The 71,676-nt window shown below is 33.3% G+C and overlaps 6 protein-coding genes across 8 annotated transcripts; 3 read left to right on the top strand and 3 right to left on the bottom strand.

The window, feature by feature from the left end:
- Positions 1-2,001: 2,001 nt before the first annotated feature.
- On the bottom strand, positions 2,002-9,740 carry LOC134276456 (28S rRNA (cytosine-C(5))-methyltransferase-like). The gene is made up of 10 exons (XM_062758708.1): positions 9,525-9,740; positions 7,225-7,410; positions 6,501-6,606; positions 5,953-6,053; positions 5,499-5,554; positions 5,210-5,300; positions 4,742-4,857; positions 4,257-4,435; positions 3,643-3,850; positions 2,002-2,760 (listed from the first exon to the last, which is right to left on the bottom strand). The coding sequence occupies exons 1-10, from the start codon at positions 9,672-9,674 to the stop codon at positions 2,106-2,108; spliced, it is 1,848 nt and encodes a 615-aa protein (XP_062614692.1). The 5' UTR covers positions 9,675-9,740; the 3' UTR covers positions 2,002-2,105.
- A 423-nt stretch (positions 9,741-10,163) lies between these two features.
- On the top strand, positions 10,164-18,086 carry LOC134276467 (uncharacterized). 2 transcript variants are annotated; one of them, XM_062758719.1, is made up of 10 exons: positions 10,164-10,279; positions 11,033-11,236; positions 11,471-11,613; positions 12,965-13,171; positions 13,514-13,657; positions 14,065-14,123; positions 14,353-14,466; positions 16,678-16,763; positions 17,290-17,398; positions 17,593-18,086. In XM_062758719.1, the coding sequence occupies exons 1-10, from the start codon at positions 10,206-10,208 to the stop codon at positions 18,001-18,003; spliced, it is 1,551 nt and encodes a 516-aa protein (XP_062614703.1). In that variant the 5' UTR covers positions 10,164-10,205; the 3' UTR covers positions 18,004-18,086. The 2 variants fall into 2 exon arrangements, with proteins under 2 accessions (XP_062614703.1, XP_062614704.1); XM_062758720.1 differs by having other exon boundaries at positions 10,213-10,279; positions 11,029-11,236; positions 17,593-18,083.
- On the bottom strand, positions 18,012-23,153 carry LOC134276468 (beta-1,3-galactosyl-O-glycosyl-glycoprotein beta-1,6-N-acetylglucosaminyltransferase-like). Its single transcript, XM_062758721.1, has 4 exons — positions 23,054-23,153; positions 19,576-20,423; positions 18,682-18,896; positions 18,012-18,403 (listed from the first exon to the last, which is right to left on the bottom strand). Exons 2-4 carry the CDS (start codon positions 20,421-20,423, stop codon positions 18,090-18,092), a joined length of 1,377 nt encoding a protein of 458 aa, XP_062614705.1. The 5' UTR covers positions 23,054-23,153; the 3' UTR covers positions 18,012-18,089.
- A 4,271-nt stretch (positions 23,154-27,424) lies between these two features.
- LOC134276458 (uncharacterized) lies at positions 27,425-29,336 on the top strand. The gene is made up of 4 exons (XM_062758709.1): positions 27,425-27,600; positions 27,706-27,780; positions 28,146-28,340; positions 28,713-29,336. Exons 2-4 carry the CDS (start codon positions 27,717-27,719, stop codon positions 29,135-29,137), a joined length of 684 nt encoding a protein of 227 aa, XP_062614693.1. The 5' UTR covers positions 27,425-27,600; positions 27,706-27,716; the 3' UTR covers positions 29,138-29,336.
- A 1,557-nt stretch (positions 29,337-30,893) lies between these two features.
- LOC134276465 (coiled-coil domain-containing protein 89-like) lies at positions 30,894-39,952 on the bottom strand. Of its 2 annotated transcripts, none has more exons than XM_062758717.1 (7): positions 39,758-39,952; positions 38,879-39,351; positions 35,821-35,951; positions 35,195-35,331; positions 33,745-33,827; positions 31,551-31,644; positions 30,894-31,291 (listed from the first exon to the last, which is right to left on the bottom strand). In XM_062758717.1, exons 1-7 carry the CDS (start codon positions 39,866-39,868, stop codon positions 31,205-31,207), a joined length of 1,116 nt encoding a protein of 371 aa, XP_062614701.1. In that variant the 5' UTR covers positions 39,869-39,952; the 3' UTR covers positions 30,894-31,204. The 2 variants fall into 2 exon arrangements, with proteins under 2 accessions (XP_062614701.1, XP_062614702.1); XM_062758718.1 differs by having other exon boundaries at positions 39,812-39,952.
- Positions 39,953-40,182: 230 nt separating this feature from the next.
- LOC134276464 (GATOR2 complex protein MIOS-like) lies at positions 40,183-71,351 on the top strand. The gene is given in 29 exon segments (XM_062758716.1): positions 40,183-40,288; positions 41,256-41,428; positions 41,744-41,820; positions 42,380-42,459; positions 42,832-42,875; positions 43,048-43,106; positions 43,633-43,786; positions 44,019-44,120; positions 44,721-44,815; positions 46,144-46,185; positions 46,421-46,476; positions 47,304-47,380; positions 48,984-49,031; positions 49,561-49,605; positions 49,608-49,678; positions 49,999-50,136; positions 54,107-54,182; positions 54,514-54,700; positions 56,006-56,080; positions 56,241-56,347; positions 57,008-57,177; positions 64,442-64,459; positions 65,871-65,939; positions 66,274-66,346; positions 67,859-67,997; positions 68,202-68,243; positions 68,419-68,590; positions 69,245-69,353; positions 70,836-71,351. Coding segments are annotated over 28 exon segments (2,625 nt in total). The 5' UTR covers positions 40,183-40,288; positions 41,256-41,310; the 3' UTR covers positions 71,018-71,351.
- The last annotated feature ends 325 nt before the right edge of the window (positions 71,352-71,676 follow it).

Raw genomic sequence — 71,676 nt, 5'->3', positions numbered from 1 at the left:
TGGCCCATATTCCAGAAAGTTAGCGCACACCTCACATATGGCCATAGCATTTATAGCTCTTTGAAGCTTTGGCTCAGAAGAGCTAAAAATGCGTATTTTTTCCTTCATTTAACAATTTTCCAAAGGTCATCATATTTCTTACAGCTACTGTAAAGATGAAACTTTTAAAATACAATATTTTTCTAATTTCTTCTTTAAGTACAATGCAATTTACATTTTCAAGTAAAGGTGCATTGACAAAACTTGAAGATTCTACCATGGGCTAACAGTCTTTTAGTTAAGTTCATATAGTTTTAGACGGGATTTTGATGGTCTATCATATTTAAATGTACGACACAATTTCTGTTCACGATGTATCCACTGAGAAAATTTGATACCGGGGTAATTCTATGCCTCATATTATTATGTAATATTTTAATAAGGAGCCTAGCTGACATGAAAAAGCTAACGGACAGATATATGGACAGAAATGAATCCAAACCATAATACATCTCATCTTCACACAGGTGTATCTATTAAAACAAATACAGGTTAAAAGTTACAGTAATAAAAATATAAATTAAAGTCCTAGGAAGACCATGATTCTATAATACATTGGCCAATATGTGTTCCTGTATTTTAGCATCAGGAGAAGAGAGCTTGACTAAATGGCAGTAAAGGAAGTCAATTTTATAGCACAAGCATAAAAACATATTAATATATAATATTATATTGATTTCATTTTTAATTGTATATCATCGTTTTACATTGGTGTATTAATCTGCCTTTTTACTATTCTAAACATAGGTAATCAAAGATTATGAAGCTCACCTAGATGAATGTTATCAGTTTAAGTAATGCAAATCTGACATCATATTTTCTTAAGACGGTATTTAGTATTCATCCCAACAACAATATTCTTGCAAGTTGTATTTAACCCCTTACATGGCATATACACATTTCTACGGGTTTTGCGTGAAAAACATGTATAATGTAAACAAATATTCATAACTTTGTTAATACTGCAGATATCAAAGACTTCAAGTTCATTCGGATTGATCTGTTCCCAAAACTTTAACCTGGTCTCTTGTATGGAAAATATAGGTCAGATCCAGAATCCAAAGCAAGCCTGATAGTGTCCATCCCTAGATGCATCATCCATGCAAGTTTGGTTCAGGTAGAACTTATAGTTACTTGGGAATGAAAATGTAGGTCAGATCCCCCATCTGAAGCAAGTCTGGTAGTGTCCATCCCTAGATACATCATCCATGCAAGTTTGGTTTAACTAGGGTTTTTTAGTTACTTGGGAATGAAAATGTAGGTCACATCCAGCATCCGAAACAAGTCTGGTAGTGTTCATCCCTAGATACATCATCCATGCAAGTTTGGTTTAGCTTGGGCTTATAGTTACTTGGGAATGAAAATGTAGGTCAGATCCAGCATCTGAAGCAAGTCTGGTAGTGTCCATCCCTAGATGCATCATCCATGCAAGTTTGGTCCAAATAGGGCTTATAGTTTCTGTGGAATGGACCTGCTCCAAAAACTTTAACCTGGTCACTCATCTGGAAAATATAGGTCAGATCCAGCATCCGAAGTAAGTTTTGTAGTGTCCATCCCTAGATGCATCATCCATGCAAGTTTGGTTCAGGTAGGGCTTATAATTCCTTGGGAATAGACCTGCTCCAAAAACTTTAACCTGGTCACTTATCTGGAAAATGAAGGTCAGATTCAGCATCCGAAGCAGGTCTGGTAGTGTACATCCCTAGATGCATCATCCATGCAAATTTGGTCCGGGTAGGGCTTATAGTTCCTTGAGAATGGACCTGCTCCAAAAACTTTAACCTGGTCATTCATCTAGAAAATTTAGGTCAGATCCAGCATCCGAAGCAAGTCAGGTAGTGTACATCCCTAGATGCATCATCCATGCAAGTTTGGTTCAGGTAGGGCTTATAGTTAATTGGGAATGGACTTGCTCCTAAAATTTTAACTTGGGACGCCGACGACAACGCCGGGGGTATAAAATAAGCTCATCTTGACTTCGTCAAGGTGATCTAAAAAGTGGTGTTTTACCTCTGATCTTTCATTCTATAAAGATTTAAGTTTCTATTTACAGACATATAGTTTTTTTATTTTTCACTTTTCTTCACTCTGTCATTTTCACAATCTTCTACTGTTATTTCATTATCTGCATTCTTTTTCTTCTTTTTACTTTTCTTTACTTTGTCACTTTCACAATCATCATCCATTAAGTCATCATTTGCCTGTCTTTTTTTCTTTTTTCTTTTCTTTTTAATGTCACTTTCTTCCATTACCTCTTCATCTTCCCTTTTCTCTATATAAATGTTCTTAACTTCATCTTTTTCAATATCGTTTTTGAGATCATCTTCCATTTTAATTTTCTTTTTCTTCCTTCTTCTCACTTTGACATCTTCTCCATCTTCCATCACCACTTCACAATCTTCCTGCTCCTTCTCTCTCTCACTCCTCTCTGCATCCAACACTTCCTCTTTTTCTTTCTTTCTTTTCTTCCTTTTCTCTCTATCCCTTACCAATCCATCATCATTCTCACTCCATTTTTCTTTATATCCCTCTTCCACATTTTCATTTTCCATTACAATGTCCTCACTTTTCTTCCCTTTTTCTTTCCTTCTTTTAAAACAGGCCACAAAGAACCCATTGGTCAGTGTTTTCTCTGGGCATGCCCGGAGATAATGGTCACTTTTCTGGTAGCCCTCTCTTCCTCTCTCCGGCCAATCCTTCATGACATTCTGTATTTTAAATCTGAAAATAGATATGCATTTTTGTAAATCAGATTTTTATTGAACCATAACAAAACAACTTTCTAGACATTTTATTTGTTTACATATGTACAATACAATGATAATATGTGATAAGGAAAAATTGATTAATTGTACCAGTAAATTAATACCAATTGGCATAGCAAGGTCTCAAGACAAACAATGTATCAATTTCAAGTGAAAGAACATGTAACTGAATAGTACATGTATTGGTCTAATGGATCAATACCAATACAGTACAAGTCTTCATGACAACTAATGGATATAATTATGTATGTACAAAGTAACTGCACAGGTAGTTAGGTGACAGAAAATGATATTTAGGCAGTCAATCGGTCAATGCCTCATCTGATATAGCTAAGAAGAGTATATCTGCCTGAAAGAATATTATAGGCTAGGTGGGCCAAATTGCTAAAAACCAGTGATTAGACAAGAGTGGTCCAAATAACTATTGGGTTAAAACCAGGTGAAGGGAAGGAAATTAAGATATCCAGCAGCTCAGTGCCCTCTCACAGGATAGGTACTCAGTGCAAATACTTCAACTTATTCCTGATTACTCCTTGGGGAGCAAATTAAAGAATCACAACCAAACTGAATCAGCTCAAATATCATTGTAAATACACATAATGTAGTATGTAAAATTTGGGTGCAACCCTTGGAAAAATATTGAAATGTGTAGCAACTCACAGGTTTATAACTGTCATAAATATACTGATAGGATATCATAAAAGGTGTAAATCTGTCAGATATTGGACAAATGTTTAGTTCAGTTTAAGAATTTCTGTTGTTCATCTCATAAATGCATTTAGGAAGATGAAACAACACAGAGCACGACAACTGAAAATCTACACACACTGTCAGTTACCTTTCCTTGAATATGTTATATATTTCCTCACAAACTTGTTCATTTTCCTCTTCATGAACAGAACACGTGGAATAAACAATCTTTTTCACGTTTGGGAATGAGAAGGCGTGCCGTAAAATCTGGGCCTGTAGTTTGTGGAGCTGATCCAGGCGGTGCTGGGTGGTAGAGGAGTCATCATTAGTCAGGTTATCTAGTCTATTTACAATGCCTGTATTGGGACAAAGGAACATCTCATTTTTTACATTTTTAACAAATTGTATTTTTCCAATTAAAAGAAATGATTTTATATCATTGGATACATCTTGTGTCATATGATATCAATTTTAATTCAATGGTTATTTTTAAATATTTGATTGATCTCAAAATCTTTTAAATTCAAACAAATGCATACATTTTGTGTGAATGAAAGCAGAATGATTCTCATTTACCAATTTATATCCATGATAAAAACAAAGATCTTTTTTGTTCAAAGATCTATATCCAAATACATGTACTGAATATTACTTCACATCTACCATGGCCACACAAGAAAACTGAAGACTTTTCTAGGAGAAAACCATTTTACAATTATATTTTCAGTCATGATCTTTGACCTATGACTTTTGACCTCTGACCTGATCCACTACAGGAAGGGTCCACCATAACATACTCTACATCCTTATAGGCCGGACTGTCTGTCTTTACTCTGAGAAAGTCCATGCACCGCGCCACTTTACATGTCACACCAGCTGCCTCCATACGTTCCTGAAATATGGCTATCCTCTCTGCCTTGTGCTCAAAGGCATAAATTGTTCTGGAAAAAGAAATTTCAAATAAGTCATCTTTGCCAGCAAGAGTCATGTTCCTTCTTTAATTAAAATTTATTATCTAGGGATGAAGGAATGTTTTCATCATAGGAAGAGGCTATTATATCTTCTACATCAATTCCAATACTTCACTTTCAAAATGGGTACAAGATATTCAATTGAACATTTTATCAATTGTTTGAATTTCTATTTACATTGCAGATGGGAGCGGAAGGAAAGAACAAAACTTCTTTCTGAAGTACATGTATCATATACAATGTATTTCTCCTTTCTTTTAAAATAATCAAACTCACCCATTATTTCCCATCAAACTGGCCAGGTGACTAGTTTTGTTGCCAGGGGCAGCACAGCTATCTACCACAACAGCTCCCTCTGGTGGTGACAGAATATGAGCAGGTAGGCAACTGGCCTAAAATTACAATACATTGGGCCTAAAATAAAATATTGTTTGTTTGGATAAATACATGTACTGTATACAGGGAAACTTTTTTTTAGCCATTTTATTATTATTTTTTTCACCAATTTTTCACAATATTAAAACTGTTTCATTTTCAATTTTTGTCTTTCAAAGAACACAGTATAAATTCTTAAAAGAACTTTACTTTATCTTATCTAAAATGGGGCAAATATGTTTTTTCAAAAAAAAAAAAATGTAAAAGGGTGAAAATAAAAGTTATAGGAGCAATAACCAAAGTATTTTTTACAGGCCTTGTAATTAAAGGAAATCTGGATTTCAAAAGAAAATTCAAATTAATTTATACCTTGTCTTGTAGAATGACCTTGCTCTCCTGTACTAAGTGGTGGTTGTGGAGGTCAGTATACGCAGGGAACACCAACAGATCAGGGAGATGGCACAAATATGTTTACAAGCAAGTGTAAAAGTACAAAAATAAAATAGCGCAATAACCCTGTATACAGGAGTCATTAAAGTAAATCTGGCTTTTAAATGAAAATTCAAATTAATTTGTACCTTGTCTTGTAAAATGACCTTGCTCTCCTGTATTAGATTTGTGGAGGACTCCATAAAACTGTAAATAAGCAGGGAGATGGAGGTCTCTTATAAACTCAGACTCGCCAAGATTTCTACAGGACTCTATAAAACTGTAATTAAACAGTAGAGTAGAGGTCATAAAATAGAAAGTGATTCATCAGAAAGATAGAGGTACTGTACTCATTTGTAAAAAGAAAGGTTAAAATTCCAAAGATGAAGTAAAAAGATTAAATACATCACATAATCTCCCAGGGACTTTAACCCTATACCCTTCCTTATGCAGTGTTTTCCCCAAGAACCGGCACCAACCAAATTGACTGTTTCAGTTGATAAAAACGCTGCTTAGAAATCAAAATTGTTGTAAGGTGGAAGCGATTCTGTTTGTAAACATCAACCTTTAGCTGTAAAAATCAATCTTTCAAGCTTTACTTTGAAATCTGCTTTGAAATTTTAGGGGAATACACTGCATTTTTAAATGAGTAGTTGTGAATATTGCATTTTGCTAAAAATTACGTCAGGTGTAGGTAACAATGTCCATCCGTCGTCCATGAACACCTTGATCACTTCCTCCATTGTTACTTTGATTTGGTTCACTCTAACATACCTCGGCAGGGCTAAGTGTAAAAAAAAATACTGTGAAATCACTAATTTTTGTGGGGGTTTAAATTTCGTGGATTTCAAGGAATGATGAGAATCACGAATCTATGTCCACCACAAAATGCAATTTTTCACATATAATACTACTGAACAATTCATTGACCACAAATTCAAATCCCCATGAACCAATGCATTTTCCTCAAACCACATAAATTTGATCCCTTCCTAATATGTGATTTTACAGTACAGAAACTTAAAAAAAAAACTTTAAATTAATTCCATTTTTGTGTCACCTGCTGAGCAGAGCAATACGTAAGGATTTTCCTAGCATATGTTTGTCTATGTTTAGAGTGTTGGAGGTGCACCTGGGAATTTGATATTTGCTTATAAGTATCGCTTGAAAAAATCATTATTTTATGCTGATATGCAACCTTTATTGATATATAAATGTACACAAAATGTACCTTCTGATGTCGAGCAGGGTAAATCTGCGTATCGCTGAACCCCATAAACTGTCAACAGTCTGTCAAACTCACTGGTTATACTGTCTCTATTCTTCATTACCACTACCTACAAAAAGAAGGAAAGAAACCAGTAAAAAATTCGGGTTCGATTCCTGGTCAAGTCATATATATTTTCTCCCTTCCTGTTACAGACTAAGTAGTGCTGTGCGATATTACCGGTTAACCGGTGTATCCCGATTTCGTTCTTCACAATACGTATCGCGGTATTTTTTTTGTGAATACCGGTTCGGGTTCGATATGCTATAAATTGTTACAAAAAGAGTTAATTGCCCTTTTCAAGGTAAAATATGGCGGCAAGCGACGTGAAGTGTGATCAGAAACAGAGACATGTCTCTTTCAAAAACGAAACAACGACAATTGTTATATGAAACCCCTTCATGTTAAAGCTGAATCTGAGTATTACAACTTAATTGAATTCAACAAGTTTTGCCACAAAAAACTTATCTTGCCGCTTGCGCCGACATAAAGCGATCAGGCAATTGGAATATCAACTCGAGAATACATGAAATTTGAGTTTGTGTTTTCATTTAACCTTGACGAAAAGCAAAAAATTATTAAATATTTATATCGTGATATATTGCAATACAAAATATAATATTGCAATATATTGCGATACTATTTTTTCATCGCGATACCCAGCACTAAGACTAAGTAACTAACATACCTTTAGTCTCCCTGGTCTATATAGGCCGGGCCCTATCATGAAGTCATATAATAAAACTCGGGCCAGCATCTCGTCGTTCCACAGTATCTTATTATTCTCCAGGAGCTTGGTGCGCTTGACGACCGTTTCCAGGATCTTAGCGTATCTAAGGGTCTGATTGACCAACGCTGACAACATCTGCTTGTCCTATCACAAGAATATAGCAATTCAAAAGGTGGATTTATTTTTTGAGAATTTATCTTGTTTATGAGGATAAAATATAGGATGTTTTTTAAAGCAAACTTTCAATGAAATCCCATGAATTTTCACTGAAAGGTCTTGTAAATTCATGTAACTAAAAAGACTATAATTTACCAGGACAAGCCCTCACCACAATCGGTCACAAAGACCCCTTCTATAGCAAATTTCATCACAGACATTTCAACTTTCTATCGGTTTTTACCAATAGGACTGATGGTTTTCAAAAACTCTGGCATTTGAAGTGTCAAATGAGTCCTTTTTGTTTACAATTAGGCCTAGAAAAAAAATATGTTTGTTTCCGCTTTCAGTCTGAAAAAAATACATGGTCGGTAGGTAGGCAAATTTTTTTTTTTTGGAAATATTTTTTTTTTGCTTCTTTAATCAGAAATCAAAAAATGTACAGAATTAACATTAATGACAAAAAATATGATGTTTTTAAGCATTTCTGTGACTTAAACTATAATAGAAAGGTGACTCAAAATTCTTTCAGTCTTGAAAAGCTTGCAAAGTTGGAGACTATAATTCCCTGGATGAAATCTTGCACATCATAAGACAAAAGGATTAAAAAAATATCTATTGTCTGCACTATAAATTAGGGTCGGTCGGGAAAGCGGAAACAAACATATTTTTTTTCTAGGCCTTAATATCTAACTGTTTTTGTAAGCTTTTTTGATTGGTGCTTCTCAATAAGAGAAGCAGGTCCTAAAATAACTAAGGCCTAGAAAAAAAATATGTTTGTTTCCGCTTTCCCGACCGACCCTAATTTATAGTGCCGACCCTAAATTTTTTTTAAATGCTTTTGTCCCATGAAGTGCAAGATTTCACCCAGGGAATTATATCTCCAACTTTGCAAGCTTTTCAAGACAGAAAGAAGCTTGAGTCTTCTTTCTATTATAAGTTTAAGTCACAGAAATGCTTGGAAACACCATTTCTTTTGTCATAATGATTAATGTTACTTCTATACACGTTTTGATTAAAGAAGTAAAAAAAAATTTTTCAAAAAAAAAAAAAATTGCCTACCTAACTTCCCTATATTTTTTCAGCCTGAAAGCGAAAACAAACATATTTTTTTTCTAGGCCTAATGAAATATGCCACGGGTTCAAGAGCAACATGTTGACTGAGGGACCCTGGCTTGTGAGGATGGGGACAAGTTTGGTCGAGTCACAGGACAGTGTTTCTGCTAACTTTTACAATCAAGGGTCATTATGACCCTCTGGAGTAAACTTTTGGGAGTCAAAATGATTTTTTGAGGGTCAAAATATATTACGGTTTTGCTTTTAGTTCTTATATCAGCTCTGCCTTCTAAAATCATATCTTTGATTTTTTAAAAAAATGAAAGTAAAATATACTTCTTTTATTTACCGGTTCACTGTCATAATTTACCGATCATGCCATCAGGGTTTCGTGAATACCTCAATCAAAAGATAACAATTGAAAGTGGTTTGAATGCTTTGCAGATCTGTTTATTAATGTTTTGAACTTTGCTCACCTTTTTATTACCATTATTAGCCTTTTTTACAAAGCCAAGCTGATATAAATATGCCGATGTTAGACTGAACATGCTGAAGCGCCATTTTTATCTGCACTTCCGGTTTTGTTAAGAATTAGACAGATCGTACAAAGGAATTTAATAGATTGTGACGTGAAAATGCCGATTTCAATGACTGCCACTTTGAAATTAAACTTAAAGCAATGATTTATTCCTAAAAAGTTGTCAACAATGTAAATTAAACCTGTAAAATATCTTCTTCTACGAAGTCATCAATATTGAACTGGATTTTTTATTATTTTTATAATTTTTTTTTTCTGCGTCATGATGACCCTCTAGGTGATGTTCTAGGGGGTGAAAAGTATTTTTATGCGTAAAATACGCAGAAATATGCGTTAACGGAAACACTGCAGGAGTCGGCAATTTTGTCAGTAAAAAAGAAAATAAGCAGACATAAATCCTGTTTATCATGCATTTAGTTTTACTGACAAAATAAGAAAATTGCCAACTCCTACAGCTGTTCTGTGGTCGAGTTGATTCAGTTCACTATTGACAGTCAATTATCCCTACCTGAAATGTAGATCCATATACACTGGTTTTTATTGATCCCTTTTTGTCGTAGATTTCATGAAGAACCTTTGCTGCCTCTATGTATAGATTGGAATTCTTTTTATTTTCTTCAACCATCGTTGCAAGCATGGACCAACTCAAATAGGACATAGGCAACGCACCATAAAAGACAAACTTGGTCTTGAATGGATTCACTTATTCCGGATTTCCGAGAAAAAAAAATCAAAGGTATCTTACTCAGATCCTCTGATCATTTAATTTTATTTTAAAACTTATTTGAATTTTAATTTAAAATCATAAAGGCGACTTAAATCAGATTGACTTTGTCATTATATCATAAATATAGGGGGGAAAAAAGGATGATACTGAAAGAAGTGTGATCCTCGCCCACGAAAATTCCCTTTTTTGGGTTTGATTTTTTTTCTCTTTCAATATCAACACACCTTTCAATTTGCTTCCGTCGTATTCCGTGAATTTTTATAAAGGGCTAGTTTTAGCTTAATGAGGGATTTGGTACAGGAATAAGTTATGCTATTAATTTGAGATTCTGATTGAAAAATTTATCTGATGTGACCGATCACCTTCTTCGATAAACTACGTACTCTTTTCGACCCCAATAATAGTGACGTAAAATATTTACAAAATGAAATGACGTCACAATAACGTTTCAACCGCCAAGTTATGCAAACTAACGTCAAAAATGAAAATCACCGGTTGTATCAGAAATATTTTTGGACGATATTTGTAATCAAAAGGTAAGTTATGCATTAAAAAAAAATCGCTGCTTAACAATATATCAATGATCTTTTTTTTTTTTCAAATTTGTAGGCCTATACAATGTTAAAAGATACAAAATCTCTCACTGCTGTTCTTTGAAATAATTAGCCTATGCATAATATGTTTAGACAAAAATATATAAATAAACAATTATAAAATTGGATGCAAATATATTTACATAACGCAGAAAGTCTTGTACTATAATATATATGCTATACTTTATGAGAGAGATCGAGAGAGAGCTGCAATGAAGCATCAAGAAGTTACCCATCTTTTATAATATTATACTTTCATGTAAATTACTTGAATCTGATTCGTCGAGAAACATTTGATAAAAAACACTTTTACCCGCTGAATAATGAAGCCACGCCCTCCTGCGTAGCAACAGTCAACATTGCTTGACGACGGGTGGTATTACAAAAAATAGCGACTGCGCGGAATTTATGCGCGCACGGTTCACTGTAATATGTATTTGTGTAAAACATTCAGTGTGGCATAATAAATATTGCATGTAAAGGCCCTGAGTGTAACATTGAAAATTTTCAGCCCTTCAAAACCATTGTTAACCTCTGCGCATATCGGTTGACAATGGTTTTCTTGGAGTGAAAATTTTCAATGTTACACTCAACTACATGCAATATTTATATATTATTTGATTCGTAGACTTGAAAATGAAATGTAATCACTTAATTAACTAAACATAAAAGTTTTTACTATATTCTTGAAGTTAGATATGACAGTGACACCAGTACCGTGATGGGGAGGAATACATACATATGGGCGCCTTTGTTGCTGATCTCCCTTCTGATCAGTGAGGGAAAAGGCTATTTGTCGAATCCCAAATGTCGGCCATTTTGTCGACTACCACAGGAAACAGATGAAAGTTGCAATGGCCTCAGATTTGTTTTCTCGTGCATCAGCAATGTCTGGTTGAGGTAATGAGGACTGTCAATTTCTATATTTTTAAAAGAAATTGATAAATAAATGATTTAAGAAACTGAGTCTGACAATATCTACATGTTTTAAAGAAATCGATAGTGTTTTAAATAAAGTAAAAAAAAAGAGAGAGAGAGAGAATTTTTTTCCCTGAGAATTCAAACATTGCATGATAAAGAGTGAATAATCAAGACTATTTCGAACACGCCTTTCCTTTCTCTTTTTTTTTCCAGATGTACTTATGCTGGAAAACTTCATTGTTCATGCGAATGGTGGGACGCACTAAATAATTTAGAGATGCCGGTGAAAGATGTAGAGACGGTGAAAAAGTCAACTGTCTTCGAGACTTGCCTCTCTAATTTAAAGAGTGACTGTGGTATTGAAAGTTTGTTTTATCAAAAGATATTCGAAACTTTCATGTTAGAAAAAAAAACTATTCTATGCAACCAATCAAAACTTTCATAAACTGAAATCCCATTAAACTCATTTTCATATATTAAAATGAATATTTCGTCGCAGTATATCTCGCGAAATAACGCAAAAATTTAGAGTTATAAAGCTAAAGCTTATATTTCTTATTGAAAAACTTAAAATTTTATAAATTAAGCTTTTGTAGATTAATGTACAATTATGGCTTCTTAATTCTTGGAATAGGGGGGGCACCGCAAAATTTTAATTAAAAATTATAAACTTTTTTTTACAAAATATGTATTTTATAAAATTCTGGAAATCTTATTCCTTTCAAAAATAACAAGGTTGACAGAAGTGATCACATCAAACATATAAAATTTGAACGTTCTAAGTTTCAAAATGGCTGAGCAATCAAAGTTAGAACATATTACCGGACGGAGCCAAAAAAAAATGGACGTCTCGGAGTAGGGTGGAGCACTGGGCAGTGAAAAATTTTGCGTAGACATCGAGTTAAACAACACAGGGATTATACATTCTGAATTTTTTATTTTGAAGATTTTTATATTTCAAGAAGTTTCATTTGTAATTTGAAATATAATATTTTTGGACATTTAACGTTTATAAAAAACATTTTATGTGATTATATTCTAAAGGTTTTTTTTTAAAAAATGAAATTTCATAACGTGACTTTGTTGTATTTCCGTACATAAAATCGTTTTACGCGGACGGATGTCGCCCTTTTGCATCATATGAGAGAAGGCATTTTAAGAAAATATTATTTTTATATGAAAATTTTAGAACATTTATTTCTAGATTTTTTATGACAGTTAAAGGCACACAAGAAATACTTGAGTTAAACGGTGACTTTGTTGAGAAAAGTTACATGACTTTTTTGTACCCAGTATTAAACTTTTCCACGTCGGGTAACGAAAGAACCAATATCAAACTACACAGTTATCGGATATACAATGTGTGTCTTTTTTGTATCCAAAAAGTGTAACTATTTGTGCTTTGTTTTTGCTAAAAAAGAACATTTTTTGAAACATGAATTTAATAAAAATGATAGTTTCATATATTTTAAATGCTTTAAATCATAATTTCTTTTTCATTAATACCATAATCTAATAAAAATTTGACTCTTTTCATATATTATATGAAAAATTTCGATGGTATACTATAGACGGAAATGGCACAAAAATTTACAGATATAACGCTAGAACGATATTTCTTATCCTACGAAAATGAGCTTATAAATTAAGCTTTCGTAGATAAGCATGTAAATCTACTTAATTCTCACTCTAAATTTTTTTTTACAGAAATATGGAAGGATAAATGGAATCATATTCCCTGTGCAAAAATAACAAGGGAAGAGGACCCGACAGACCCCAATAACCCACAACTTCAACTGAAGCTGTCAGAGATCCGTGCTGGCATCATGCGGATACCGGACGGAGCCAAGCGGAGACATCTCCTGATAAATCTACACGCACTGGTTCAAAGAAAAGCCTGGTCACAGAAATCGAGTTAATAGAAACAGGGATTATTTCCTGAATTTTTTTTAAAAGTTTTTTTATATTTCAGTTAAGTTTCATATTTTGGGGAATTTGAAATGAATATGTTTACATTTAACGTTTATAAAAAAAGTATTTTATGTGATTATATTCTAAAGTTTAAAAAAAAAAGCATTTTTGTGCGCTTTGGCACAAAATACACCGCGCCATGACAAATCTACCTTATAATAATGCCGCCCTTTTACCATCAAACGAGAGAAGCGCTCCGTAGATTGACACCGATTCAAGAAAATAAATTATTTTTACACGCATGAATTTTGGATGAATTTATTTCTAGAATATTTTTTATTACAGTAAATGGCACACATAACACTGTGGCCTCTACACCTGTACCTGAGAGAAGTACGTCGTCTAAAACCTTAGTAACCCAGAACAAAACAGTTCCACGAGCCAACACCCAAGAGAAGAAAGACCCAATATCAAACTACACAGTTATCGGTATACAAGATTTTTAAAAACCCATTCAAAATGTAAAAAATAATTACCTTGCATGTTAAAAAAAGAACACAGTTTTTTTAGTAAATAATGTTTTACTTTAAAAAAAAAATACGGGCAACCCATGAATATTGCATCGTAATTTCTTTTTTAAGGTTCAATGATACTCTGATAAGATAGATAACTCTTAATAACATAAATGTCTATTATTCCTAAGTTAAAGATTTATCAAGTTGAACTTCTTTTTTGTTTAATTTTTCCCCGCAAGCTATGGTAAAACTGTTTGTTTTTCACTTATAAAAACATTACTTTTGGAAAATCATAAAAGTCATTTAAAAAATAGTAAGTAGAGGATTTATGAAACTTAATACCATGATCTAAAATTTTATGACTTTTTTCTTTACATGCAGATTGGATGGATACTATAGACGGATGGCACAAAAAGATTATGTTTGAACACTGGGAAAGGGTATGTATATGTTAAATTTACAAAAATATAAAATATTTGGTTTGGGGTTCTTAAACCTTGACACTCGGAAAGCAAAATAAAAAAAAGAAAAAAAAAAGAAAAACGGTCTATATTTAAAAAAATTTTTTAAATGCAAAAAAATCATTTTACATGATCATGACCTTCATGTATTGATACTGAAATTTTGAACTGGAGAATTGATTTCTTTTTCTTACCTAATATCTCACAGGTATCAGAAGCGGACATAATGGAGACGCTCCGAAGAAGACGGATGTTCCTGTTGATCTTCGGAATCCTTCTGGGTTGTATCATCTTCGTTATTGTCATGCTGTTTACCATCAAGGTATACACTTAATCTTATTTTTGAATGACATTTTAACAAAACTACTTATTAAAATTCTATATTTATAACATATTTAAATTCAACCATGTAAATTTTTTAACATTCAATGAATCTTTCAAAAATTTACAAAGAAGCAAGATTAATGAGGGACTATTTCTTTTGGTGGAAGGAAGTTATCTGTAGCAGAAAATTCCCTCCCCCATCTGCACATTTATAAAATTTTATGTAATGGAAATTTAGCCTCACATACTTTTAGGGCAAAGTATTTATGTTTTAATATTGCTAAAAATATTTAAAATAGTGTTTTAATTTATATTTTTAGGTATCTATGTTTTACACCTTCCCTCAACAAACTTTTCCTGTGTTTTATAATTTTCCCTCCTCTAAGTGTAAGGTATTCGTGTTTTACTGTACTTTGGTCAAAGTATACACTATTTTTTACTGTACATTGCCCTCCTCAAAATTAACATCACTGTTTTACCCCACCTTTTCCTTTCATTATTTTTAACTACTCCCTATTTGTGGTATCTGTGTTTTACTGCACTCAAGTCGTAAAAACTTTGATATAAGAAAATTTTCTATTGCCTATTAAGTTATTTAATACCCCAAATATGTTATTTTTTAGTGCAAAAAGGTCACACAATAACTTACGCGCATTAATTTGCAAGATTTGTTTAAAGATAAATATTATTCAAACTATTTTACGTAAAATTAGATTAAATTTATTGCCATGCTTACATCTAATCAAATATAATAAGGGTTAAAGTAATTAACCAAAGAGATGAAATTCAAGTGCAAAAAGGTCAACTTAAATGTACCTTTGCCTAGATCAGTAGGATGCACACTGACCCCCTATTTTCTTTGCGATTTTGAGTTACACTTTATGGGTACTGTGTTTTAAATATACTTCTCAAAAAATCCTTGATATAACAAATTTCAGGAGTGACTTACCTTAAACAATATACAATCAATCAATCAATCTCCATGGGCAAGGTATCTTTGTTTTACTGTACTTTGTCTTACTCCAGTGACAAGTATCTATGTTTTACTCTACTTTGCCTTACTCAATTGGCAAGGTATCTATATTTTATTGTACTTTACCCTCCTCCAGGGGCAAGGTATCTATGTTTTACTGTACTTTACCCTCCTCCAGGGGTAAGGAATCTGTGTTTTAATATACTTGGCCTATTCGGGGCAAGGTATCTATGTTTTACAGTACTTTGTCCTACTCCAGGGGCAAGGTAAATGTGTCTTACTGTACTTTGCCCTCCTCCAGGGGTAAGGAATCTGTGTTTTACTGAAGGATCCTCCAGGATCAATGTTTCTATGTTTTACTGTATTTTGCCCTCCTCCAGGGGCAAAGTATAGATCTATGTTTTAATGTACTTTGCCCTCCTCCAGGGGCAAGGTATCTGTGTTTTATTGTACTTTGCCCTTCTCCAGGGGTAAGGTATCTATGTTTTACTGTACTTTGCCCTACTCCAGGGGCAAGGTAACTGTGTCTTACTGTACTTTGCCCTCCTCCAGGGGTAAGGAATTTGTCTTTTACTGAATGTAGCACTCCTCCAGGATCAATTTTTCTATGTTTAACTGTACTTTGCCCTACTCCAGGGGCAAGGTATCTGTGTTTTAATGTACTTTGCCCTCCTCCAGGGGCAAGGTATCTATGTTTTACTGTACTTTACCCTCCTCCAGGGGCAAGGTATCTATGATTTACTGTACTTTATTTTTTTCCAGGGGCAATGTATTTGTGTTTTACTGTACTTTGCCCTCCTCCAGGGGTAATGTATCTGGGTTTTTTTTTACTGTACTTTACCTTCCTCCAGCGGCAAGGTATCTATGTTTTACTGTACTTTACCCTCCTCTAGGGGTAAGGTATGTGTTTTACTGTACTTTGCCCTCCTCCAGGGGTATGGTGTCTGTTTTTTTAACTGTACTTTGCCCTACTCCGGGAGAAGGTATGTGCCCCCAGGGACAAGTTTTTTTTTGTATTTTACTATGCTTTGCCAATCTCAAGGGGTATGATATCTGTAATTTGCTGTAATCCCTCTTTTAGGAAGTAAGATATCTGTAAATTGTTGTACTCTGTGCCCTCTTTCAGGGCGCAAGATATCAATGTTTTGCTGTTCATGTAAACAAATATTAGTTTTATTATACTTAGAAATGCATCGCGCCATATCTTTATCAGGAAGTCTTCTATTTCCTTTTCAGTATCAATCAGACAAAAATGTTCGTAAGGATATCTGTTTTGATGGTGATTTGGATGCTATGGGAAGGAAACCAGAGGAATCATTAAGGTACACATTGAAGGAATTTGAAAAGTTTTCTTTGAATCCATTGCTAGTGAAGTTAGTAAATATGTTTGTTTTTTAATTTGAAACGTAGATATATTCACTCTTCAAACAATTCAAGCAAAACCAATTGTCTTCTTTTTAGCCAAATATATGGTGTAAGCTTTACTACAGTAGCTAAGCAATTGAGCAAATTATGTTGTTCTTTGATTTTATTGTATTTTGCCCACTACAATTAAAGTCATAAGAAACTTATTAGTACTTGTTTTGCGATATACAAGATATTTCAAGCTTGAAGATCGTCAGATGTTCTTAGACAAAAAAAAAACCAGCAAACATGTATATATATATTGCCAAAAACTTTGACCAGTTATACATTAACAAAGATTTAGGGCATTTTTGTTGCGAAGAATATTTATGAGCGAATTCAAGGTCATTGGCTGTGAAAACTTGGAGGTGGGGTTTTATAAAATTAGTATAACTTCCATAATATTTTTTATCTTTATTGCATTGTACTATTCTTATGTAACAGTTTCTTGGATAAAATTCGTAAGAATAGGAAGCAAAAAGAAAAGAATCAACAAAGATTTCATCAGACGAGTTCGTTAGTGTTGTACCCTGAAAAGTCATCAAAACAAAAGGTAACTATGTTAATTTAAAAAAATGTTAATGAAACTGGATTTTTACGTTTTTAATTTTCAAATGATGAAATTTCAGGTATAGGTAGCCCCGCCACTTTTAAATATTATGTATTAAGAATAATTTTATATTCTGAACACGCTCAACAACGCTTTTGCCTTTCAGACTCCCATGTAATTTTATCTTTGACTAATAGAAAGAATACGGAAGAAAGCCACACATTTCCAAAAGTTCCAGCAATTTACAAATAGACAGTAAAGACAATATTCACCAAGATTCCGTTGACCTCGTTACTCAGAGTCGTGACCCACTTACGGTGGACCTCAGACAGAGTACCTCGAGTTTGGACCTCGGGGATCGTTTGTTTCCTTCCGGCATGATGAGAAGTTTTGGTGCAGAAATTAACAGTCCACCACCACCTCAAAAATCAGCAAGCTTAGAGATACCAAAAAACACGACAGAACCTTCTACGTCAGCATTTGTGCGTGATACGTCACCAGCAGAAATTATTCCTGTGAACGAGGTCAAAACTATTAAAATTTCCACAAAATCTTTGACGTCATCCAGTGATTCGTACACATCATCAACGACATCTTCCAGCAGTTAATTCTAATTATAAGCAATTTCATTAAGATCAGTTATTGTTTCCTAAAATTTTATTTGTATAAAAAATAAAATAAATAAAATTGTTCATCATATTTGATGCAATACAATGTCCAAGTGTTTGTAAAAGGACAAATCATAATCTTTGGGGTACATAAATTGCTCTTTGGATCGCTGGTAGATCATCTGTTCTAAGCATTGTAACACGAGACGATCCGTATCCCACCGGAAACGGTAGGCAAATAACTCCTTCCGGTTCACGAGGTAAGGTAAATCTCCAACCCCAAACGTGCAGTAACCTTGATCAGACCTTGACCCGTGACACGCGTGACCGGAGGAATTCTTGGCATCCACAAACTTGGCAATATGCGCCTGGTTATTCAGATGTGGAAAATCGGTTGGACCTAGAATAACACAAAGAAATGCACTTTATACATATCACTTGGCATAACTATATATAAGCTATTTTAAAACTAAAGTTTATATATATAGTACGTGTACTTGTATATACTCTTTAATCTTTTTACACTTATTTTCTGTGTTAAAGTTTGGTGTCACATAATTTTTTTTAAAGTATGAAAAGAACATTTAGCCCTATTAGAAAGTTCCTTGCTTTACGATTATTTTTGACACAATTTCCTTGTTTATCTACAAGCGTACTGTATGTACATGTATAGTATACCTCTGTAAGATCCCTTTATTTTGTATTGTGGGTTGTAGTTCAATGTGGCGTAAAATGTGTGCTGGGGATATTTGGTTTTTCCCGCCCATGACAACAAGGATTGCGCAGACGGATGATTGACAGCAAACTGGGCGGTCTCTCTATTCATGACGACGTCACCCTCGCCTGTGAATGGTTTGATTCCTTTGGGTAACGTTCCTGCGCTCTTCTCAGTTCTTGATAAATATCAAAATAAGGAAAACCAATTCTTTTTTTAATTTGGTTAAATACATAAATTTCAAGATAAAAACACAAAAATTCAAAATCATTTGAAGTAGATGCATAACTGGATTCTATATACATATTTAATTAAAACTGATCGCTAAAACGAAACTTAATGCCGCGGAAACACCATGAGTTTGTATCAATTAAGTATTATTTAACCTTTATACATCAATAATTTCATAGCTCTTACGAAAGTTTAAATTGATGAACTGACTAGAGCTTTTTTTTAAAAAAAAATGATAGACGTCATATTAGGACAATTCTCAGGTACGTTTGGACTTTCAGTAAGACGTAGCATTCTCAACGTTACATAATTAGCATCTGAAATTTACTCAACCTTCATTCACTGTTGAAATATACATGGGAAAGAATTTCGGGCAAATGTCAACTAGTGTATCGAATAATTAATAACATTGTCTGGCCCGGCAAAGAGGTGCACTAAAGTCGTATCATCGTTGTCAACAACAATTCAAAGTTCCTGATGTTATTACTTTCTTAACTAATGAGAATCTATTCGCCATTTGACAAACCGCAATCATGTAGCGCCGAGAATGCCACGCCTTACTGAAAGTACAAGCTTAACTGAAAATTGTACTATCGTTCCAAAAATACCAAAAAGAGTAAACTCACTGTGGATCCATTGGAATTCCTTGGATACTGTTGGCGCCTTTGAGTGACATTAGTATATTTACAATGTCGCTGTTAATTTTTAATGGAAAATCGTTCTCTGACAAATTGATGAAATATTTCCACTTTCCGTGTTTTAGCAGACTACGTAAACAGCCGAGTTCGGCCTTCAAATGGGATAGATCTCCCCTCTTAACGCTAGATTCCAGATTGATGGCAAATACATTCTGGAAACAACGAGCGATATTTTGAATTGCTTGGCGTATTTCTTTGGGACCATTTTTGTCAATGTGGATGCAATAGTAATTCTGCGGCCTATAGATAGCACGAAGTAAAGTTTCGAACTGAAAAACTGAGTTCTTGGCAATGATGCTGTAAGCTATGGGATAGTTGTTTTCTTTGGTCGTTAGGGGCCCGGTGATGTAACTGCGGTAGTATTTGAATCTGTCACATTTTTTCGTCAGAAGGTCATATTTTGAGGGCGAAATTGGTCTTCTAGGATGTCGTAGATGTATATGCTTGGCCCGTGATAAAGCTACGCTAGATCCCCTAAAAAGAGGATCGCAGTTCATTTTTAATTCCTTGACATTTTTTCGGAAGAACACAGGAATTACATCTCCACTATGCCAATCGAGATTTCCGATCGCTTTCCGACCATGATGCACTTTCCGGGGATGGAATAACAAGTTGTCTAAATTTTGTCTTTTGAGATGTGCCCGATGTTCGCGCCTTTTCTCCGCTTCTCGTTTCTTCTCGATGTCATACGAGACGTTGATGATAAAGAAAATCAGGACAACAATTCCAAGACCCACAAGAATAGGTTTGGTAAAGAGTGTACCCGAGTACCTCATCTGAAACATAAAGTGGGTTATAAATTAAAATTGATTCTTGTTGATGATCCAACATATGACATAGAGAAAACTTTGGCAGAAGAGTAAAATAATCATTTCAAATATATTTTGACGTCGCGCACAGAATTGGGGCGGATTTTGTAACGTCAAAGTAAATTGTAATTTATATTTATTAGCTTTTACGTAATACGGCTATTTTAAGCATCGAATCAAACGCGAGTATTTTCCAAATATAAAACGACGACGTAAATCGTTCCGATACTTTTGTCCACAGTCTGTATACTTTTCTGACGTTATTGCATACGTCGTTTAAGCGTAAAAATGTCAAAAATTCAAGGCGTAACAAATCAGACTAGACATTCAATTTTTGCTCCTGTTTTCTTAAAAATGTCTTATTTATTATTGTTTCTTTGAATGCAAATTTTTATTTATTTGCACATTTCAAAAATAATATTTTATCTGTTAAAAGTTGCCCCAGCAAATAGAGAATACAGCTCATATTGGTGTAATACGCCCGGTTAAATATCATAATACGCATATTTGTGTCGTAGTAACAAAACCGACTAGACATCAAAATCGCTCAATTAATCTCATCCACTGCTTGCTTAAAATTATCAAAAGAAAAATGTAACAACTTCTTGATTTGCACATTCAATTATCAACTTAGTTTTAAAAAAAAGAACCCATCGTATAGTAAAATATCTTTATCAAACATTCTATCTTTTCTTGTAATTTGTCAAGATTACGGCATGTTACGGAACGCTTCCTATTTTACGAACAGTCGGAACAATCCGTAAATGAGAAATTTATCAATGAATGTTGTATGACATCATCACAGGAAGTTATAGAAGATTGGTACACATTGCCAGAAAAATCCATGTAGCCAAAACGATGAAATGACCAAAAATACCAACGCCCGTCGTTTACAGTGTTACAAGTTATGCAATTTCAAACCCCAATACTATGCGCGACGTCTCTCCATTTCCATAACATCTAAACATCCTATTCATTTTTGCGATTGAAATACACATTTTAGTACTAAAACGGTACTCTGTAATGAACATTGTCTAAAATTTATCTTCTACAAATCGAAAACCAGTTTTTAAAAAATAATGAAACCCAAGAAACATCAGAAATAGAACAATGTGCAAGAATAGAATTTCTTTATCAAGACGCTGCAGAATGCGAGTATTCATTAATAATTGCAAAAGAAGGCAAACTGCGTAATCGATGGAAAATAATAAAACTTGAACTGTACATTGTACATATAGAAATAAACATGTAGAAATAAATTAGTTGAGAAACAATAATATCCTGCCAAGCAACGTCCATATACACATGTATTTCTGTAATGCTCATTTACTAGGAAGGAAGTTAATGCAACCCTTGTAAAATCGACTTATTTGTTGGCTAACAAAGGAGCAAAATTTGTACCCATGGAAATTTAAAAAACTAAATATATTTCGACATGAATGGTTGTAAACATGTACACTGTATATACTACATGTATATTTATGAATTATATGTGGCTCAAACCTCTTATCAAAGTTGTACAATGCTTTGATTTACATGCTTGTATTCCTTAAGCTATATAGATACCTTGGGAATTGTTTTTAATTGGTTAGATTACAATCAAAGAATTTGTCATCCATATTTAAGACAAATATACACTAATTAGTTTTCTCCTGTTTCTGATCCAAACAGTCACACAAATTTAAAAAAAAAAAAAAAAAAAAGTATTCTGTAAATTTTTCAAAGCTATTTTTCAGAACTTTGATCTCTATAACAAAATACTGTAACTTGGATCAACGGCTTATTGTTTAAGAATTTTATATTGCACATGCAAAAAAAAAAAAAAATATTACATCATTAAGTGCATGAAAAGTTTTCTTGTTTTACTGGGGCTCTGGGGCATACAAAAACACGAAATCTGACATTTTTCATGTGCATTCAATATTATAAAAATATTTGGTTTGCGATATACTTCTAGATCACTGTAGATTACTAGATTAACATAAAATTTATTGAATATCATCTACATGCATCGGTTAAATTTTCCGTGCTAATGCACAAAGTAAATGTTTCTACTAATGCTTGTTGATTTCTTGCGATACATTTTTTTTCTAATTCATTGAGGTGAAAATTATATAGGTCCCAAAGGACAAGAATAAAACATTTGTTGGTTCATTATGTCATTCTGTAGTTAACAAATTTTAGATATTTCTACTTGTGAATTATTAGCTAATATTTTTTATTGAGAATCCTCGGAGTTTTTTTCTCACGACATTAGATCGTATTAATCACTGAAAATTCACACGGTTAAAAAATATTTTGCTGATGTACTGCATGCAAACTACGTAGATGAAAATTTTAATTAATAAAATAAATACTAAATCAAGGTGAAAAGGTAGGACGCGCGAAACTATAAAGCACATTTGTACATGTACATGTTAAATGCACGCTTGGATCCGTAATGTTTATAAACATATGTCATACATAACATTATCATAACATAGCAAGCAAAACAGAGAAGAATTGAATGAAAAAAATATTAACAAAAAGAAGTTTACGGCATAGAATCCTACAATATTGTAAATAGTATTTCATAACAAGGAAAAATATACATGTACCTGCCGTAGATTTCAGTTATGTTTAGTAAAGATGAAATCAGATGATCCACGTGGCTGCTTGGCTTGTATGATTGACGATGTCAACACAATGAAAACCTTGCACACGTGCAAAAAGGAGGAAACAGTTAGAGCGAGCGGAGGGCACCTGACACACAATGTAAACACAACAGCATTGAGGGGAAAATTAAGAAGAAAAAAAACATTGTCGGTGACAAATCAATGGTATGTGACAGGTGCTAGGATAGTAAGAAATCGAAGGAAATTTTACTATTTATCCATGTCACGAAATATGTAAAATGAGGAGGATTGATAAAAAAAAAGATTTAACATCAAAAATAAGATTGGGTCAATGGGGAAGTCCTGCATAGGGGTTAGGGAAGTGTTGAGAAAGTAAATTAGGTGCGTTATATCAAACAAACTGAATATACATGTATATGTTCAGGTTAATACACATGTAATTATTTTTTTAAATGGCATTTTCTATTTACAGACAGTATTAAAATATAAAATACTACAGATACTCTGTGCACTGAGCTCACAAAATTATACCCATGCAAAATAATTATCTTTTAAATCAAAAAGTAAAAATAAGAGGTGCACAAAGGCACTATATATGTAACAAAGATTCTGTTAAAGTGTCATGAATTTTCATTCAGTGGTATAAGTGGAGTTGCGGATAAGAAATCGGTACCCCCAAAGAGTAAAGGAATGACAGAGACACAGACAAATGAATGAATATACCCCTATATCATTATACACCTCGCTTTTCATGCGCGGGTATAATTATATGGAGATAACGAACAGCTATACATTAAGCTTCAAAGTCAATAGGAACGATCGGGGGCAGAGCAAACATCGAACTCTAAAAATATCAGAAGTGGGGATCAGGTATCATGGACGATCAAACATCCTCCTCGTATGACTCCTTGTTAGCTCACCTGAGCCGAAGGCTCAAGTGGAAAATCACATTTTGTTTCAACAATTCAGATAGTAAACTTTTCAATTTTCCACTTCTTTTCAAAACAATAATTGTGTTCCTTTTATTAGCTCCTTGGGTGAAAATTTGATATTTCTATTCACAAGGGGAGAAAATCCTTTATAGAAGAAGACAAAAATGAGGGTGGGGATATATTAAACATTTCATCGAAAATCTTCTTCTCAAGAACCACTGGTCCAAAAAAGCTGAAACTTATCTGGAAGCATCCTGGGATAGTGTAAATTCTAAATTGTACAAATCATGATCCCCGGGGGTAGGGCGGGGCCAGAATGGGGAATCAAAGTTTTACATAGAAATATATAGGAAAAATCTTTGAAAATCTTCTTCTCAAGAACCAATGGTTCAGAAAAACTGAAACTTATGTGGAAATATCATGGAGTAGTGTAGATTCTAAATTGTTTAAAATCATGATCCTTGGGGGTAGTTTTGCGGGGCCACAAATATTATCGATTTTTTCAAGTGTACATCAATAGTTTTAAATAGAAATATAAAGGAAACATTTTTGAAAATCTTCTTAAGAACCACTGGGCAGAAAAGATGAAACTTATTAAGTATCCTGGGGTAGTGTAGATTCTAAATTGTTCAAATCATGACCCCCGGGGGTAGGGGGGCCACAGTGGGGAATCAAAGTTTTAAATAGAGATATATAGGAAAATCTTTGAAAATCCTCTTAAGAACCACTGGGCCAAAAAGCTGAAATTATGTGCACATGTTTCCCACTGGGGTAGTATAGATTTCAAAATGTCTAAATTATGATCAGTGGGGGTATGATTTCCATTTCATTGTGAAATAAAATTGTAGATTTAGATAAATGAACAGAATGGTCAAAGCTTCTCAGGTGAGCATTGTGGCCCATGGGCCTCTTGTGCAGCTTGTCATGATCGGTCTAATGGAAAAATCTTCTCGAGAATTCAGATAGTAAATGAATTTCGAAAGACAATAATTGTGTTCCTTTATTAGCTTACTTGTTTTGATATTTCTATTGAGCAGAATTATCAAAAAACTCCTTTATGAGAAGAAGAAAACACTAGTTTTGACCTTCTTCTCGACAAAGAGATATATTGACAACATTTCATCGATAAATGACATTCCATTCATGCAATTCTCTAGAGAAGGAGTAAAAAGTTGACAAATCCTAAAAATAGGCCAAAAATGGATTTTTCCAGTCCTTTGGATACATCATATTATCAATCAAGACCAGGTCCCGTGTGGCACTTTAGGTGCTGCCTTCTTTAATGAGCAATATACTCCCTGCTCAATTGCCCTAATTGCCGAGTGTATGTACATTTTTCAGCTCTCCACCGGCGATCGGTGGTGGGGTCTCTATATGAGTTTAAAATTCTCTTGGGGGACGTTCAGCAACATACACGCTTTCTTTCCCTACGATTATCGATTTTTTTCAAGTATACATTTTCAATATAATGAGTGCATATGTCTTACTCATACTATTTAAAGAATCACCGTCTAGTTAGTATAGTATACCAGGGCATCAGCGATAGTGGGAAACATGAGATAATTTGTATAAGGGGCGAAGTTCGTTATGAATAAATTATCCCATGTTTCCCACTATCGTTGATTTCCATGGCATACTATACTAACTAGACAGTGATTCCTTATATTTCCATTTCATTGTGAAATAAAATTGTAGATTTAGATAAATGTAGATGTAGATTTAAATTACACGAGGATTCCCATGTCAATTTTAATAGTCCTCGCCCACTGACGTCAAACACAAAGGTAGCTATGTGGCAACACACTTTGGAAAAATTACGCACTTTGAAAAAATTTTTCAAAGTGCGTTAAAATTGGGACCAAATTTCAAAGTGCGTTAAGAGTCTACATCAATATATTTTACCATGGAGACACATAACGCACTTTGAAAAAAATCATATTTAGTCATGGAAATATTTTATTTGTTATTTATCTTTCAAAAAACTATTAAGCCTAACCCCTAACTTCAAAAATGAATTGATTTACTCTCGTGAAAGGAGGAGAAAAAATATTAAGTTCCTCCTAATTACAAATCTTTATCTTTCCAATACATAGATGTCGGTAACAAACGGGGGAGGGGTGCAATAAACCTAAAAAGGGTACGCTGCATTTTCAATGCTTATACGATGTATATTTCTTTCCAAAATAAGTGGGGGGCTTTGCCCCCCATCAAAACCAGAATGGCCTTCAAAAACGTCTCGAAATCTATGCTATACTCAAAGCATTCCTATAATTATGTATTTACCTAACTGGTATGACGTTGAAAACTTTCAATAATGAATATGAGTTAATTAAAACAGATGAAAACTAGAAATTTTAAAGTACAGTAAAACGTATGAGAGAAAAAGAATTTTCATAGTTTTGAACAATCAAATCCCCCCCCCCTTTTTATGATACATGCTAAGTTGCTTGAAGCTGTCTTCTGTTAGTGCCCCCTTTACATCTTTACATCTACTTATCAAAGACTAGAATTAAAAAAAAGGGGGGAAACGAATTTATAAACTTAAACAATCGTCACTCTTTTTTTCAAGACCCTTTAATTTTCCCTTTATTTTATCAAAACCTTAAATATTTAAAACGTCAATATCTCAGGTCCCACAGTGACTTTATCATTAAAAAGTTATCAAACCAGGATCTGTTATTTATCATACCGATTATTTGAAGGAATATTGATCAATCTTTACATTTTTTTCAAAGTGTGTTAATATGGTCCATATTAACGCACTTTGAAAAAAAAAATATTTTTTCAAAGTGCGTTAGCTTGGTCCCAAATTTTAACGCACTTTGAAAAATTATTTCAAAGTGCGTAATTTTTCAAAGTGCGTTGTAACATAGCTAGCCGCACGACATTTGCATGCATATTAGGCCTCCTTAGCTCCTGAGCTATCGACCTGCCTGATTTACATTCAAGTAGAATTATCAAAAAATCAGCTCCGCAAACTTTCTCAGAGTAATCACAGCGAAAAAAAAAAATTAGAAATGGAAATACATTTATTTGTTTTTATTTTCTCCCACACGGATATTTTATAAGTTATAACTAAACTTTTAGTTTCAACCTATTGATCATTTACTGACATAGGAATGTAAATATAAAGTTATAAACAAACAAACAAAATATTTCAGGTTTTTATATATTTTGCAATTAAATGTAGGTAAACTTTACTATCAATCAAAGCACAATGTTTACAAACAATAACAGAGAAGGGTCAAGAATTTAACAAGAATCGTAAAAATAGAACAAAAATCTGGATTTTTCCACTCCTGCATATACATCATTACATTATCAATCAAGACGGACCTAATGGTCCCTGTTTTACGTCACTTTAAGGAGAAGCCTTCTTTAATGAGCAATATACGCCAGGTTTTATTCTGCCCCTATCTGAGCTCCTGTCATTGTCCGTGACGTCCAAAGTCTCTATCTCTGTCTTAAAGAAAGTTTTATTTTTACTTCCTGTAGAGAAATTTTGCAGAGTAGCCTAATCGAAACATCCTTGCTCTTTTTTCTTCATTATACCGTGTGTTTTCCAGAGGAAATCATTATATATTGAACAATAGAGAGGTAAGAGAATTATTGTCGTTCAGATTAATTAACTAGGCTTTTCGCTTCGCAAGACAAGTTAGTTTTCTTAACTGTTACCATGGTTTTATGTTTTTTTGTCGGCAGGTAGTGTTCGAATGGCGAGCTGGAGAATCACTGTATTCCTGGCTCTTTTTACATTGGTGCTAATCTTGGAGACAGGTAAAACTATATGCATTTTGAATTATTTTAGCTCTTAAAAGGTCAATTAATTGTCTATATGAAGGATTTACCATTCCTGAGCCAATATTGAACCCTCTTAACTAGCCAAGTATTTACGATCCGCTTCACTTCTTTACAATGTTGTGAAGTAGCCAGATTTCGGATCGGAAACCAATGGTTTAACAAAGATGATATTGAGAGATATATCAAGATTTTCAAAACCATCAAGGTGTTCGTTAGGAGATTGGCTTCTTTAAAAATCCATTTATATGCTTTTATTAAAAAGTTAATAATTATTTCTGCTAATGTTAATGTAATCTGTGAAATGGAATGATAATAAATATTACGTTCCCGCCTAATTACAGGTGGGGTAGAGAGATTTGGAACAAGCTGTCTGCGATACAAGACATCGGAACTTCCCGATATATCGTCTGTGTTTGGTACAGACCGATACTGCCAAAAACACAACGACTTCCATTATTGCAAGCTGTGGGCATGCGCTAAAACAAAACCAGAATGCAATCAAAAAAGACCCGGAAATAACTGCTTTTATTGTGAAGGTGAGTACAATTTAATTAAATTCTGGTATATCGCCTTTAATTGTTGTCATTTGGAATCAGCGTAGAATTAAAACTCATTTAAAAAAATAGAAATGACCAAAAATAGTGATATAAATGTTTATCTGAATTGAAAAAATGTGTTCATCTAAAATGTAAGGTGCAAGTACATGATGTGCTATGCACAACTATATTGGAAGTATTTTAATATAGCTTGGTTTAATTTGTTGTATAGAAAAGTTCACCTTGAAGCAGGTGAACCTGCTTTTTATGATTTCTAAAGTACTGAATTCCAGCCAATTAATAAGTCAGCTAATAATCACTTAATTGCAGACTTGTTTTCAATGCTTTTTTAAGTCAAAGATTATTTTGTAGGATCATGCAACATCGGCGGATCCATTGTCAAGGTAGGCGACCGCGTGTCCCACCCAGACGGCGTTAACGTTTGCACGTGCGGAGCGTACAATCACGTGAGCAACTGCACGGATGTTCTGCCTCCATTGAGCAAGATCTGCGGCGGAGAACAAATCCAAACCCTACGTACGCAAGGCCGACGAATCCTTCCTCCCATTCGGCCGGGAGCTAGACCAATAAAAGTCCACAGGCATGTCCACATTTTCGGAGGAGCGGTACCTGCGCCAGTCATAAAGGTCCCCGTAGTTAAGGTTCCAGTGGTGAAGATTCCACCTCCCAAGATCATATCCGTCATAACACCCCGAACTATTCTGGTCCCCGCTCAACCAGTTCTCGTCCCTCTAGTTCCTGTAAGGAGACAGACGATACTGCAGCCGGGAAAATAATGGATGGACATGCAGTTGTGACCTCTAAGTTTTTTTGACTTTCTGCATTAATTTCAATCAACAGGTTACGTTATTTATTTAGTACTATGCAGGCCCTATAGCAAACATCAGTAAAGTTTACTATCTCATGGAGAAACTGTTCAATTAGTTGACATTGTATATTGGTACATGTATATAATAATAAACTTATATTTTTATAGCAGTTGAGTTATGCAAAGTCGTACTCTTTATTTTGTATACAAAAATTATTTTTGGCCTGCGCTCAACCTTGGCCCAAGGAGCGGCCGGGAAATGTAATGGATGAGCCAGTGAACTTTCCAAGGCCATGCAACTTGATCTAGAAATTTCAAATTGAATCAACACTGACAGGTGTAAATGTTAATTAATGAAAAGAATGTACTAAATTTTATCACATCAAAGAGTATATTGGTTCCATTAATTTCGATTTGTCCATCAAGATTATTTTTTTTTATGCAATTGAATAGTCTATCATGTTTTATTATTGCATTAGATTAACTTAATATTTATTATTCCTCCCTTTGTACTTTTATAAATTGCATGAAGCATTAAAAAAATAATAAAATAAATTGTTCATGATTTATTTACAATACTCGTAAAATATGAACAATTCAACATTTTTTAGGATAATCAACTAAATTTTAACAAGATTTTAAAAATAAATAAATTTCAAAGAAACAAATACAAGTACATTTATTTAATTAAAAAAATCATAAATTGGACGGAATTTTAATATTACATATAAATCTATCATTTGGCCTCATACATCATGTAAATGGAATAATTATTCTTTGACAATTAAATTTGGTCATTTATCACATTTGTCAAGCAGAAAGCTTTAACACAGGCATTTTTTCGGTAATAAATTTTAACCCATGGTAAAATAATAACACTAAAACTATATGTTAAAAGTGCCATTGAGCTATATAATAAATAGTAATTGATACATGTACATGGTTCCAACTTACATGGCAAAATGCTTTTTTTGAACTTTGACCTAAAATTATGTCCTTGACCTAATAGAATGTCGTCCTTCCAGAGTCTCGTTCTCTGATATATACACATAAAGGCCAAAAGTTGCAGATGCATACATGTATTTACAAACAGAAAAGCAATGACTGCAGAGTCCCAAGAGTGTTCAAATACTGGTTATATGTACTGTAGATCACTAAATTTTGGTGACACCTTATTTTTGCGAGATAGTCTTTTACTCTTAATAAGCGAGACAAAATTTTCGCGAATTGTGGTTATTGGTCTATATAAACTTAAGGAATACTATTTTACGCGAGAATTAAATTTTCGAGAGCACACTGTCTCGCATAATTACGCGAAAATAAAGTTCTTGCGAATTAAAAAGTGATTTACAGTATACGAGATATGTACACATTAATTAATAATAAAAATAAAGTTTCAGCAGCAATAATATAAAACTTACATGTGCATGTATTTTGTATTTATATCACTGTGACAATAATAAACAGTTTCAGCAGTAAATTAATAAATTTTCTTTACTCCAAGGCACATGTATATATAAGTTTACATATTTGATAAAATATATGTATACTGCAGTCTTTTATGTACATGTAGAAATGCTTATCACATAATTATCATATACATTATGTAATATTCTTCAAATTCAGATGCATTATGTTTTCAAACAAAAATATTTATTTTTATATATATATATATATATTTTACATTATATATATATTTTATTTGACTTCGGAATTGTCAGCAGTATTAATGTACTTTAAAACTTCCAACTTTATAAATTTTTTGCATAATCTTACAATCTATGGTCTTATCACCTTAAATGGGGCAATTTTATAACCAGAGTAAGTTGTATTTCGATTAAATTGAATGTAATGTACACTCAGCCAGTAATTCACTCTTCAAAAATAGCTAGACAATTAATTTCCCTTAATGACACATCCCTACCAGGAAGTGATATCACAAAGGGAGACTACTCTCCCTGATCCTGACAGGAAAAGGTCTAACTAAAGGACACCACTGTGTCTTTACAACAGGAAGTGACTTTACTGAGGGAGATTACTCTGCCAGATGCCTGAGTCTCTCATTGATTTCTTTCTCTTTTTGCAGCAGCGTGTTGGAGTATTTCTTAAAAGCCTCAAAATCCTGTGGAACAATAATAATCACTTAAATACATGAAACATCTAGATGTACACATGTATTCATAATTTTACATAATGTTTTGAAAATATAAATGAATATAATAAATCTTTAAATATTTTATATGCCCATTATTTATCTTAAAAGTGCACTTATGAAGTCTATCATACTGTAAAATTAATTTTATTGTTATATAAGTTTAGCATGACAATGCTTAAATTTCAATATCTAGTACTTTATAAATTATATCTTTGACAAGACTAACCCTAATGGCTTCTTTACAACGAGTCTCTGCAGAGCTCAGCTCGTCACGTAACTTCCGCACCTGTAGGTTGGCGTTTACTGTAGCTGCCTCCCTTCTACAAATACAGGATATACTTATATTGACCTGTCAATGTACAATGTAGGATATATACTCGTATTTACCTATCAATACAGGATGTCATATAACAACTGTCTGTAATTGGAACTACAGGCACTTCTTTCTGTTACCAATAATAAATTTTTTAACCCATGATATAGTAATAACACAATTTTTTATGGTTATTAACTCCAATTTACTTGCCTGCTCTTCAGAATTGCATTGCAGTCATTTCTACATTTAGCAAAAAAGCATTAAAAAATAATTTATCTACACAGCCATGCATGCATTACATCTTTATTTTCTTCCAGCCCCATATATGGCATCAAAATATTTAAGTATATTTCAGCAAATCAATAATACAAAAAGGCAAGAATTTTTATTCCATGAATGGTACTTCTTGCACAATTACATGATAAATAAATTAATTGTGTATAGTTACTAGGAATCTATGGTGATACATGTACATGCATCATATTATTAATCAGCTTAGTAATCAGGTCACAGCTATCATTATTCCCTTAATCAGATCCAAACATCTAACATTAACAATACTCATGCAAAGTTTTGTCAGGTTACAATATACAATGAAGATACTTGAGTCGAGTGCAGAAATTTAAAATGCAATTAAGAATAAGAGTTAGGGTTTTTTTCCCCACCAATTAACATTAAATTGTGAGTGAATGATATGGGGAAAAAATGTGAAAGAATAAACATTTCCATTCATTGAAATAATTGAATATTAAAAAAAATTGTGCATTTTGTAAATTGGGTGTTATTTGTAATTCAAATAAATATAATAAACTGACTGATTGTGAGAAAAACATCTATCTGTGATTAATTTCTTACTGCAAGACAAATCCTTCGTAGAAATAAATGAAAAAAAGTTGAAAGATAATAATGAAATGAATAGTAATAAGCCTAATAACTCTATGATCCAGACTGAGCAGTAATCTTTGATAATTTTATATATCTGCTGGAGAAGAATGAAATAAAGGGAGATAACAAACCATATTCAGAGCTCAAAAGACCATAAAACAAGACAAAATAGATTAGAGCAAACACAGACTTCTAAAACATCAGAGATGGAATCCGGTGCCATGTTGGAGGAGTGAGCATTCCTCGTCAACTGGTCACAACAAAATAATTCTAAGACTCATTGACAAGCATGATGGAATTTGATATTCTGCAGATAATGAGAAATTCAATAGAAATTCATTCAATATTATCTGAAACTTAACTAGAACTGTCCAAACGTGACAAAATACCCCCTGCTGGGTTTTTCAGAAGTAAGTTTTTCCATAATAAAGATATGTATCAAACACAAATTATGAAATTTTTCTTCCAGTGATCTTGAACTTCCCCAAATGACCTTGGGTCAAGGTCATGACACACCCTTAGGTCATGAGCAATCTTAGTGTGGAGTAGTAGATTCTAAAGTCCCTCTGTCAGAAAGATATGGACCGGACACGATTGCACAGACAGACGGACAGCTAGACAGACGGACCGACAGATGGACAAGGTGATTCCCATATACCCCCCCCCCAAACTTCGTTTGCAGGGGGTATAATGAGACTGATCAAAAAGTGTTCAAAGGAATTGAAATGTCAGTAGTTGAAATGCATTTCATAATTCTGCCATATTATCCCTAGTACTTGAATTACCATTTTAAAATTTTGAAGCCTAATGATTACCAAAATAATTTTTACATACAATCTATAAGTGAAAAAAATTAATTGCACACACAATATTTAATTTGTTTGTTTTCTTTTCAGAATAAAACTATCTCTTATTAAAATTACCATGTTAGTCATGTTAATTGCAATATAAAGCCATATACTGTAAATGAATTATATTTGAAGTAATATGATATTTGGCAGAAAATCGTGCTTCAACAAGTTAGCATAGACTTGATTTAACGCTATCTGAATGTGCTAGATATACATGTAAATCTATGATAGACAAGACATTTTGAAATATACTTAATTTAGTGGATGATGCTAAAATCACTAAATAGAATACACCGTTAAATGTAAAGGCATGTTAGTCGGGTTAATTGGCTATAATCAATTAATGATGATAATTAATCTGATCTTACTCAAACTTCTCCTCCAGGCTCCTAATAGATCTCTCCGTCTCCTCAATTTTCTTCTGTAGTTTCTTGTTTTCCGATTGTTCTTTCTGTAAAAAGTAACAGGACTTACGTTATAATGTTAATATTAAACCAGAAGTCTCTGTCGAGACTGTAGCTCTACTGGTTTAAACTTAAAACAAAGGAAGAAACTTGAGACTTCAAAACAGCAATAAATAGAAAAATTATCCTCGTCACTTATCAAAATTAAAATCGATGCACAGAATTTAATGTATCTTAGTATATACTTTTTGTGTGCCAAGTTATATGGAAATCAGACCAAAACTGTAGGAGGAGAAGCCATTTGAAAGAATTTCTCAGAAATTTCTATTTTTAGTAACCATGTCAATACCATTCATCGAAATCAAAAACTGATGCACAAAATTATGTATCTTAGTATAGTCTACTTGTGTGCCAAATTATATTGAAATCATACTAAAACTGTAGGAGTAGTATTTTGAAAGAATTTCACAGAAATTTCTATTTTTAGTAACCATAGGAACACCATTCATTGAAATCAAAAACCGATGCACAGAATTATGTATCTTAGTGTAGTCTACTTGTGTGCCAAATTATATTGAAATCATACTAAAACTGTAGGAGGAGTAGTATTTTGAAAGAATTTCACAGAAATTTCTATTTTTAGTAACCATGGCAACACCGTTCATTGAAATAAAAAACCCATGCACAGAATTATGTATCTTAGTGTAGTCTTCTTGTGTGCCAAGTTATACTGAAATCAGACCAAAACTGTACGAGGAGTTGCAATTTGAAAGAATTTCACAGAAATTTCTATTTTTAGTAACCATGGCAACGCCGTTCATCGAAATCAAAAACCGATGCACAGAATTATGTATCTTAGTGTAGTCTACTTGTGTGCCAAGTTATATTGAAATCGGACCAAAACTGTACGAGGAGTAGCATTTTGAAAAATTGTTTACAGACAGACGGACGGATGGACGACGGACGCATTACTATCGCATAAGCTCTTCTGGTCTCTGACCAGTAGAGCTAAAAATTAAAACAAATCTAAAGATTTAACATACATGAATATAATTTGTAACACTTACTGTAAAAAATGATCAGAGTTGCTAGACATGTTCAAGTGAATATGATTCAACAAATCAGATTATCAAATTCCCCCCCCCCCACCCCACCCTCCAAAAAAAAACATTGCTGGGTCATTTCATCAATTCCAGTAATAATTTACTGTTTATATTAAATTCTGAAAAAAAATTATGTAAAGGCATTGGTAGAGGAGGGAATGGAAGTTATGTAATTTACATCAAAACTGACATTTTCCTGTAAACAGCATTGGGATTAAATACCTGTATGATTTTGCCTCTCTGACATTGTCCTGTATACAGTATGGTGATTTACCTGTATGATTTTACCTGTTTACAGCAGAATAATATACCTGTATGATTTTGCCTCTCTGCATTGCGAGGTCCAACAGTTCATCTTTCTCTTTGGTTAGGGCCTGTATTCTGCTCTGAGATTCAAAATCAGCTGATTTCTTGTCGTCTAGTTGGTTTTGTAACTTGTAATTAGCACCTGTGAAAAGAAATAAATCAGCAATGTTACTAACAATGCTCTGTTTTGTCAATCTCGTTTCAATAATCTGTCCAAAAATCAAATCTTTGATTCCCACCCCTCCCCCTCCAAATTATCAATGTCTTCTTTTAAATAAAAATCAAACAGCATCATTGTACATTTCTAACAGGGAAATTTCGCTATGGTTTTCTCCCATCCCTTTTTTCCCTAAGTGCAAGTGGGAAATTTAAACTTGAGCATATTAAAAGTAAAGAGCATACTAGCAATTTTTTATACTGATAAAATTGTAAAATGGGGCAAAGTTGTATGGAAGTGTGAAACAGCAAAAATAACGCAAGGCAAAAATAACCCTGTACACAGTATATGGAGATTTTTGACCAAAAAAAACTTGAAAAGTGTTTTCTCTTTGTTATCTAGGATCCCCATAATCAAGATAATTGACGTGAAGTTAATTTAACGATCAAACAGCATTTCTGCTGGATCACGTACCTTTTAACCTCTCTTCTGTTTCCTGTAATTTATTGTTGAGGTTTTTTACGTCCGTTTTATATTGCTCCTGCAATGTCTGAATTTCTTTTTGAAGCTCCTGCTCTCGAACTTTCAGATCTTGGATAATTTGTCTGTAGGATGCATAGAGAATAACAGGGATCGAAATTAACTTTTTTAACCACAGGCTAATTTTAGCCTGTACATATAAAATCTACAGGCTAAAATGAAGATCAACAAGCTAAAATTAAAAAAGGATTAAATGTCTTTTTCATGCTCATTTAAATCAATTATAATACAGGTCCTTCTTTAATAGGTCAGTACAGAATTAAGAACATCAATGTTATTACTTTAAAAAAAACATAGGTAATCAAAGATTACGAAGCTCACCTCGACGAATGTTATCAGTTTAAGTAATGCAAATCCTACATCATATTTTCTTAATATTAAGTATTCATCCTAACAACAATATTCTTGCAAGTTGTGCTTTACCCTCTACATGGCATATACACATTTCTATGCATTTAGTGTGAAAAACATGTATTGTGTAAACAAATATTCATAACTGTTAAAACTGCAGATATCAAAGACTTCAAGTTCATTCGGATTGATCTGTTCCCAAAACTTTAACCTGGTCTCTTGTATGGAAAATATAGGTCAGATCCAGCATCCCAAGCAAGTCTGATAGTGTCCATCCTAAGATGCATCATCCATGCAAGTTTGGTTTAGCTAGGGCTTATAGTTACTTGGGAATGAAAATGTAGGTCAGATCCAGCATCCGAAGCAAGTCTGGTAGTGTCCATCCCTAGATACATCATCCATGCAAGTTTGCTTCAGGTAGGGCTTATAGTTACTTGGGAATGAAAATGTAGGTCAGATCCAGCATCCGAAGCAAGTCTGGTAGTGTCCATCCCTAGATACATCATCTATGCAAGTTTAGTCCAAAATAGCGCTCATAGTTACTTGGGAATGAAAATGTAGGTCAGATCCAGCATCCGAAGCAAGTCTGGTAGTGTCCATCCCTAGATGCATCATCCATGCAAGTTTGGTTCAGGTAGGGCTTATAGTTACTTGGAAATGAAAATGTAGGTCAGATTCAGCATCCGAAGCAAGTCTGGTAGTGTCCATCCCTAGATGCATCATCCATGCAAGTTTGGTTCAGGTAGGGCTTATAGTTACTTGGGAATGAAAATGTAGGTGAGATCCAGCATCCGAAGCAAGTCTGGTAGTGTCCATCCCTAGATGCATCATCCAAGCAAGTTTGGTTCAGGTAGGGCTTATAGTTACTTGGGAATGAAAATGTAGGTCAGATCCAGCATCCGAAGCAAGTCTGGTAGTGTCCATCCCTAGATACATCATCTATGCAAGTTTGGTCCAAATAGCGCTCATAGTTACTTGGGAATGAAAATGTAGGTCAGATCCAGTATCTGAAACTAGTCTGGTAGTGTACATCCCTAGATACATCATCCATGCAAGTTTGCTTCAGGTAGGGCTTATAGTTACTTGGGAATGAAAATGTAGGTCAGATCCAGCATCTGAAGCAAGTCTGGTAGTGTCCATCCCTAGATGCATCATCCATGCAAGTTTGGTCCAAATAGGCTTATAGTTCCTGTGGAATGGACCTGCTCCAAAATCTTTAACCTGGTCACTCATCTAGACAATGTAGGTCAGATCCAGCATCTGAAGCAAGTCTGGTAGTGTACATCCCTAGATGCATCATCCATGCAAGTTTGGTTCAGGTAGGGCTTATAGTTCCTTGGGAATAGACCTGCTCCAAAAACTTTAACCTGGTCACTCATCTGGAAAATGTAGGTCAGATCCAGCATCCGAAGCAAGTCTGGTAGTGTACATTCCTAGATATATCATCCATGCAAGTTTGGTCTGGGTAGGGCTTATAATTCCTTGGGAATGGACCTGCTCCAAAAACTTTAACCTGCTCCAAAAACTTTAACCTGGTCACTCATCTAGAAAATGTAGGTCAGATCCAGCATCCGAAGCAAGTCTGGTAGTGTACATCCCTAGATGCATCATCCATGCAAGTTTGGTTCAGATAGGGCTTATAGTTACTTGGGAATGGACTTGCTCCTAAAACTTTAACCTGGGACGCCGACGCCAACGCCGGGGGTATAGCATAAGCTCATCTCGACTTCGTCGAGGTGAGCTAAAAAGGTAATCTGGCCTAAAAAAAAAAAAAAAATTATTTCCTGTAATTCCTGTAACATTCCAAAAAAGAAAATCAATATGATCAAGGGATGGTAGGTTGGGATTTTTTGCTACTGAATAAAGGGGTCAAACATCCCGGACATAATTAACCACGTGTGATATTTACAGCGGGCACCTAACATGGCTGTCTAGATGCTGAAAACGATCTTCAAAAAGTTATGGGAGAAATTATTTGGTGTAAAAATAATGATTACTCTTTTTATCTAAGGTAAATTTTGACAAGGTTGACACATTTTATATGTCAAATAAAACTACACTGTACAATGAAACTTTTTGTATAAATTGCATCAGCTGATTGGGAAATGGTGAGAGAATCAACCGAGGTTTACCGAATGCATTGTGACTCTTTTCAAATTTCATACAAGCAAGACGAATTACCAGAAAAATATGGATACAAGACTACTTGGGTCAAAAATCACCACTCGCTAAAAATTTTGAGTGTCTTCAATTTTTACTCGCTGATTTAAAAATCATCTCGCATTTTGCGAGTATTTCTCGCTAATTTCGAACCCTGGAATAAGTAATGATAATGATACCTATATACCTGATATGATTATAATGGTAATATTTAAAGAATTCTTTTTAAAGTTTTGTGTGAGTTATTGGTGTGTACATCACACAGACTTGTCACATAGGCATATTTCATGATTGAAGCACCCTTACTAATGTTCCTATGCATATTGCAAATATTTTCCTGATAATTTTTCATTTTACTTGAATTTCTTTGGAGGAAAATTTTTGTCCATTCACTGGATTGAATACTTTTGAATTGAATAGAAACTGATCTTGACAATTACATTAAGTGAACTTTTTTACTACATGCAATGCACACATGTACCTTTGTCTAAGTTCTTGACTACTGGTCTGTTCTTTTAAACTGGCAAGCTTTTTCTCCAAGTCAGAAATATGCTGATCTTTTTCAACTATTGCACCAGAAAACAAGCGTGAATTTTCATCCCTGAGACGAGAGTTCTCCTGTCGTAAATCCTGATTGGATCTCTTATACTCGTCTTTAATCTTAATCATTTCTTGATGGTTTGATGCAAGTTCATCAAAGCGTTTTTCGAGAAGAGAATTTTTTCTGATTTCTGCATTCAGCATCTCTTGAGCATTGCCCCTAAAGTCCATCAATTCTTTGTTGATTCGCTCCAGAGTAGAGGATTTTCCTTGCACGTCATCAGCTCTCTGTTTCAGTATCATTATCAGCTGGCTCTGTTCGTCGATTCGAGATCTCAGCATCGCATTTTCTTTCTTGTCATCCTCGGACAAATTCTTCAGCTTATCCAGATTTCCCTTCATTTCTTCCATATCCTAAAATAAAAAATTAAAAAAAACAATTAACGAAACAATTTTGAAAATTGAGGTCCTAAAATTCTTGGAATTTTAACTTTATTTTTCAGACTAGCCATATAAAACATGTGTTAAATGTTGTGAACAAATTTTTTGAGTAAATAAAAACCACAATAAGTTAAGAACCTGCAGCCTGTTGAAAAGTAAACCATTGCCTTAACAACTGAATTGGAATTTTATTCTGGATATTTCCCAGTCAATGACTCATGGGGAAATTCAGGAAAGGGATTAAATCAAAACTATTTAACCTGTAGTTTCTAGGTCACATTGTCATTGAAGTAGAGTTTTTAAATAATTAAATACCAGCTTCTAGACAAAAATAAAATAAAACACGTTCAGGTTTACAGCCAGATATATGTCTAAACACCTTTTTATTTTTACTCTCGGCCAAATGGACGTCGACCAAATCAAACGCAGTTACCCGTTCACTGCCCGTCACCATGCCTCTAATGTCCTTTGGATTTCTTGTGTTCGACATATCTGGGTTTTTCAGTTACATTTAGATATCTATTCAATGAGCAACTCGTACAATACAAACATCATTTTGATCTGGGATCAAACTCTCAAGTTCGCTCAATCGCTGTCATAAAAACATGACGCCGGAAGTAAAGGAAATGGGTAGTTCGCAAATTCTTCATTTCTTTGTTTTTGTTTTTAAAAAATTCAGATTCTATAAACTTCATCAGATGAATTATATATGTACATTTATTTAATCTTTGCAAACATCCCATAAAAGACGGAATATCAAAACAACTTTTACGACAATTGGAACCAGTTTACGACTCCTGCAATTGAAAATGAAAGTAGACTGATTTCGGAATCGGAACTTGAAATCAGAGATGTAAACAGTAAAGTGTGTGTGTTAATGGTTTTCTCCAAGCCCTTTCAACAACTTTCAGTGTGCGTACTTTTTTCGTTTTTGAATGATTGTATTGTTGACAACTTGACAAATAATGTGTTCGATGTTGTGGCATTTGCAGGGGCTGTTTACAGGTTCAGCAAATATCACATTTTCCAGTTTACATGTAGATAAATCTAATATATAGCTTGAAATAGATTTATAGATTTAATATTTTGACGGTGCAACCGTTAGAGCGAGCGCAAACTCCTCTATTGTTTTAATTTAGATCGGGCTCATCAAACCACACGTGACATTTGGTGCGTCTAGACTCCACTCGGAATTCCTCGGATGACTCGTACCTCGCACATAACCTCGGACGTCAACGGTGATCTACCATCTTGCTGATTCAGTCATGTGATCTTATTTGAATTTCATTCAAATGTCATACATTTGAAATCGGAGTTATTTTGTGGCACACTCAGCAGTTTTTTCTTGCTTTCAAAGCCTGTTAACATGAGGATGTAATCAAAACCTGTTTACGATAGAGGATTGTACAAATTAAGAAACATTTTCGAAGAACGTTATGCAGAGCGAAATATGAAATGAGTGATAAGGCAGTTTCCGGCGGAGAAATGTAAGGATCCGTTGCGTATTCCTCCACTAATCACATCCGAGGTTTGAATGGAGCGTAGCGGAGTCAGCCGAGGATTGCCGATTGTCTAGACTCTGACGTCACATGACGTCGTATGCAAGTTGCAATACCAAGAAAAAAAAACTGAAGAGTGCTAAACGTTAATGAGGAACATTTCGTTTACTATTTATCTTCAATATATATCCATTAAATCAAGGCGAGTAAACATTTTGTTGAACATTTGCTGTTATTCTTGGGAGACTTAGCTAAAACAAGTGATGCATCGTGGGTCCAAATTACTGCGTCAAAAAATTCTGTCAATTTAAATTAGCAAAAAGTTTTGTTTTGATAACTGACATTTATATATTTTTTGTCAATTTTATTTTGTGACAGGTAGTGCATCTATATATTACAAGAGCAGGCTGTACTGTAACACCAACTATACACAATGAGTAATCTAAAAGTTTACTGGTCTCCGATCTATGAGGACCTGTTTTGTACCTGTAGTCCTAATAAGATTTTACTGTACAAAATTGACCAGTCAAGAGGGAAGCCTGCACAGAAAGGTAGGATCTTAATTAAAGATTCATTAAAAAAATGGAAATAAATACATGTACTTCAAACTTATTATTGAATTCAAATACGAATTTTCCTGAATGTTCAAGAGCAAAATACTTCCATGAAATGTATTTTCAAAACATTAAAATAGAAAAATGCAAATATCTGAAATAGATTTTCAAAACATTAAAATAGAAAAATGCAAATATCTGAAATAGACAATTATTAGAAATATGGGACAGATTCATATAAATAGAACATTTTATTTTTTATTTAACTAATAAATATAATTGACTAATTAATATATCTTTAATGATTTTTAGCTCCAATCGTGAAGCAGATTTCAGATTTCCTGTGGGCCGTAGAACAACCTAAGTCCATAGAGATTGGAATGTTAAAGGTGGGTTTATCTGTTCATATCCTCAATGGTTTCAGGACCATACATGCAAATATAAAAATAAAAGATAAAAACAGAGCCCTGCGTATTTTGTTTGAAATACATGTACTTTATAGAAATCCAGTTTTACTAAATTCATGAAATATTGTTTCACTTAAAAATGTCTGTACATTGGAAATTAATTCTATATTATTTTTAGCTGACCTGAAATGAAAGGTCATTGCCAATCACCTCCATAGTCTATCTGTCTCCTTATTTATTTTTCAAATATTTTGACTTCTTTCATTAATGTATACAAGATTATTTTTGCCCTATGTTAATTTCACACTTTCACAGGCAGTTTTAGACTATTCTGCCCCATTTTAAATTAGCCCTGTCACAGTTCTAGCTGTTTAAGGAATTAAAATGTTCTTATAAAATTTTTTGTCTTAAATTCGCCCAATTTTGCATAAGGTAAAGGGGGTAGAAATTAAATGGAGGCAAAAATTTCCCTGTGTACAGTAATCCATTCACTATGTTACACTTTAAACTGAATGTATACATGCACCTGTATTGTATTTAGACAGTGGCATGGTATCCAAAGCCAGAGCCTGATAAAATGTTGGCCATAGGACTCGCCAACGGAAGGGTCGTCTTAAACAAGTAAGAATAATGTTTTCTTCAAGGTGATGTGACAGTCGTAATTTTTTAAACTTCCATTTAGGTGTTTTAAAGTTTCATATTAGATCACTAAAAGAAAACTTTTATCAATAATTAAATGTTTTATGAAGGTTATTGTTAAAAAAAAAAGATTGGAATTATATATTTTTGCTGCTGAGTAATTTGCAAATTAATATGGAAAAAAATAGTTTAATATGCTTTGCATGTATTTTGTGCATTAACTTCAGTCTATTTGAAATTTATTGAGAACATTTGATTTGATTATATGTTAAAGTAATAATATGACAACTTTAAAGTCAAAGTTAATTTAACTGTAGAGATATCATGGTTATGATTCATTTTGTTAAATTTCAGTTTTAGCGACAATAATGAGAGTGATTTAATTAACAAAGAGTTTGGTAAGTAGAAATCTAATTCAGTTAAATACATGCACATGCTTACTTGTCTAAAATAAAGCTGTCATTTTATAAGTTTTAAAAAAAAATTCTTTGTAATGTTATGTCAGATTGTATTAAAAAATTAAAATGCACTCACCGAATCAGTCAATCATGTGAAACATTATTTTTGTAGTTCCCAAACACACAAGGTCGTGTATATATCTAAACTGGAATCCCGTAGATTGCCACCTGGTAAGTTCTACTTTCATTTCTTATAATAATGAACAGCAATCAAGAATTGGATAGGTTAATTTTTTTTTGACAATCTTAAAGAAATCATATGGAATAAAATTTCATATGTCAATCTGATTACTTTTTAAACAAACAAATTTAAAAACCCCACTAAACAATTTTTGACAAGAGAATTTATTCCCATGAAAATTAAAGCCCCTGGTATTGCATACAATATTTTTTTTATAAAGTTTTATGATACCTTTTAAAAAATGATTGACCCTCTGTTAAGGGACATAACTCTAGCTAAAAGAGACAGCTCTGAAAGAGTTACTTTCTAAAATTTTCTCTTTTAGCAAGAATTTGTTCTAAAATTTGCTCTGTGTCTGAAGTGCAATTTTTTGTTCCTTAATTTCACTTCTTGGGAAAATTATAGAGAAATTAAAAAGAATCCAATTTATTGAGGAGGGAATGTTAGCCTCACTAAGTTTCACAGATAAGGAAAATTTTAATTTAATTTGTGATTTGATGTACATATAATTATCAGCTTGCTGAAGGATTGGAGAAGTATAGGAATGATAGCTGCATCAACATTTGGAACATTCACCATAAACCAGGGAATGAGCACGGAGATAGACAGCGATATAGTTCTAGTCACAGTGATACAACAGGGGTACACGTACCATACTTAGAGATAGGGGGTAAGTTTTCCACCGGGATAAGGTACCCGGTACTTACAAATAGAGATAAGATATGATGAGTTAAAGTTTCTATAATTTAACTTACATTTTTTTTCTATACAATTACCATACTTAAAAATTGATGGTAAGTTTTGATTATATATGATTGGAATATAAAAGCAGTATAAAATATTTACCACATGTAGAGGGAGGTGGTAAGACGTTGTATATAAATCAACTTGTCTATTTCTAGGGCCCTCGGAGACCACAGCATCTTTTGATTGGTTTAAGAAAGAACCTCGAACATTTGTGACGGGAATGAATGCTAGATACCTCAGGATTTATGACCTCAGAGGTAGGAGGTTCAAGTCAAAACAAAGTTACAGGGCACAGTTTTTTATTCAGTCAGTGGGAAAGCTTTTGAGTTTCAACTTTATTTTTAAAGTTCTAATGTGACATATTTACAGTTGGTTCTTAATTTCATGATCTAATGACACTTCCCTGCATGGTTTTGTATAATTAAGGACACCTCCTTCTTTGTTGTATAGCAAGGGCACTGCAAAGCAGGACATCCTCTCGCAAAGAGCATAATTATCTATAAATTGAGTCAGCATTCAACATTGATCCCTATGCAAATCATGTTAGGTCTGTTTCATACAGTGTTAACTCACTCAACCACAAATGACCACACACAGTTGCATATTACTACATCCTTTCCAACTTAACCTTTTGTGAGGGATTAATAAATAAGGACAACTCCCTGTATATCTGTTCTGTTGTATAACTGATGTAACCTCCCTGCATTTACATGTATATTGTATAATTAGTTTTGTGTATTGTATAAATAATGACACCTCCCTGCCTGTTTACTGTATAATTAATGGCAACTCCCTGAATGTTAAATGTATAATTAACGACACCTCCCTGTATGTGTACTGTATCTATTATTTTGTAGATTGTACTCGGCCACAGAACCAGACTCAGACAAAAATGATACGAGGCGTTTGTGTGGACAGACAGAATGATCACAGGATAGCTTCATTTAATGAGGTCAGTATGTCAAAGGAGGAAATACTGTAAACATACATTTTCCATGGGGTCACAATTCCATGGATTCTCTGTTTCTGTTGAATCAGCGGTAGAAGATTAGGGGGATTTCTAAGATTTTCACCATATGTCTTACATGTATATTAAATATGATGGGAAGAATTTCTGCTAGGATTTGTGACCAAGTGCATAGCTAGAATTATAACTAGGGCTGGGTATTGAAAGAAATTTTTCGATGAGATACATATTGCAATACAGAGGTACGATGTGCGATACATATTGCCGAAACAGACAAATGAGAATACACTATTTTTTGCAAGTTTTTCTAAAGAGGTGATAGTATTTTTTTATTAAAGCATAAATTTACAATGATTAAACATTTTAAATCCTTGTTTTTTTTTTTATTCTTTGAATGGACAAGTGTATGACAGATTAATGTTATTTGCCCATATTTTTCTTCAGAAAAATCAAGGCATCGATCCACTTAGTCAGGTTTCAGACAAGCCCTTGTGCATGTAAATATGTTGCCACTGGTGCTAAATATTCGTTCTGAAGCCACAGACGACATCACAACATTGACCTGTTTGACTGTGTTGATACTTCACATGACGCCGTATTCGTGGAAGTAATGGCAGATTAAATATTTTACCAAATTGCTTTGAGTTAAAATAAACTATAACTTAAAAACTCGGATTGATATCTTATTATCGGTTTACATTCCATGACTTTTTTTCGACGCGCCATTTTACCTACTGGAATTGCCTCCAAGTTTCACAGTAGCAAACAGGTCAATGTTGCGATGCCGTCTGAGATGGGTAATAATATATAGGCTCGTTGTTCCACCAGAACTTGCGACTTGAAGTTCTTGTCGACAAATATAATTACATTTTGCCTTTTTGCTTCTAACTTTTACATAGCGACCCTACACTTTTGACATGTTTACATGCGTTTAAACGATTTCAGATTAGTCATTCGTAATATTAGTCACTTTGACGTTTTTCTTTCTCTTAATTAAACGTTGAAATAATCGAGCAATACGCAAGCATCTCTGTATCGGTTATCATATTGCTAAAAAATATCGATATATACCGATTACCGATATATTGATCCAGCCCTAATTATAACCATGCAGAAAAAATTAATTCTACAGCTAGTAGTTCAAATCATAAAAATAGTTTTTTTAATCACAAATATGAATAACAGCAGTTTAAAAATGTACATTTTCCCTGTCATTGAAATAGTAGTTTATTACAATACTGCAACAAAAATTTCCAACATCAAGGTTGCAGCTCATATTGATTTAATAGATTATAAATTACTTTTTATTTCAGAACCACGTCTGTGTTTGGGATGTGAGGAACTTTGACAAACCTGTATCCTTTTAACGCTTAAATACATATATAAACAAGCACACTCCAAGTCTAGAGTATTTTTTATGCAAGACTGTGTCATTCACAGACATAATGTAAACCAACCTTCTTTGTGCATCTTCTGTTTACAATCGGTCAATTTGCGACAATTTATTTTCACGACTGCATGAGGAAACATTCTCTGTAATTTGACCCAGTGCATGGACTAAATCTAACTTCTCCTTAATCAACTTTAAAGATGCTGACGTTTCAGGAACCTAAAGCTGTCTCGTCTATACGCTGGTGTCCCACAAGGTAAGTACAGTACTGTCCTAAAGCTGTCTCTTCTATACGCTGGTGTCCCACAAGGTAAGTACAGTACTGTCCTAAATCTGTATCTTCTATACGCTGGTGTCCCACAAGGTAAGTACAGTACTGTCCTAAAGCTGTCTCTTCTACATGCTGGTGTCCCACAAGGTATGTACAGTACTGTCCTAAAGCTGCCTCTTCTATACGCTGGTGTCCCACAAGGTAAGTACAGTACTGTCCTAAAGCTGTCTTTTCTATACGCTGGTGTCCCACAAGGTAAGTACAGTACTGTCCTAAAGCTGTCTCTTCTATATGCTGGTGTCCCACAAGGTATGTACAGTACTGTCCTAAAGCTGCCTCTTCTATACGCTGGTGTCCCACAAGGTAAGTACAGTACTGTCCTAAAGTTGTCTCCTCTATACGCTGGTGTCCCACAGTGTGAGAGAAAGTACATGTACTGTCTCAGATATGGTATTACAATAGGAAATTATAAGAACGTTGTTACTGCAAAATGAAAAATAAATCTTTCTATCTCTGATCTTGCCAAGGATAATGAAATTTATTGCCAAGGGAAAATGAAAATTAAGGTTGCCGAAAGATTAAATGGGAAAATACCCAAATTATTGAAGACTGAATACTGGACAATAGTGTATAATAATAACGTTTTCATTGGAAATTTGGAAATTTCCATAACATGATTGGAAATTTTTATCATTTTTAAGTAATTTGGAAAGTTTTGCTACTTTGCAACTGATGTTTCACAGTGTGAACATGAGCAACACAGCTGCAGTCAATTTAATAAAATAATACAACACTTGTTCAATGGTTTTCAGGAAAGGCTACCTGGGAATTTTAAGTCAGGACAGCCAGACAGTTAAAATATACGACATACTGCATCTACCTCAAACAGGTAAGATTATACAATGATTTAAAGTAAGATTAAGGTAATTTTAACAACTGATGCATTCATAGAAACCATGCATCATATTCTTTATAGAGGGTATTTTGGTCCGTGTTATTTTCACCCTTTCATGCTTGCAGGGAAAATGTCCCTGTATACAGTATATATACTGTAAATAACTTTTAATTCACGAGAACTTTATTTTCGCGTAGTTACGTGAGACGTTATGCTTGCGAAAACTTCATTCTCATGTATTATTAATAATAGAATTCCTTATGATTATATGGAGCAATGACCACAATTCATGAAAATTTTGTCTCGCTAATAAAGAGTAAATGACTACTGTAGAAGTACTTTTTTTCCACGGGGTCTTAATTCCACGAAATCTCAATTTCTGTTTAATCCGCGTGTAGAAAATTACGCGGATTTCCTAGACTGCCACTATATGCCTTACATTTATATTAAGAACGCATGGACAAATTTCCGCGGAAAATTTGTGACCGCGTACATAGCGTAAATTAATACCACGCGGAAAAAAGTACTTCTACAGTATCTCGCGAAAATTAGGTGTCGCGAAAATGAAGTGATCTACAGTACACAAATGCATGTAAATGTTGACAGAATTTTTGAAAGTAAAAAGATATCTTTAAAGATGGATATCATGAATACAAATGTAACATATTGAATCTATATTAGGAAATAAGTTATTGAGGAGGATAAGGATAGATGATTTATGTTATACTTCACTCATTAACAACTATACAACATCTGTCAGTAACTTAAAATTGAAGGTGGTTCTTTTATTTTATTACAGAAATTCAAGGTACACATTATTTGCATTTATTAATATTACATGTATATTGATCATTGAATATGCCATTGTTTTAAGGTGATTTGAAAAGCATGGTGTGATTTATAAATTTGGAATTTTTTGCTGCTCCTAGAAGTGAATTATTTTTCTACTCTGCTTTTTGATCTCTTCTGTGTTTATAAATTTTATTCCTTAGGTTGATTGGATTTCCCAAAAAAGTAATGTTCTGAATAGGTACATGTATGCAAATAGTAAAGAAGAGGAAATTACACACTAATGATGAATGAAAAAAAGAATTATAATGAGCAATTTCATAATTGCATAATCCTGAAAGTCAATATAGTTTGATGATTTAATTTTAAGGGACTCTGTATTTTAAAGGTTCATTTTCATTAAACGTGTCAAATCAAAATAATTCAATAAAAAAATTAACAATTAAAAAAAGTTAACAATCAGCATTTTGCTTGTATTTTCTTGTTTTTTCTTCTGGGTATAGGCCCGCAAAATTATTTGCTGATTAGGATGTTGGCTTAACCTTTAGCCCTGTTAACAGATATGAATGAATTTTGTTTAGAAAATGGAAAATATTGATTCTACTTGTTACCTTCAATCAATATCATTTAAATTTGAAACAAGATTGATTTCTTCATTTATATATTAGTTGTACATGTAATAGATCATACTAGGCAGCATTATCATTAATTCTATAGTCGCCACTGCAAAAAAATCCTATTTCTTCAATATTGTTAAAATGCATCAGAAGAATATTTATACATGTATTATTTTTCTTTAATTTACCAGTTGGATCTGAGGAACTAGATCAAAACTACAGTGAAAGAACAATTAAAGGTTTGGTAATAAATAAGTAGTCTATTTTTTTAATCCTTTTATTTATTTAAACGGCAGTTTTGAAGCAGTGTGATAAGGGCTTCTCTCAGTGGTGCCCTTTAGTGGTCAGTCAGTCTGTCTGTCTGTTAGTTTTATAAATTTCTTTCATTGTAATAATATGTTCTTTACTAAAAGTGATCCCCTTTTTAATTGGTATCAAAGATGTGTAATTCCTGCCAGTTCTTATCAACTCAATAACATGTTGACAACATTTAATTTTCTCTCTTATGGAAGAAAAATTATTGGCAATTTCAGTTTTTAGGCAGGCATCAATGTTGATTTCTTATTATATTTGCCAATTCATAATTTGTTCATTGAACCTAAAATATTTCATAAAAAGATCATCAGAATAAGTTTCAGATGTTGTACTTGGATTATAGGCTCTAATTCTTTTTGATAGAACTTTGATAAATAAGGGAAATTTATTGATGTATGCTTAAAAAATTAGGGGTAAAAGAAAACTTATAATAATCAATGTTGATCTTTTCAGTTTTGAATACTCAAGTGGTGACATCATTTTCCTGGCATCCGAAGCACACAGTCGATTGCTGACCATCACCCAGCAAGGCACACTCAGGGATATAGTGGTGCATGAACACATTCCTTTTGTAAGTATTGCATATCAAGGCACAATCAGGGGTATAGTAGTATATGAACACATTCTTTTTGTAAGGATTGTATATAACGACAAGGCTTTGTCTGCAGGGATAATTGTGCACTAGAAAAATATCAAAACTGACTGAGGCTATGCTGAGATCAAAATTGATATTTTTTGGGGAAACATATGCACCACCAAAGAGAGTCCATATTTTGTATATTTACAATGTTTGTTGTTTGCCAAGACCTGTGTACAGTGTATGTACATGATTGTAAAATGAGTAATAATTTCAGAACTGGTCACATGATTTTCGCATGTGTTTATTTTTAGAACTGGTCAGCTGATTCCCACCTGGTCATGGCTCATGGTAAGATACTGAGTGACAATGCTTTGAACAGAGAGGAGAGTGGACATCTGGATATCTCTGTCAAAATGAAGGAAAGGATCATCCAGGGATACGGGTTACAGGTAATAGAAATATGTCAGAGGATAATGATTATCTCTGTCATCAGTTTTATATATAATCTTAAACAGTAAACTTAGGTACCTTGTACACCAATACTTCAAATTCTGTTGATATGTGGATAGGAGGTTTAAGCCATATATTTAAGCCCCCCCCCCCCTGTATATGGCTATAGGACATTCTAGTTTGTTCAGATAAATGGCCACATCCTCTTCCAGACACAAGACAAATGGAGGTAGGGTGGGGTCACAATATATTACCTTAATTTTACATAGGAATATATTGGGGAAAAATTTGCTGATAAAGAATGAGTGGTTAAAGTTACTCAGGTGGGCATTGTTGCCCATAGGCCTTAGTTCCTCATCTTATTAAGGTCTTCCGTCTCCAACGGAAGACCTTCTTGTTATTCTTTTTCTTTTTCCCTATTATAAGGTCTTCCGTCTTCACGGAAGACCTTATAGTAATTCTACTGTTTCTTATTATTATTCTTATTATTATTCTTTTTTTTTGACAAAATTTTGTACAGGAGATTTCTCGAAAACTATTCTGCCATCAGCGTTTTTTCATGAAACTTTCACAAAATATGTGTCACTATATGAAGTTGTTACATCCGAAGAGAAATTTGAAAAATTCGCTTCTGGTGCCAAGTTATGGACAATTTCCTGATTTTAAAATGCAATTTTGTCACCCCTTTTTCACGAAAATGGCTGAAGTTATGACCTGGAGACTTATTGAAGACGATAGTTTGTCACTTTGTGGTTTGCGGAATCACCTTCTCGTGCGTCGTCAGTACTTCCGGTTGTTACGAGATGCAAATTTTAAAAAATCCTATTTTCTAACTTTTTTGTTTTTCAGTATTTTTCATTTATTTTTAGTATGTTTATAGAAGTCCTTCTTATAATGCTTACTATATAATTTGTTTGAATGTTGATAAATCTTAACTGTAGATATTAGCATTCAAAAATCTGAAACGGGTCCAAAATGGCGGCTGTCTCTGTCAACGCCGACATTTCGCAATAGGGGTTTACGGAGGCAGCCGAGCGTTTCCTTGAACGAAAGTAACACAAGGATAAATGAAATGTAAAGGAATGCTTGGATTGTCACGTCGTAGTTTCGTTGCAGTTCTGTGTCAAACTAACGTCTTCTATAATTGGTAAAAGACTTAATGTGCAAAGGAAATTCTACACCTAATATCTTTTGTGCACCATGGAAAAACAGATCTTTAATGATGCTTATAAGTAATGCTTTCTCAAAAAAAATATCGATTAATATTTTAAGTATAAATCGTAACTACTGTTTTTCCTATGCACACTTGTGTCATATTAAACTAATAAATAAGACAACAATAAGAGAAAGATTTTATTTTAAAAGATCGCTTAATAGAGTTTATTTTAGCATTCTTGTCTCAGAGTTATTGAGCAAGAATGAGGGATATAGTGATTCCATGACCGTTGTAGGACGACCTGTTTTTCGGCGAATCATTTCAACCTTTGTCGAACTAATCGGGATATTTCACTTTGGGGATACAAAGGAAATTGAAAAAAAGTTAAAAATTCATAACTGCTTCACCGCTTTAGTGTTAAATGCATATAAACAATATGGAATTTGTAAAATATGTTAAATATACTTTCTAAACCGTGAATAGACTATAAGAACGTTCTTTTTTAATGTCATTGAAGCTATCACACCTATTTAATAGAACATTCCAAAGAAAAGGCGCAAAGATTAACTCGTGGCGTTTGTTGCTGAATTTTGAATAGTGACCTACCTTTCATAATTTTAAGACAGAAAAGCGCTGTTTTGTACATATAGAGTAGAGGTCGTGATAGCGTAGTATTTAGTGCGTTGGAGTTTCATGCTGGCGACTTGGGTTCAATCCTCCTTGTGTGCAAATCTTTTTCAGTTCTTCTGCTTGATTTAACGTTTTCCTTTTAGAACTGGTCAGCTGATTCCCACCTCTCGTTGCTTGCAACGAGTTTCATGTCTAGTTATTATTATTCTTACCGATTTTGTGCACGCGATTTCTGTAAACTACTGGGCCGATTCTGATGAAACTTTAACATCTGATAGGTACTGATCTGAACCTTATTGGAAATTTTCTCTGTTGATGACGTCACTTCCGGTCGTGATATATCGACAATTTTCTGATTTTAAAATGCAATTTTGTCTTGATTTAATAGCGAAAACTGCTTAAGATATGAACTAAAGATTAATTGGAGATGATAGTTCATGATTTATAGCATTGCAGAATCGCCATTTATGCGTCGTCAATACTTCCGGTCGATACCGGAAGCGAATGTATATGAAACGCAATTTTTCAACTTTTCTTTTTTAATATTTTTGTTTTAGATTTGAATAGAGACCCTTTTGCAGAAGCGAAATATGTAATTTGTTTGAAAATCAAAAAAGCCAATCTCAAGATATTAGCATTTGAATATATTGCAAAGCGGCGATCCCAATGGCCGAATGGTTAGCGCGTTGGATTGTCAAGCGGGGCGACCCGGGTTCAATCCCCCGTGTGACCAAAAAATTTTATCATTTTTCTGCTCAATTTTTCGATATTTTTTAATTTTAGACCATTTAGAAAAATATATTATAAACTTTTAAGCATATCTTGCGTAATTAGGGGTCACAAGGGGCCAGAATGTCACATATTTGACGCTTTATATCTCAAAAAGGGGGAATATTTCTATAAGCAATATTGAACAAAAGATGGTCAGAATAATGTTTTAAACAATATGCATACTTTGAATTTTTGTAAAACGGTCCCATTGAGGACTTGTAGGAGTGGCCCCTAAATATTTCTATTTAGCATATCTCCACAACGAATAGAACAAAAAATCTTAAAAATCACAAGACCTTTCATTTGATATCAAGAAAATGGGGCTGATCCCTCAAATTAGGGGCTCAGATGGGCCAAAAGTCTTTTATCTATAACTCTCTAATGATCAGTATTTTGTTGTACATTACTGAAGCAAAAGTATTTATCTTAACGATTTGCAACAATATATGATATAATTTTGATCATATGTTACGTAATTAGGGGTCACAAGGGGCCAGAATGTCAAATCTTTGATGCTTTATATCTCGAAAAAGGGGAATATTTTGATAAGCAATATTGAATAAAAGACAGTCAGAATAATGTTCTAAACAATATGCATACTTTGAATTTTTCTAAAACGGCCCCATTAAGGACTTGTAGGAGTGACCCCTTAAATATGTATATGAAGCATATATCCACAAGGAAAAGAAATCTCTGGATAGGTGTTGAACAAAAAGTCTTTGAAATCACAAGACCTTTCATTTGATATCAAGAAAATGGGGCTGACTCCTTAAATTAGGGGTTTAGAGGGGTCAACAGTCTTTCATCTTCAACTCTTTCTTGATAAGTATCCATCATGAGAAGCAAAGATATTCATCTTAACGATTTGCAACAATATCTTATAAAATTTTTATCATATGTTACGTAATAAGTGGTTGCAAGGGGCCAAAATGATATATTTGTTATGCATTACGTTTCGAAAATAGGGAGTATTTTTATAAGCCATATTGAACAAAAGATGCTCAGAATATCGTGATAAACAACAGAAACTTTAAAATTAATGAAGGAAAACTTAATGTCATCATCTTTTAATGAATATCTCATTCAAAATCACATCTCATCTTATCGAGAAATTCAACGGAAGACCTACTCGTTGCTCGCAACGAGATCTCATCTAGTTAATCTTATATTTCTTTTTTTGTCCTTGTATCTTGGAGTCTGAGATAATGATGTTGTACTGTAGGAAGACTGTTTAGAACTTTTATTTTTATTTCTCAATGTTAGATGAAATTTATTTCTTGATTTTGCTGTTTGACCCCAAGAAACATTTAAAACTTGAATATTGTCAAGGTTTGCTGCCAAGGATATGTTTTCTGTATAATTTGTCATCGTCTCTCGGAAATGACTGACTTTAATGCATTGTTCCTTTACAGTCTGATCATATCTGGCACAATGTTTTCGCTGTAAAAGATGAGCCTGAATTGCATGGAGTGTGGAGATGGTTGTCCTGTGAGTAAAAATACAAATCAAAACCTGCAATCTAAAAATCGTATACTAGATGTTTGTAAGATCAAACTCAATCTTATTAAATTAAGTTCCTTTATCTACCGGTAATTCTTTGATTCTGTTGAAAGAATTAATTTAACTCTTTTAGAAGTGATAGTACTGCCACAAACAAAGAGCAAGATGAAAGTATTATTTTCATTAGATTGCAAATATTAGTGAACATGTACATTCAATTTAGAGAAAAATATTTTTTTTTAAATGTGTACCATATATATTTTTTCAAAAATTTGATCTAAAAATAGATGTGAAGATTTTTTTCTCGTCTTCAAACCAGATGCTCGAGAGATGCTGGAATATACGAGACAAGGTCAGCGAAGCATGCTGGGTAAACACTTAGGAATAAAGAGCATTCTGAGATTGGATAGTGAGGACGTACCAGGCTCTCAGATGGTCAATATGTACTGGGCGGCGGACTTCTCACGGAAATTGTCCTCTGTCAGGCAATATCACAGCACTGAAAGGCAAGTTATCGTGAAAAGTTATCTTGAAGTGTTTTCTATCCAATGTTGTCAAAAATTTATTGCAGCAGCAATCTTAGGCCAGCAACTACATTTTGGAGCACTAATGAATATTAAGTGATTATTGGAATATATTTATTATGCCCCCCTTCGAAGAAGGGAGGGCATATTGCTTTGCTGCTGTCCGTCGGTCTGTCGGTCGGTCGGTCTGTCGGTCCATTTAGTTTCCGTTCATTTTCTTTGCAGAGGTTGCACATATTGAAATGAAATTTGGTATACAGGTTTATCAGGTAAATATCTAGGTCAAGTTCTGTTTTGGGTACGATCACACCATTTTTGACAGAGTTATGCCCCTTGTACTTAGAAAAATTCCATTTATTTGCAGTTTCCATTCATTTTCTTTGCAGAGGTTGCACATATTGAAATGAAATTTAGTATACAGATGTTTCAGCTGAATATCTAGGTCGAGTTCTGTTTTGGGTTTGATCGCACCTTTTTTGATAGAGTTATGCCCCTTGGACTTATAAAAATTCCACTTATTTGCCGTTTCCATTCATTTTCTTTGCAGAGGTTGCACATATTCAAATGAAATTTAGTATACGGATGTTTCAGCTGAATATCTAGGACAAGTTCTGTTTTGGGTTCGATCACAACCTTTTTGTCAGAGTTATGCCCCTTTGACTTAGAAAAATTCCAATTATTTGCAGTTTCCGTTCATTTTCTTTGCAGAGGTTGCACATAATGAAATAAAATTTAGTATACAGATTTTTCAGCTGAATATCTAAGTCAAGTTTTGTTTTGGGTACGATTGCACCATTTTAGACAGAGTTATGCACTTTTGGACTTAGGAAAAATCCAATTTGGGGGGAGGGGGGCATAAGTGTTTTACAAACATCTCTTGTTAAAATGTACTTTTGTTTCAAAAAAAGTTGCCAAATAATGAATGCTGCACATGCATATTTTAAAAAAAAGTTAAGAAATATACTGTAAAATCACATATTTTCATGGAGTCAATTTTTGGCGGTTTGAGGAAAATCTCTTTCTATGTGGGGATTTGATTTTGGATCAAGAATTAATCTTGTAGTGGACATGAATTTGTGGGTCTCATCATACCTTGAAAACAACGAAAATTAACCCCCCACCCCCCACAAAAATTTGAGATTTGACAGAAACTATAAACAAATCTTTAAAATGAGAAATATACCTACACGTTTTTGTTGGGGGTCACACTATAGACTTCTCACACAACACAGATGACTATGAACTAATGAGGAAGAGTTAATTGACCAAATGCAATAATCTTTGCAGGACCAAAGCTCTACAGTTGTGTGGATGGGGTGCTGATAAGCAGAAAGCTGAACAGTTAGACACTATTTTACATGAGTATGTTCACACTTTCTGGTAGTCATTTCTTTCAGTTTATATTTTGTGTGATCAAAGTATTCTTGAAACATAAAAACAAAATTTAACTGTACCAATGTGACATATCTATAGCATTTTAATGAATTAACACTCAGTCTGTAAACGTTTTACATTCTGTTAGACTACAAATGGATGGAAAATACTCTGTAGCGGCGGCCATGGCCCTCTTTAATCTTCAAATCTCCAAAGCCATAGAGATCCTTAGTACCAGCAATTCCAAGGGTCAAGGTCAGAACTTTCTCTTTTAAATCACTCTCAATGATTTAATAATGAACTCATTAAATAAAATATTAATGAACATAAATGTGAAGAATTTGACATGTTTGCCAAGGGATTTAATTCTCTGTAAATACCCTTTTCCGGCTACATACTGTACAAGTACATTTTTCTGCGTGGTATTAATTTACGCTATGTATGCAGGTCACAAATTTTCCACGGAATTTATCCAAGCGTACTTAATATAAATGCAAGGCATATAGTGACAGTCTGAGAAATCCACGTAATTTTCTATAGGCGGATTAAACAGAAATTGAGATTACGCGGAATTATGACCCTGTGTAAAAAAGTATGTCGACAGTATTTTGCCTCTGAGTTATTCCCCTTAGTCACCATCTTGTAGGGCAGAGTAGCGAATTTTCCTCCATGAGCAACCAATTTTAATCATGCTTTCAAGAAATATATGGGGGAAAAGATTTACAATGATTTTCTAAAAAATTTGAATTAACAAATGTTTATTCATAAGAAAAATAGTGTTATCTTTACCTCAGTAACCAGGATAATCAGTTGAACTTGGTTGAATTATGAAGGGATCTAAGAAATATTGACCTACAATATGGTGGCCATGGGGTAATATAACTCTTGTTTAAATCACCCTCTATACCTTAACAGAGAGTATGGATCTGAGTACGGTTGCCATGGCGATAGCGGGTTATACGGAGGAGAGACACACCCTGTGGAGGAAGACCTGTCTGTCACTGCTACAGAAGCTGGACGACCCCTACCTCAGGGCCATGTTCGCCTTCCTCACCTCCGAACGTGAAAACTACGAGGAAATTCTGGTAAGAATTTTGTAAAAAGGCACAGTTAATGTATGACCAGTCCTCACTTTTATATCAAATAAACTCCTCAGCTATAGAGCTGTTTACTTTTATTTATTACTTTATCGTTTGACATCGTTTGAAACCCACAATAGGTCTTGCTTGTCTTAGAAGTGAGACCTACCGCGGGTTTTTAAGAATGTATAATAAAGGCATTAGAACAATTTGAAAGTCAAAGGTCAAGGAAATGCAGATTTTGTGTGTACTTCATTATTTATTTTCAGATTATATTGAACAGATACTCAAGAACTCAATAAATAAATCTCAAAGGATTATATAGTTTCGTGTACACAAACAAGTGCTCTACAAGAGTTCTAAAATAAGGTTATTTACTTAAAAAAATAAACAATGTATTTCTTTCACTTTATACAGCTTTTCATGCATTCCATTTCAAACAAATAAAGTTCAGAATTTTTATTCTGTACACAAAATTAATATGAACAGGAATGGTATAGGTCCAATATTTTGAATAACAGTCAATAACCTTGCTATCTGGAAATCACGAATACAGGATCATGATTAAACTTCCAAAATGAAGATTTTATTTAACTTGAAGATAATGATTAAAAAATGTTATAAATAGTTTTTGGAACTGCAACAACATCACTTGGACATATTTTTATTGTTAAATGAAATAATATGTTCAAGATATCCAAGTCCAAATTTACTTTTGTTAATTATTTTTTCAAAAATTTATATCTGCAATAATTTACAGCTTTGTTTAATTTTCGTATCCATAGAAACATGGATGGAAGAAGGTTTGTTGCACAATTATAATGTAGCTGAATATTTTATACTGCGCCATGCTTAAAATTTTATCAACATATTTTTCCTCTTGAGTATTTTTTTTGATCTCAATTCTTTTATGTTAAGCTTTTAAAATGTACTTGTAAAGAGATCATTAACATTTTGTTTTAAGTTATTATTTAATAGGGGAAAAATACAGTAGTGGCTGCAATAGTCTGCATTGATATTAATTTTTATTATTTTGTATGAAATTGAAATTAATGCACAATTCAGAATTCTTATTGTTGTGAGGTGTGTTGTATTTGTATTGTTTCATCTTGTATATTATTAGTAACATTTAGTTTCTTGAACATTCCAGAGTGGTCAATATGTTTGGTCATTTTTTCTAGAACATTCTTGAACTTTGTTTATGTCCAGAACTTTCCAGGAATATCATGTATTTACAATTTCTAGAATATGTGTAGATTTATGATACTGTATAAATACCCTGTCAATTCGATGCATAGATACTATTGTCGTATAAGCATCATTGAGGTATTACTGGGATATAATTTCACTGGGACATTGTGTGCAGCAACGGACACTCTGATGTATGTATTTTTAGATTTTTGCTAAGTTTGTACTTAATGATTTGTATATTACTGTAAATAAATTATTGTTAAGTTTAAACTGTGTGATTTCTTTGCTGGCATTTAGGGTTATTCTGACCCATAACAGAATTGGGGGCTCAAATACATTTAAGAATTTCTTGCACTTTTGCAGTTCATTGTCAGAATTTTGTTAATTAAATTGTTAAATTTGATTATAAGCCAGCAGAAATCAACATGGTGTTTTCGGTCACAGACTTTCTTAGTTCACCAAGTGTTCAGGTTTTTGATACGTTAAAAAAGGATGACTTGATCGCATTAGGTTTGCATTTTGGGTTAGATGTTAAATCCTCTCAGAGAAAGGAAGACATTAGAATTAAGGTTGCAAACAAACTAGTAGAAGAAAACATCTTTGAAAAATACGATCTTCCAGAATATACAGTTAGATCAGAGTTAGGCTCGTACAAAATGGCAGACTATCAGTTTCAATTAGAGTTTTAGAGAAAATGCGATTTGAAAGAGAAAAATTAGAAAGAGAAGAGCGAGAAAGAGACAGAGAAAGAGAAAGAGAAGAACGAGAGCGTGAACGAAAATTTGAATTAGACAAATTAGCAGCAGAAAGAGAAGAGCGAGAAAGAGAGCGTGAAATGAACTTTGAATTAGAGAAATTAAAATTACAAAACCAACCAGAACCGTCAGTTGTCAAAACTGAATTTGACGCAGCAAAAAATATTAGATTAGTTCCAAAATTTCAAGAAAAATCTGTAGACAAATATTTTCCACAATTCGAGCAAGTCGCAGAAAATCTTAAATGGCCACAACACGTTTGGTCAACAATGTTACAGAGTGTACTGGTTGGCAAAGCAGCTGAGGTATACTCTGCACTAGGGGTAGCTGAAAGTTTAGACTATGAGAAGGTCAAAGCAGCAGAATATTAAAAGCATATGAATTAGTACCTGAAGCATATAGACAAAAATTCAGAAAGTATAGGAAGTTTGATAACCAAACATTTGTTGAATTTTCACGAGAGAAAGAAGATTTATTCGATCACTGGTTTAGATCTAAGAAACTTGATAAAACCTTTGCTAATTTGCGCCAAGTCATCCTGGTAGAAGAGTTTAAGGAATGTGTTTCTCAAGATTTGAAAACACATTTAGAAGATAAGAATGTGAAAACTCTTGAAGAGGCAGCAGTCATATCTGATACTTATGCTCTGTCTCATAAAAAGAATTTTGTATCAAGATCTCAAACTAGCAGTAATTCTACCAATTCAGACACATATAAAAAGAGTGGTTCAGGGTCTCAGTCTTCCACAAGTCTCCAGTCTACATCCCAAGGTGGTTTTAAGTCCGGTCCAGGACGTGTTGAAGGATCTTTTTAAATATTTGTACAATTCCTACTTGTAGTTATTGTAAGAAAAAGGGTCATCTGATCAGTGAATGCTTTAAACTTAAGAGAAAAAAATGATTTTAATAAAACTCAACGACATGCTTGTGCGGCAGTTAGAGGTGATAGAGAAGCCTTAGTTTCGATTTGTTCTGACACTCCTGATGTCCAGGGTTCACAGTCCAGTTCTATAGATTCTATGGAGGATTATAAGCCCTTTATGTCTCAGGGATTTGTTTCACTCGGTGACTTTCTAGCGTAAATAAAACCTGTCCAATTTTAAGAGATACTGGTGCTGCACAGACGTTATTGTTAGAGGGCGTGCTTCCTTTGTCTGAGCAGACTTCTACTGGTGGGTCAGTTTTATTACAGGGTGTGGAGCTAGGCGTCATTGATGTTCCCCTGCATACCTGAATTAGTTTGAAGTCAGATTTAGTTACTGGACCTGTTATCGTAGGTGTTCGACCTACTCTTCACACTGCCAGGCATTTCTTTGTTGCTAGGCAACGATTTAGCTGGTGGAAAAGTTGTACCAGATCCTATAGTTTTTAAGAAAAACACTCCAGATGTTATGTGCGATGATGAAGATGATGACATTTATCCAGCCTGTGCTGTTACTAGAGCGATGGCCAGAAGACGAGAAATGGAGGCAGAAAATATTCAAGCCTTTGACGAGACGAATTCCTCTGTTGATATTGATTTGAATGACACTTTCTTATCTAACCTTGATGGCACTCAAACAAGCATGGAACCACACAATATCAAAAAGCAAGAGAAGAAAGAACTTTTACCAAAATTTGGTGGTGAGGACCTTTTATGCCACCATCCACTAGTTAGCCAAGGCAAGGACATCCTCAGCCGATAATTTTACTCTCTGAACAACATAAAGACCCAGATATCATTCAACTTTTCTGTTCTACAATAAGATTATGGCACAATTTACCACTTGAAACAAAATGTATTGAATCTTATTCATGTTTTAAAAATGCTTCTATATGAAAGATGGCATCCTTATGGAAATGGCGAAAACATTACGCATTGTCAATTAAGTGTGGCTGTAATTTAAATGCTCACTTGTATAATCAATCCCTAAGTGAAATAGCCTCTTGTACTAAGTGTGGATATACGATACGCCTATGGCTATCATTTTTTCTATCAATCCAGCCTATTATAATAGGATTTTGATCTTTTTGAAAATCTTAAGAGTGTAAGCTAGAAAAATGTCTGTTTCAAATTTTGAAAATTTTGCTAATTGGTGATAGGCAACTACCTTATAAAGTTAACTGTTCAATTTCAGAAGCAGTCCAACAGTACATCAAGTCTTCAAAAAGATTTTAAAGTATTTTGTAATTAAGTAAAAAATAAATCCAGATATTTCTTATTTTTTCTATTTATTCCAAGTCCCAGCATTTCCATTTTCATGTGTATGTTGTATTTTCCTTGGTAATTTATATTTGCACTTTATTATTTTTCTCTTTATTCAGTGTTGTTACTATTTCCTTTTACTTTGTATTTTCTTAAATATTAGTTTTTTGCACCTTACTTATTCTGTTTTGCTGTTTTGTTTGCACTTCTTTCTTCTTATTATTATAATTTTTTTTCATTATTTTTTTATTATTATTTTCTTTTTGTCATTATATTGTATAGCAATATGCATAAGCTTAGTAATAATTCATCTGTATAATTTAATTTAATATATTATCGTGTATTTTTTTCCCCACCTTTAGTCAACAAAAGAATTTAATGTAACTTATAAGGAATATTTTCATCATTGTAATTCATTGTCATTTCTTAACATTTGTAACCTTGACCTTGGAGAGGACTTATATAGGCCATGCCTGATGTCCAATCCAATTATGTAAGCTTACTTTACATAATAAAATAATGTTTAAATTAAATATGCAGGTGTGCAATTTCTTCAGTTGCGGTCATGCACATGATACATGTACGTGATTCGAAATACCCTAAACTGTAGGGGGCTACAAATGCGGTGGTAACACATACATTTTTGAGATGTAATAAAAAATTATTAATGCTCATGAAAGCTCATAAAATTGCCGTTCTATCAATACCTAGTATGCTAAATTTCATCCACCAACAACGCCACAACATCGATGAGAAATATTCTGCAACATTTATACACGGAAATTTTCTTCGAGAAGGATAGCAAATTAACGAATTAATTAAGGTAAATTACCGAGTGTCGCGAAATGCGGGGTGATTCCCTAAATGACTGAATATGAATTCAGTCTTTTATCATGTTTGTCGCCAGTTTTAAATTTTTACCACTTTGTACTGCAAACTAGCACAGTTTTGGCTGCAGTAACGACTCATGTTTTCTTGGGGGGGGGGGAAACGGGTTTGTCACATTAAATTTTGCCAGATATTTATCGTGGAGGGTCCTATATTGATGGGGTACCTAAATCGGTGGCATCTCCTTTTGAGCTGATGATTTTTAATGGGAGATCTGACTTTATCAATATATGAATGTTACGTAACACAGTAGTTTAAAGTATGTAATGTAAAATTAAAAATATGCTTAGGAATGACGGTGTTTGGTTAAACTTAAAAACACATTAAATTTATGAAACGTAAAACAATTTACATGTAGATTGAAATTACCAATTATTTTTGAATTTGTTGAGAGTATGCAATCAAATACCTGTTTGTATTCTTATATTTTCTCAACTGATGACAAAACAAGTTGCTAAGACACTAAGAAAAATACGTACGTTTATATTGAAAATATATGATTTTAGTTAGTGAGTCCTCTATGATTTTCCTCTCGTTATTTCATTATTATATGTTTCATATGTGTTTTTCTTTTCCTTTTGTATACCATATACTTGTACCTCTGACCTGAATCTATATGTTGTTAATATATTCTTCATTGTCCTCATGTACCTGAAATGGTTTGAGTGAATAAAATGATCTTAAACTTTAACGGGGCCAGGTGCCTTCAACAAAATATCAAAAGTGTATTTTGATTAAAAATATGTTATTATTTGATTTAATTTCTTATTCAATATTGTACTTGTTAGGAAAAATTTTGTAACTGTTAATTACCATGAAATACATGTACATGTATGTAGATTCCCCGAGGAGAGAACCCTATAGAAAACATAGCTACTACATGTATAATGCCTAAAATAAAAAAAACAAACATCTGATGACCTTTTATTTTTTTTACTTTCTATGGAATTCTTGGTAGTTGATAATGTAGGTTGTCCCCCCTCCCCACACTGAAATTGCTTCCTCTGGGCCTGTTATTTGTTTATTCAAGCTAAGTTGTTGTTTCTTTCTTACATTCAAATATTTTAAAATAAGTTTTTTTCCATTTCATAGTGCAATAATGCTCCACAACAACTTCCTATGTGAAAAAAAATGATCATACATAACTTCTTTCCATTTTGACATACCTGTCACTTTTTACCCAATAATACAAAAGAGTTCCAACAAGGGGAGATAACAATTTAATTCCATCATATTGGTAACAAGGGGCTAAAATAAGCAAAAGAAAGTTATATGAAGTATTCAAATCAGTTATTCCTCTTCTAAAAAATATATTAGATTAAGAATCTTCTCTTTTTCATTTAAATATCATAGAAATAATCCAAAAATATGGTAAAAGTCTGTTATTTAAAAGATGTGAAATTGTAGCAAAATATGGTATTTCAAAGTTAATTTACAACATGTAGATATTATTTCCCAAGCTCAAAATTTTAATACAGATTAGACCTTAGATCATTTTTAAAGTAACAATTAATTTAATTTAATTTCAACCTTGGTCTTGAGAGAAATGAGCATCTAAAAATGGCTAAAAAATCATACTCATTTATTTAGGATCTATAAATAGATGTGTAAAAAATAAAATATTTATTTGAATTAAGTTTTTCCTCATTAATTGTGTTAATTGGACCATGACTTTGAAAATAAAACAAAATTTGAAAGTAAACTGATGACAAAAGGTAACTTTTTGACTTGATCAATTTGTATACATTTTCCATTAAATTTTGTGTGATTTTCGACAAATATGCAAATGAGCTGTTACTAAAAATAGATGCAGGGTTCGACATTTTTTGGTGGATATTCTGACTTCTACCTTTATGTAGAAAATTTTAAGCCACTTAAAATTCCCAAGTTGCAACCTTCCATTTGGACGATTTTTTGAATTTTGCATGGTTTTCTCGCAGACTGGCTCTTAATATGAACAGGAATGGTATAGGTCCAATATTTTGAATAACAGTCAATAACCTTGCTATCTGGAAATCCACAGGATCATGATTAAACTTCCAAAATGAAGATTTTATTCAACTTGAAGATAATGACTAAAAAATGTTATAAATAGTTTTTGGAACTGCAACAACATCACTTGGACATATTTTTATTGTTAAATGAAATAATATGTTCAAGATATCCAAGTCCAAATTTGCTTTTGTTAATTATTTTTTCAAAAATTTATATATGCAGTGATTTACATCTTTGTTTAATTTTCGTATCCATAGAAACATGGATGGAAGAAGGTTTGTTGCACAATTACAATGTAGCTGAATATTTTATACTGCGCCATGCTTAAGATTTTATCAACATATTTTTCTTCTTTTTTTTAATCTCAATTCTTTTATGTTAAGCTTTTAAAATGTACTTGAAAAGAGATCATTAACATTTTGTTTTAAGTTATTATTTAATAGGGGAAAAATACAGTAGTGGCTGCAATAGTCTGCATTAATTTGATATTAATTTTTATTATTTTGTATGAAATTGAATCAAAATTAATGCACAATTCAGAATTCTGATTAATTTATCAAGTAATTTCAAGGCTATATAATATCAAGATGTTATAAGATGCAGTTTTATATAATTTTTTTATGTGTTCATTGACCAAGTTAAAAGTCATATAATTATAATAAATTATATATAGCCGATGAATATTATAATCATGGATTTAAAATTCTAAAAAAAAATCATTAAACTAGCTTTAAAAAAAGAAAAATTAACATTACATGTATTTGTGTGAAGTAATACAGAACTTTTTTGTATTAAAAAAAAGTATAAATTATAGTTTTGTTTATATTTTATATGGCAAAAAAAATCTTTCATCTCAATTATTATGGTACTGTAAAAAAAAATATTGCTTTATTTCCTTTTTCCAGAATTGCTGGATGCATTTCTTTACATAAATTCTCACTTACTAGCTTAATAATTCTTTTAAAATTGAATGGGAAAAAAGTGATATCTAGCATGGATACAGTTACATAGACTTATGAACTTGAACTACTTTATATAGTTCACCAATTTCAGAATCATGACAATACATGTACAGTATTGTGTATTATCATGATTATAATGAACAACACATGTAACCACTTTACAGATAATCTTATTTTTTTTTTTACAAGGTTTTGTTTTACAAATAAGGTTTAATTTGTTTATCTTTTAATTTGAGCAATTTTATTTTTTATATTTAGTACGTAACTTTGTACATTCACTTTGTAGGTAACTTTATTAAATAAATGCTTTTGGTAATTGTTTCTGAATAATTGGGTTCTATTTTCTTTATATATTTAGGGTTACTGTTATTTAAATATTAGGTAATTTTATCAGACTGCATGAATATATTACATTTGTATCTGGGTAAGGCCATCTTTAAAAAATTATTTGGTTGCCTCTCATGACCAACTGACTAAAAGGGCCTGACTTAAAACTTTTTTTTTATATTCCAGGACACAATTTTTTTTTCCTGTGTTCTGTTTATTCATCTTATTTCATCAACAAATGTGTTGAAATTTTCTGGGGAAAAAATTTCCCTCCTTCCCACCGACCCAATGATTTTACCCAGAGTTGTGAGAGGTCAAGCAAACTTCATTTTAAAGCTGGCCTGATGTTAATATTCATATATTTAGGTAATTTTATCTCTCTGTATATTTTACACAGACAGACCAAGGTGGCATGCAGCTCTCAGACAAGATTGCCTTTGCCTGTATATACCTGGATGACGATAAGGTATCTATGTAAACTTACATTAAAAAAATTGATTGGTGTTCATTTATATATTATAAATAAAATCATCAAGTTATTGAAAAACAATTATATTGTAGAAAAGAAAAAAAAAACTTCTATATCTGTATGAATTAAAAATCATACATGTATTTGTGAAAATTTAAAATCTAAAAAAATTTATTTTGAATTATGTAATATATGTCAAATTATGTACAATGTATTAAATATATGTCAAAAAAATTATTCATTGGCATTATACATGTACAAAATCAAGTTATTTTTCAATTGATAAACAACTTAGTCATATGATATATTAATATATTATTTATTTTATTAGTTAAAAGAGTACATCAACAGAATAACAAGGAAAGTTATAGAGGCTGGAAATTTAGACGGTTTACTTATCACAGGTTTGTGTATCTCATAATAGCCAAAAGATTGTTTATGTCTGGGAAAAAAATTTCATTCTAGCTAGAGGTAATTTCTTTTTTATTTTTGAATAAATGAGGATATATTCTAGCTTTTTGTCTCTTGAACTGTATATGAAATAACTCTCTCTAGGAAAATACTGTAGAAGCACAAATTTTCGTGGGGATAAAATTTCGTTGTTTTGTCATCTAGAATAGTTTCATGAGGATTTAATTTCGTTGTTTTGAAAGTACCCCTATTCAATATATACTCATATAAAATTTCGTGTGGGATTTAATTTCGTTGATAATGGCTAACAACGAAATTAACGAAATTTAATCCCCCACAAATATTTGTGCTTTTACAGTATACCTTTTATGTTTTATAATTTTGTTTAAAATAAGATATTGTGTTAAGGCCATAAAAATTAATTTCTTGGTTCTCGGGCCCTCCCTCATGTCTTCCAAGGGTGCCTCATTGACCCTTTTTATTGCTAAGGCCATATAAAATTGAAATCTTGGTTCTCAGGCCCGCGCGCATCCGTTTTGAGGTAGCCGCATTGCCGATTTTATTGTATTTTTGATAAAATAAAAAGTTGGTATTGTGGAGACCAATCCGGGAAAAAAAATCCCGACCTCATTTGTTTCGTAGTTTAGTATTCAAATATCACTTCCGCTAGCCATTTACAATGAGATTTTGGCTACTTCGTCTTCGTTTGAAAATACATTCGAGGACATTACCTACGATGTTTACATGCTGTTAAGCAATGGATAAAGCAGAAATTTTGACCAGAAGTGGAAAGTATATCTGTGATTAAATCTTTATGTTAAAGAAAATTCGGGAATTAAAATAAAAAAAAATACCTCCCTCATCTACTTTATTGCCAATAAAATGATAAATAAAATGCCGCCCTCCTGCATCGGTTTTGGAGAAAATTGGCCTGAGAACCAGGGAATTAAATTTAGATAGCCTAAACCAATAAAATAAAAAAAGTCACATACCTCATCATTTGTTGAGGTTTTGTGCAATGTAAAAAGCCTTATCATGTTTTGGGGGCAATAAAAAAAGTATAAATTAAAAAAAGCCTCCCTCCCTCATCATATTCCTTGAAAAAAGGCCTGAGAACCAATTCAGGAATTAATTTTGCATGGCCTAAAATTTTTGTCTATTATAGATTTTGTTCAAAATACAAGACCTGCATGATGTCATTATAGACTCTCATTTCCCAGACTTTAATCATATTCCCAGATTTTATCTTATTCCTATAGAAGTCTCTTATCAAGAAGCTTTAGCACAGAACATCTTTTTATGAATTTTGGAGAGAAATACAGTAACTGTGAAATGATTTATTTTTGTGGAGGTTAAATTTTTTACTTGGTTTAAAAAAAATAGTTTTGTAGCAGAGGAAGAGTAATCTTATCTTGTCATAAAATTCTACCATTTCGTGGTGGACATAATTTTATGAAAATCAATCTTCTCTGAAAATTAGTGATTTCACTATAAAATCCTTGTAGGTTTAACACAGGATGGTGTCTCTCTGATATCTAAGTACGTGGACCTGACTGGTGATGTACAAACCGCAGCACTCGTCTGTGTCTTCTCACTCCCAAACGAAATGTCCAAAGACGAAAGAGTTCTTAACTGGATTGAATCGTAAGCACTACGTATATACATGTACAGTCATGTACACATGTATAATATTTTTAGACAATTCAGGGGAGAAAAGTCCTCTAGACATGAAAGAGTTATCTCTCCTGAGATAGTAGATTCATTCCCTTTTAACAAAACATTACCATACCTATATGTATGTAAAAAGCATTCTTAAAAATTATGTTTCAGTATTTTTTTCTTTTAAAGGTACAGAGAACTGTTAGATCGATGGAGACTTTGGCATCACAGGTAAAATTTGATCAATACTGAATAGAAATTTCTGTAATATTTAATTTGTTACTTTCAAATTGCAATAAATTTCATGTGGCTATAACATAATTAAAATTTTGTTATTTAAAATTAAATTAAATCATTAGAAAAAAATTAAGATAGCTTCCTATAAGCCTTGCTTGTTTTTGTACAGGTCTAAGTTTGATATTATCTGGCATGCCAGCGATAACTTCCGAGTCATATCTCAGGCCTTCGTTAGCTGTAACTTCTGTGGTAAATCCATCGCTTGTAACATGCCTGTGGCCAGTCGAGCGCGACCATACAACTCGTACTCAGCAGGAACACTGACTTCCACTAAACCAAAGGTACGAAGGTGTATATGTATGGTGTATAATGTTTAATTCATGAATATCTGTTTCATGTAAGAATGGTTCAGTGTGTGGATTTTCATGGCCTTGGTATCTCAGCTGGTAGGGCATCTGATGAAAGGTCCAGGGTTCAATCCCCAGTCCACCCATACAATTCATTTTCTTCTCTCTCTTGACATGAAGAGAGGAAAGCAAATAATTATTTTCTAACTTAATTTACTTGATTTTTTTCCTGAAAAATCAATTACACGGCTCTCTTCCTCTTACAAAAAATATAAGAAATTATCCATTTCTGTTACTTCATATCCCCCACCTCATACAAAAAAATCAATTTTCTAAAATTATTTGATTCATCAGTTGTCATAGTATTTAAATATATCCAATCATGCTGAACAAGTTTTGAACAGTCTTTGTTTTACTGTAGATCACTTTATTTTCACGACACTTTATTTTAGCGAGATTAGTCATTAACTTTTTATCAGCAAGACAAAATTTTCACGAATTGAGGTCATTGCTCTATATAATCTTAAGAAATTATATTATACGCGAGAATAAAATTATACCATCTCGCATATTTACGATAAAATAAAGTTCTTGTGAATAAAAAGTGATTTACAGTATTTTATGACTGGTTAATCCTTTCGTTTGTAGGTGTCCTGCTGCCCGGGGTGTAGGAAGCCCCTCCCCCGCTGTTCTCTGTGTCTGATGCATCTTGGTACTCCCTCGGGATCAGCTCTCTACACACAGAAAGATAAAACAAGTAGGTCTAATCCCTACACACTCTCTACACACAGAAAGATAAAACAAGTAGGTCTAATCCCTACACACTCTCTACACACAGAAAGATAAAACAAGTAGGTCTAATCACGACACAGCTCTCTACACGCAGAAAGATAAAACAAGTAGGTCTAATCCCTACACACTCTCTACACGCAGAAAGATAAAACAAGTAGGTATAATCCCTACACACTCTCTACACACAGAAAGATAAAACAAGTAGGTCTAATCCCTACACACTCTCTACACGCAGAAAGATAAAACAAGTAGGTCTAATCCCTACACACTGTCTTCACGCGGAAAGATAAAACAAGTAGGTCTAATCCCTGCACACTCTGTACACGCGGAAAGATAAAACAAATAGGTCTATATAATCCCTACACACTCTCTACACACAGAAAGATAAAACAAGTAGGTCTAATCCCTACACACTCTCTACACGCAGAAAGATAAAACAAGTAGGTCTAATCCCGACACACTCTCTACAAGCAGAAAGATAAAACAAGTAGGTTTAGTCCCTACACACTCTTTACACGCAGAAATATAAAACAAGTAGGTCTTATCTGTACACACTCTCTACACGCAGAAAGATAAAACAAGTAGGTCTAATCCCTACTTACTCTCTACACGCAGATAGATAAAACAAGTAGGTATAATCCCTACACACTCTCTACACGCAGAAAGATAAAACAAGAAGGTCTAATCCCTACACACTCTCTACACGCAGAAAGATAAAACAAGTAGGTCTAATCCCTACATACTCTCTACACGCAGAAAGATAAAACAAGTAGGTCTAATCCCTACACACTCTCTACACGCAAAAAGATAAAACAAGTAGGTCTAATCCGTACACACTCTACAGTTTTAATCTATCTGCGCATAATGTAATTAGGTTGTAGCATGTAATTTGCTGGGATATAGAAAATACTGTATACAGGGAAATTTTCTCCCCTGTTTTATTTTCGCCCCTTTCGCCCTCTCCTTGATTGGGCGAATTTAAAATGGGGCGAATTCAAATTACACCTCATAATTTCTTAAGCAGAACTATGACTGGGCGAATTCAAAACGGGGCAAAATTGTTCACAAGTTCAAAAGGGCGAAAATAACACAGGGCGAAAATTACCCTGCATACAGTAGTGAATACAGTGTATCATAATGCGGTGGGTCTCACAATTACATCAATCCAGTTGACATTGCATTTAAAATAAGTACAATATGAAGGCAGTTTTCCAGAAGAATTTTTCTTTAATTTTATGATGGAAAACAAAATAATAAGGAATAAATTGAAAATCTATACTGGAATAAGCTAGCTCAGTTGGAACAGTTAATGTTTTTTTCAACCCCTCTCTTCAACCTAGGTTAAACTGTCAATAAAACATGGATAGCTAATAAATTCAGTCTTTAAAATACTAGTCAACTATGTTTTGAAACAATTGAAAACTGTATTTTCATCTTTCCCTTTCAGCATATGCATCCAAAATGACAGCCATTGATGATTGGTTTACGTGGTGCCAATCATGTCGCCATGGAGGCCACGCCTCCCATTTGTGGGAGTGGTTTGCGGAACACTCGGAATGTCCCGTGACCGGCTGTCAATGCAAATGTTCAACCGTAGATCACACCTCCAGGCTTAGTGCAGAGAGCTGACAGAGGAAAAATGTGTAATTTGTTACAGAATATTTAAATTGTACGATGATACTGATGTAAATGCGTATACAGTATATATTGGCAATACAGAGCAGAAAGCAACTTTGAATTATTGACTTCTGGACTGAGGTTAAAAGACAATGTTATAAAGTCTGACTTGTTCATCACACCATCAATCAAAGAAGAAAATCCACATTAAGCAGTTGTGATTTGAAATTTAAAAAGATTATAAAATGTGTCCCATTGCTTTTGTATTTCACAGATTATTCTGCCATATTAAGATTCATTTCTTCAAAAAAATATACAAAAATGTCAATAAAACTTTAAAATCAAACTTAATTTTTTTCTTGGATAAAGTTCATGAGTATGAATATTGTTATAAAAAGTAGGTATATTTTGTAGAATTGAAGCCTGTTCCATAGAGTGAATGTTTAAGAGGACAACTGAAATTTCTGTTAGTGGAATAAGGTGTTTGGTGGGTACTAACAAACATTCATTCTGTTCAAGGGGCCAATGACTGTCTGTCCAACTTCGTTTTCTGCACTTATTTTTCTAAAAGCTTATAGTTATTGAGCTGATTTTTCACATATGAATTAGAGTTCTGTTGATGAGTGACAGATCAATTTAAATTTGCATTTTATTTCCCTTCAATGATTTTA

The sequence above is a fragment of the Saccostrea cucullata genome, unplaced genomic scaffold (genome assembly GCF_032062105.1).
Source record: "Saccostrea cucullata isolate Sc308-1 unplaced genomic scaffold, CSIRO_AGI_Scuc_v1 ctg1207, whole genome shotgun sequence".
NCBI lineage: Eukaryota > Metazoa > Mollusca > Bivalvia > Ostreida > Ostreidae > Saccostrea > Saccostrea cuccullata.
This window is presented reverse-complemented; position numbering and strand designations above follow the sequence as displayed.

Excerpts from the sequence above, each read along its gene's own strand:
- LOC134276458 (XM_062758709.1), top strand. The coding sequence starts at position 27,717 with ATGGCGAGCTGGAGAATCACTGTATTCCTGGCTCTTTTTACATTGGTG. Across the intron at positions 27,781-28,145 it reads GGTGCTAATCTTGGAGACAG|GTGGGGTAGAGAGATTTGGA; the intron begins GTAAAACTATAT and ends GCCTAATTACAG. Across the intron at positions 28,341-28,712 it reads TAACTGCTTTTATTGTGAAG|GATCATGCAACATCGGCGGA; the intron begins GTGAGTACAATT and ends ATTATTTTGTAG.
- LOC134276456 (XM_062758708.1), bottom strand. The coding sequence starts at position 9,674 with ATGTCCTATTTGAGTTGGTCCATGCTTGCAACGATGGTTGAAGAAAAT. Across the intron at positions 6,607-7,224 it reads ATAGACCAGGGAGACTAAAG|GTAGTGGTAATGAAGAATAG; the intron begins GTATGTTAGTTA and ends TTCTTTTTGTAG. Across the intron at positions 6,054-6,500 it reads ACCCTGCTCGACATCAGAAG|CCCTGCCGAGGTATGTTAGA; the intron begins GTACATTTTGTG and ends TTTTACACTTAG.
- LOC134276465 (XM_062758717.1), bottom strand. The coding sequence starts at position 39,868 with ATGTCGAACACAAGAAATCCAAAGGACATTAGAGGCATGGTGACGGGC. Across the intron at positions 35,332-35,820 it reads AACAGAAGAGAGGTTAAAAG|GTGCTAATTACAAGTTACAA; the intron begins GTACGTGATCCA and ends TTCTTTTCACAG. Across the intron at positions 33,828-35,194 it reads AGAGAGGCAAAATCATACAG|AAAGAACAATCGGAAAACAA; the intron begins GTATATTATTCT and ends TACTTTTTACAG.
- LOC134276467 (XM_062758719.1), top strand. The coding sequence starts at position 10,206 with ATGCAAACTAACGTCAAAAATGAAAATCACCGGTTGTATCAGAAATAT. Across the intron at positions 14,124-14,352 it reads TGTTTGAACACTGGGAAAGG|GTATCAGAAGCGGACATAAT; the intron begins GTATGTATATGT and ends AATATCTCACAG. Across the intron at positions 14,467-16,677 it reads TCATGCTGTTTACCATCAAG|TATCAATCAGACAAAAATGT; the intron begins GTATACACTTAA and ends TTTCCTTTTCAG.
- LOC134276468 (XM_062758721.1), bottom strand. The coding sequence starts at position 20,423 with ATGAGGTACTCGGGTACACTCTTTACCAAACCTATTCTTGTGGGTCTT. Across the intron at positions 18,897-19,575 it reads GGAATTCCAATGGATCCACA|AACTGAGAAGAGCGCAGGAA; the intron begins GTGAGTTTACTC and ends ATATTTATCAAG. Across the intron at positions 18,404-18,681 it reads AATAAAGGGATCTTACAGAG|GTCCAACCGATTTTCCACAT; the intron begins GTATACTATACA and ends GTGTTATTCTAG.